General features: G+C 39.0%; 1 pseudogene; it reads right to left on the bottom strand.

Annotated features, from left to right (window-relative positions):
* Nucleotides 1-30,171: 30,171 nt before the first annotated feature.
* On the bottom strand, nucleotides 30,172-58,330 carry LOC122728734 (annotated as a pseudogene).
* Between the last annotated feature and the right edge of the window lie 13,759 nt (nucleotides 58,331-72,089).

The raw sequence follows: 72,089 nt of genomic DNA, 5'->3' as shown, positions 1-72,089 counted from the left end.
TTGAATTTCTCAAACCAGCAAGGGCATTGAAATAGGAAAAGGAAGAGAACTTGTTTCTCCCTGGACAAGGATGCAAATGCCATTTTGGAAAGTTTGAGTTCAAGATGGCACCTATCATGGTGGCCCCATGGATTCTCATGATAATAAAGCATGTCTTTTACTTCTTTTTGTATCTGCAGTGCTTAGCATAGTGCCTAACATAGTGATTTCTTGATAGTTCTGAATTCAACCTTAAAACTATCTAGTGAATATGCTTCAGGCAAATTGAATAGGATATAGGGAATACTAATATTACTTTAATACCATAAAGAGCCAAGCTTTCATTTCTGTGATAATTTTTCCCTCTACCAATACAAATTGCAAAAGGGACCTTTGTTCCTCAGCTTTTCCACTCTCTAGGTGACCATGCCATCCAACTCTAGAGCAAGGGTTGTGTGAATTTACCAAGGTAGAATCAGCTCTGAACCCTTATTCTACTGGAAACCATACCTACTTCCTGAACTTTCAATGATCCCTGGATATATGACCTTGGAATAACAGAGTTGGCTTCCCAAAGGAAATGCAAGTATGCTTGGATACTATATACAGTATATTACTTTTGGTCATACAATCAATAAGGGCAATAAAATAAAACATCATAAAATATCTACCACTCAGCTCCATGTTTATAGTCTTTCCCAGACCCAAGCAGTTTCCAGACAGTACACAGGCCTCTCTGAACTTAGGTGTTCCAGGAAATGCGCTGCTCAATTTCCTTAGCCCTCATAGCTATGCCTCCTATGACTCGGTAGAAGAATGTAGGAAACACAACAGACCCAACTAATTTTCATTTGACCGTCAACTCATGCTTCCAGTTGGATCAGTTTTTGAATGAAAATTCAAAAATTTGGTATTTGGGACTTGGCTCTTCCTCAGAGCCATGAGATATGAACTTGGGAACTCTTGTTCTTCCATATGGTGTCTTTTTGCTGAGAGGACCTCTGATTGCTTCATTCCATAGTTAGCTCTTCACACATAGATCAGGGGGAGGAGAGTCATCTACGAACCTAGGCAAGGAGAAAACCATTACTGCTATTCTTTGGGTTTGAAGTTTACTATTCATCTATCTAGTGCATGAGATCTAAGTCCTCTTTGTCCTTACAAGTCCAGTCAATTTCTCTGTGGTACCATCCCAGGGGCATGTTGGAGCCAGCTTGTAGTGTCAGAGAGCCTATTGTTAAATTTTGTGTGAGCATTTATTTTTCAGAAATCTGAAAATGCTACAAATCAGAGCTTGTTTTATTGTTTTGTTAATTATCTAGATTTCAGAAAGTGGTAGATAAAATGTTAATAATAAAGATTAAACTTAAAATCATTTAATGCACACTTCCTCTCCTTGCTTCCCCCCCCCCCCGCCCCATTCTAGAGCTGGTCATCAGCATCCCTGATTCCTTGCTGCTTTTTCTTATCACTTCCTATTTCATATTTCTTCTCTCACTCCCCAGGAGCACTCAAAAATCTATTGCTCCATGAAACAGAGAAGGTGCAGCTATAGCAAGAGGATTGTTTCAGAGTGAACGGAATTCAATTCAACAAATATATTAAGCATTTACTATGTGTAAAGCACTTTGTTATGCACTGTGGATATAAAGACAAGATAACTCTGGCCTCACTGTCTCAGAGCAAGATTGGCTATATCTCCTGGTTAGAGTTCTAGGGTTGTTATTTGTTCTTTGTTCTCAAAGAGGACCATGACATTGGGAGATGATGACATGACTTGCAGTGAATTAGATTGAAATGAGGGAGGGCTGTGCAAGGTCACCAACCTCACTCTCTCCTCTTGAGCCGTCTGGGTCCAGTGGCAAGATACAGATCAGGATGACTGGAGATGGCCCCAGATACAGTGGGAGACCTTAGCCTTTTTAAGCTAAGGTCTTTCCTAGGTCTCATTTCACCTATTCTGTCATTAGGACTAGGTAAGAAATGAGGCAAAGAAAGGCCTCTTTTATGTAGTCAAAAGAAAAACAAACAAACAAATAAATCTGGAGGGGTGGGGGAGAACCTCAGGGTTTTTGGCCAAAATAGAAACAATTGCTATATACACCCACTCTGAACCTTCAAGAGGTCAAACAATGGCCAAAAGAGACTTGGGCTGGGACTTATTGTTGACCAGTCTGGGTTCTAGGGTACCCCTTGATAAAAATGATTCTTTTCTTATTACATTAATAACCAATTTTATAAATGGGACCCATCCTCTCTTTTTCCTTTGCTCATTCAAAGCCCAGTCTTTCAAGGACATTTCTGACTGAGCTCCAAAATTCATACCACCTAGGCTATTTTATCTAGTTAGAATTCTTTCTGTAACTTCACCATTGTTCTACTCAGGTAGGACTGAGTGGAGAACAGATTCTTTTGTAATGGCTGACTAGAGGCAGGATGATCTGGGAAAGTCGACATGATCAGAGTTGTCCCCCAGTCCCTCATAAGAAAAAAAAAAGCCCATCTTTCATTATAACATTCATTTTTTCATTAATTGTTAACCAATCAGCATTGATCTTCACCCTCAAGGACACTCCCTTCCCCAAAGGTATTTAAACATTCAATGACCTCCAAGTGAGGGGCTTTAGTTTCTGAGAGAACCACTGACCTTAATTTATTGATTATCTGCTGGTCTATTTGATAAATTGATTATTAATTACCCAGAAACTATGCCTCTTGGGTTTTTTATTCATCTCACCCTGAGAGTTCGGGAGAATCTTTTGCTTTAGATGTTTCAGCCCTCATTCAGATGTGTTCCCTCACTATTAACCATTATTAATGGCCCAGTTTCATTTAATATGTTAATATCACTTAGCTATTAAAAAGGAATATTTACTTCAAAGACATATATATGGCAAGAACTTTTCACCAAATGTTTAGAATACTGGAAGCAATCCCATAATGTCTGTACCTGCTGCAAAGTCTATTTGGGAGTTACATCAGCTGAGTACCCTGTTCACGCTCATAAAGCCTGGGCTCATTGACTAGTCCTGTCATTTACTCCCTCCCCCTTGCCAAAATAAAATAAATAGTCCCTGTTCTCACAGATCTTAGAGTCTGTGGTGAAAATATAGAGATAGTTCAATTCAAGGCAGAGGGTGAAGACGCCAGGGTTAGATAAGACAAAGTGCTCTAGGAAAATTTGAGGTGGGAGAGAACATTAATAACTGGAGGGAATCAGGGAATTCCTCAGAGCTGTATCTCAATCTCTTCATTGTTCCCTGTCCTGTGCTTTCGTCTTACTTGTTGACATTGGCCTGCAGAGAGTGTGGACTGGCTGTTGACATCATGGTTTCTGATCTTCTTGGATCCCACGCCCCTTTCCACTAGACTTCATTTATCTATTCTGAGACTGTTCACCCAGCTTGCATGTGTATTTGGGCAGCTGACCTCTCTTTCCTGCCTTCTATCTGGCTTCCTTAGTCTTGGCCACATGACACACAGAGTAGCTCATCTTCTATAACCTAGCATGAAATATGTGATGTGTGAACATACACATGTCTCCAAGGACCTAAATGTATTTCTGGGTTTTGGGCTAGGCTCCCAGCCGCCTACAATGTCTACTTTTTTCCTATTCCAGAGAGCCTATGGTTACTATGTGCATAAATGACTGATGAAGCCACTATGGAAATGGTATTTGAAAACTTGCTTTTCATCCTTTGCTTCCAGGTATAGAATCATCTCTATATTTTTTTGCAATGAGCTTGTTTGCAGATCCCTGCAAGGTTAATTTCCGGACTTTTTGAATTAGCAAGGCATATTAGGCATTAGCTGTTTTTTCCTGTTTTGAAAAATAGCAGACCAATTGATTTACAAACCCTGACAAATCCAGACCGAGTTCCATTGCCAGGGATTTTTGGTTGCCAGTTTTCTCCAGAGGTCCCTGTCAAGGTCTGCTTCACTCTGACAATGATTCTTTCCTTTGTTTTCTGTTCCTGGACCGGAAGAAAATGTCTAGGCCCATGACCCCAGCAAAGCAGCAGATTAAGCAGGGGATATCATGAAATTATATTTTCTCAAGTAGAAGGAGGAGTTAATGTGTAATATCGTGGAAAGAGCACTGTATATGGAGGTACAATCTCTTTTCTCAATGTCCTAGATGCCTGAGCTCTGGTAACTATGTTCCAGAAACCTTATCTTAGTATGACCTTGGGTGTGTACCATGGGCAGCTCACTTAACCTCTAAATTCCTTAGGTACTTAATTCTCTAAGACCAAGTTGCTGAGCAGGTGCTGATCTGCATTTGGTGGAGAGACTTTCCTTACTGGGAGGTACTATGCAAATGAAACCACAGATTTAGTCCACCCTGCCTTTCCCCCTCCAACAATTTCATAATATAAACAGGCTCATAGGAGCATAGGGTTTAGAACTGGAATAGACCTTAGAAATCATTTTGTTGTTGTTTAGTCATATCTGACTCCTCAGGGCCCCATTTGGCCTTTCCTTGGCAAGGATCCTGGAGTAGTCTGGCATTTCTTTCTTCTGCTCATTTTACAGATGAGGAAATGGAGGCAAACAGTGTTAAGTGACTTGCCCAGGGTATCACATCTAGTGAGTGTCTGAGGCCTCATTTGAACTCAGATGTTCCTGATTCCAGGGCCAGCACTCTAACCACTGTGCCACTTAGCTAGTCACTTTGAAGTTATTTAGTCCAAACTAATTTGGGTTTTATAGATGGGGAAAAGAAGTCTCATTGAAGTTGTCAGTTACCTAACATCACACAATCTAAACCCAGGTCCTTTCACTCCAAATCCAGAATTCTCTTTACATACTGGGACATTGTTTCTTTTGGTTGTCCTTTAAGCTTTTTATTCCATGGACACCCCAGAGAGAAAAGCATTACGGATGTTGCATAAAAGTGGCACAAAGCTGTTATGCAGGATTTGGGATTTGTCTTATTCCTTTTTGGAAGAAGAGAAAATCACCGAGCTCAGCACTTTTGATTAGAAAAGGATTATGTGTGAGTGGCAGGCAACAACTCAATAAGGGCATTGCAGCAACTCAGCATTTCCAAAAGTGCTTTGCATCTTCAGTACCGCCTGATAAATCCAGCTGGGCCCACCACAGACTTGTGAAATACAGTTAGCTTTGCAATAATTGCATTTCAAACCCAAAGAAACAATTCGGTGCAGAAAAAAAAAAATGGTTGGCTCACCATACAGTGCAGCTCTGTAGTCAAAATTAACCTCTGGTTTTTCTTAAGGGAGCAAAAATAGTTCTACTGCAAAGATTAGTCAAACTCCCTATAAGGAAACAACGCCAAGCAGGAAGAGCACTAGCATTCACAAGTTCTATTCTGCATTGGTAGAGAGTTTTCCATACAGCTGAATTCCAGATCCTATCCTCCTTGAGGCAACTAACTAACATGGTGGTTAGATTATTGGATCAAGAGTTAACAAGAGCTGGGTTCAAATCTATCCTCAGGCACTTACTGCTCTGTAACCCTGGGCAGGTTACTTCATTTCTATGTGCTTCAGTTACCTCATCTGTAAAAAAAAAAAAAAAAAGATGGGGGGGGGGTTGGCAGGGTAGAATAATAATAGCCCCTATTTCCCAGGGTTCTTGTGAGGATGAAATTAGATAACATTTGTAAATCACTTTGCAAACCTTGAAGTACTATCTAAATGCTAACTCTTCTTTTAGTTGAGTTTCTTTATTAGGGGAAAGGGAAAGGAAGAGAATAAGCATTGTATAACACCTACTATGTGCCCGACACTGTGTTAAGCAGTTTACAAATATTATCTCATTTGATCTTACTAAATGTGACAATATATGTTTGGATTATTGCTGCTTTGATCCTGTGGAGCCCCGGGACAGTCAGCGCCCTATTTCATGCCTATAGTATTCTGAATGGAGGACTTCTCTACCAACACACTTTCCCCTCTGCATTGGCTTTTGTGGGGGTTTGTTCAGGATTAAATAACTGAGGTAGAGAAATGAAACGGAAATGGTTACCCTACCCTAGTCATGAAATATATTTCCCCCCACCCTAAAGATATTTTCAATGGGAAGAGTAGGAAAAAGGAAGAGGCAGGAAGGGTATTGTCAGGCACCCTCAATAATGGGCATGCTTTTATTGTTTCCAAAAGACTACTGACATGAAAAATAGCTCCAGTTCCATGAACTGGTTGATATTCATTTTGGTAGACAATGCTGACTTGGAGTCGGTAAACTTCAATCTCCACTGTTGTTGGGAATCTGAAGGTGGAATCTTGCTCACAGGACATTTATTCAGTTGGATGTTCAAAATAATCTTGTTGGGTTCAGCCTTTTATGAATTACCATAGCTTTTCTTTTTTGGGTTTTTTTTTTTTTGGTCGGGGCGATGAGGGTTAAGTGACTTGCCCAGGGTCACACAGCTAGTAAGTGTCAAGTGTCTGAGGCCAGATTTAAACTCAGGTCCTCCTGAATCCAGGGCTAGTGCTTTACCATAGCTTTTTTTTTAGGCAATTGGGGTTAAGTGACTTGCCCAGGGTCACACAGCTAGTAAGTGTTAAGTGTCTGAGGCTGGATTTGAACTCAGGTACTCCTGACTCCAGGGCCAGTGCTCTATCCACTGCGCCACCTAGCTGCCCCTTACCATAGCTTTTTAAAAGGACAGACCCCCAACCAAAGGCATTTATTAAATTTGTAATTGGAAACATGAAAATAGAATATAGAATCCAGTAGAGTATAAACTCCCTGAGGATAAGGGTTATCTTTTTTTTTTTTTTATTCCCAGCACTTAGCATAGTATCTGGAGCACAGTCTGCTGTATGAATATGGTAAATGCTCAATAAATGCTTGATTGAGGAAAATATTATGTATGACAGAGGGCACAGATTATTGAAGAAATTTGTACCATGAAAGAGATATTTAAGATTGCTAGACTCATTACTTTAATATGTATGTGTTTGATGATTAAAAGCCAATTGAAAAAAATGAATCTGATAAGTGAGCATAGAAAAACAATTTTGCTTAATAACTCGACAATAGAAAGAATGATTCTGGAAGAAAAGAAAGAGAAAAGAGAGATGCAGGTAGAATATATTAGGTATATGCAAGCTCTAGGCATACTATTTTATTAAGTGCTGTTAGGGACTCTAATATTTGAGGATAAGGGGGTGTGAAAGTCAGATGGGATGGGGGAGAATAATATCTTGGGTACTTCATTGCTTATTAGCTCATTTATTTTCTGGCCAAGAAGATTTTTGCCTCAACCCTGAAAAAGTTTTATGGTGGATATGGGAATAATAAGGAGACCAGCCTACTACTGAAGGTTCTCAGGTCATCAATGAAAATGACAATAAGGATGAGCCCTTGGGGAAAGAATATAATCAATCACTTAATAAAATGTATTACTACCTCTATGGTAAGGTGTAAAGTGAAGGAGTCGGACTAGACTAGTATTTCTTTTTTTTTTTGTTTTTTTGTTTTTTGTTTTTTGTTTTTTTGTTTTGCGGGGCAATGGGGGTTAAGTGACTTGCCCAGGGTCACACAGCTAGTAAGTGTCAAGTGTCTGAGGCTGGATTTGAACTCAGGTATTCCTGAATCCAGGGCTGGTGCTTTATCCACTGCACCACCTAACCGCCCCTAGACTAATATTTCTTAACCTGCGGTCCACGAACTTGTTTTAAAACATATTCTGATTATTCTATTTCAATACAATTGGTTTCATTTGTAATCCTAAGTATTATGCATTTAAAAATACTACTCTCAAAAGAGACCAAATACTTACAAAGGAGTCCATGACACAAAAAAAGATTAAAGAGTCTTTGACTAGGTGACCTTTGAGATACCATTCAAGTCCAGATTTATGATTCCATAAACATTAGACTGGTCCCAGAGAAAGAGGAAAATATGCAGTATAGCACAATGTGCAATTATAGCACCTCTTTTGGTGGTGGCAAAGAAGTAGAAACTGAGGAAACTAAGGGGGTGTCCATTGTTTGAGGAATGATTGGGGACATTATGGTATATGAATGTGATGGAAATATTATTATACTATAAGAAATGATGAAGAGGATGGTTTCAGAGAAACCTGGAAAGGTTTTATATGAACTGATGCAGAATGAAGTGAGTAAAACTGGGAGAGCAATTTCTATAATAACCATAACAATATAAAGACAACTTTGAAAGATTTAAAAACTCTGATCAACAAACTGACCAACCATTATGACAGAGGACTCGGGTTGAAACATGCTACCTAGCTCCTGACAAAGAGGTGATTGACTCGGTGCAGATTGAGACATATTTTTTTAGACACGTATAATGTAAAAATGTGTTTTGCTTGATAATCCGCATTTGCTATATTTTATTTTTCTCTCTTTTTCAATAGGAGAGAAGATAAATTTTCATAAATGAAAAGAATAAAAAAAAAGAAAATTTAATTTTAAAAACTAGCACTGGATTGGGATGGAGAAGACCTGAGTTCCACTTTTGGTTCTTCTTTATCATCCAGGACAAGTAATTAGGCTTGTCTTTCTGTTGTAACTTGTAGGTTAAATTACCTCTGAGGCTCAACTTATTCTGCTTACTTCATAGATAGCCTTTTGGGAAGATCAAATGAAATATTGTATGAGAAGGTACTTTGATAACTGTAGAGCATTATGCATATCAAAATCTTTCTGACAGGGGATAGGAGAGAGAGGAAGAGGAGGTAGCTAACAGTAGAGTGGAAATGGGGCAAAAGTTCCTTGGGGATATTAGTCAGTTTGAGCTATTAGTGTTTGAGCTGTGGTCAAAGAGACTTAGCAGGACTGAGGAAACCAAGTGGATTTTTAATCTTCTTGTTGTTTGTCCTTTATTCTTGAAGAGGACCATGACATCTATGTGATGTCATGACTTTTAGTGAATTGGATTTTTAAGTGGCGGAGGGCTGTGCAAGGTCACCAAGGTCTTTCCTCCAGAACCATCTGGGTCTAGTCGTGAGATGGATATCAGGACAACTAGAGATGGTCCCAGATGTTTTAAGGCAACTGGGGTTAAGTGGCTTGCCCAAGGTCACACAGTAAGTGTCTGAGGTGAGATCTGAACTCAGGTCCTCTCAACTTCAGGGCTGGCACTCTTTCCACTGCCCCACATATCTGCCCCTCACTGTTGAGTGCTTAGAGCCTTAAGTGATAAGATGTGATTTAGAAATTGCTATATTATATATTCCTATGAGATCCAGTCTAACTCTGAGGTTTTCTATTGCCTATCATAAAGTTCAAACTCCTTTGTTGGTCTTCAAGGCTCTCCATAGTTTGGTGCCACATGAAATTTTTAGGAATATCTCATATTATTTCCCTTATTATGCTGAACGATTTTCTACCCTCAGTCTGGCTTTATGCCATGTTCATGTTTTTCTCTATGCTTATAATGTACTCCTTTCTTCTCTGTGCCTGTTGAATTCAATCCATACTTTTAAAGCCCAAGTCCAATGCCAACTCCTCCATGACATTTCTCCTGAACCCTACTTTCCCAAGTTAGTAATGACCTTCAGCTTTGTAAAAGTTTTGTGCTTGGCTAATGAATTTACCAAGCAGTATTACTTATAGCACAGTTGTCTGGAGGCTAGGGGGTGAGAAAAAGTATGTTGCAGTGGAGAGAGCAATGGACCTTGAGTCAAGAAGGCCTTGATTTACCCCAGATACTTGCTAGTTCTGTGACCTTGGGCAAATATCACTTACCATCTCTGAACTTTAGTCTTTAAAACGAGGTATTGGAATCAATCTTGAAGATTCCTTTCCACTCTAAATCTGTGATCCCATCATCTATATCAAATTCTTTTATGCCTACTAGATAGTAAGCTCTATGAGAGCAAGGACAGTAGTCTACTTAATAAAATGTGTGATAAATGTGTATGAACTTATATTAATTGTAAAGCATTTCTTAATAGAAATATTTTCACTATAAGTTAATTTTATTCCTCTACATAATTTTCAGTTGCTGAGAGACCTAAAGGGTAAAGCATTACCTCTGTTTTCCAAATTCACATTTGTGGTATAATGGTAGATATGAGACAAGATAGGTCTAATGTAGTTTTTTGGGATGGGCAGATATTAATAATGTTCTAACATTGTTAACAAGAAATGGAGTATTTGTTCCTATGTAATTTTTAGAACGTTAGAATTCTGTTACCTAGAGACATGCCCACAAAGTGCCTCACAAAATAGGTGAGGAAGAAGTAAAGGATGGAGGGAAAATATGTAATAAATGTGAAAGGGCATGAAAATCATATGAATTGGTTGAAGGAAATGGGGGTATTAACCAGGACAATGAAAGATAAGGGTTGGGGGGACTTGAGTACTTAGAGATCTGTCAAATTAAATTTATTTGGTTTGACACCAGAGGCCAGAACCAGGAGCATTGGGTAGAAACTGTAGGGAGGCAGATTTGCATTTGATGTAAAGAACATTTCCCCAACAATTAGAGTTACCCTAAAGGAGAATGGGCTTTTTTGGGAGGTGATGAGTTGCACCTCATCATTGGTATCTGAGGAAAGGATATGTGATCCCTTTTGGGGTATGTTGTTGAGTGGATTCTTGTTCTTGTTGAACTGGATGATCTCTGAGGGCCTTTTCAACTTGGACTCTATTATAGAGTCCAAGATGGAGCCAACATGTAGGACCATGCCATTCTATTGGATTGCTCCTTTCTGTTGTAACTTGTAGAGCAGAAGTACCATATTTTTCTTCCTAGATATTTTGTTTCAGTCACAGATAGAAGGATTTTTGCTCCTGTGTCAAACTAGTCTAATATACAATACCCCCTCCCCCCCCAAAACCCCGAACCACCCATAGGTTCTCATATTGAGGTATAGCTTCTCTTGTTGATGACAGATTTTCTCACTCACTTTTGCCTTTGATTTTTGTTGCTGACTTTCCCTTCACTCCGTCAACTTTCCCGGTCATCTTTATCCTTTAAGGTCAATGTTAGTCGCTTCCTTCTCCCTGAAGCCTTTTCTGACTACTTTGGGCCATGTCTAGGTCTACTGCTACTTGGTTTAGCATCACAGGGTTGTTAACTGAGAGCTGGTAGGGACCTCAAAGACCCCCTATTCCAAACCCCTCATTTTACTGAGGAGGAGAATGACCCTGTGGAAGTTAAGTGACCCAGTCAAGGTGAATATAACGTTTATTGTCTGTAACTGATATAGAATCAGTGTGGGCTACATGTGCATTTGCTGGGTACGCCTAGACAAGGCAATGAAGTTGCAATAACAGTCCATAGTGCAAGCCTACAGAAAAGCATGCTATTACTTAATTGGTTAATTAACCATCAAGGCAATGAGATATATGTTTTGACCTCAAGGTGGGATTACACCAAAGTCACTAGCCCAATGACTACCTAAGTGTGTATTACCAGTCCCACCACTTAGTTGCCAGGGTTTTATTTGCCAAAGGCTATATTTCCCACTAGAGGGAACTCTACTACAAACAGACTACTCTTACATTACACCATCTTGAGTTTGCTCCATTTATGAGATAGTGCTGGCCCCTATCCAATATTGATTTAAGTATGGAAAGAAAATGGAATATGAAATATTCACTGAAATATTAAAATTATAAACATCTCCATTGGCTCACTCTGTATCCAAATAAGTTATTTTAAGTCAACTAACCCTTTATATTTTTTATTGAAAAGGTATTCCATACTGTGGCCATGTGGTTTATTAAAACATAATGAAATAAAAATACCAAGTAACTGTCAAACAGTCTCATCTCTATTTCTCTGCTCCAGGCTACATGGAATAAAATGGAATTAAATCAGGGCAGTCCTTCCTCAATGAAAAAGGGGGAAATGGATTCAAGGAGGGAGTCTTCAACTAGCAAAAGACCAAAAAAAGGGAAGGACCAGCTTTTACAAACACATGTGAAAATCTCTTCCTCTATCTATATCCCAATATGTTACATGGCTTTTTTCCTTCCTATAATTACAATCAGTCACAGTCAATCACATGGCAATCACAGTCAATGACTTGGTGATTCAAGTTTTCCTATGGCAAACATTAGGGCCCCTTCAGTTCTCACAGAGTTGAAAATCATTGTAAGTTCCTTTATCTTGACATGCCAGACTTGCAAACAATGGTAGAATGGGGTTTACTGAGTAGTTGCCAGGACTTGTACTAAAGGAAAAATAAAAACACCAGAACTTGTAAAATAATGGGATGAGATAATTTGGAGATTTTGTAGTCTAATATCCTAATTTTCAGATGAGGAAATTGAGGTCTAGAACAATGAAACAACAGGCAGTAAGTTGGAAAGATAGGATTCAAACACTAGTCTTCCATAACTTCAAATTCAGTGCTCTTTCCACTATTCTAGAGTGCAGATGTGAGGTCCACACTCTAATTAAGCATGATGAATGTTACGGAATTTGTAACATATTAGAATGTCATAGGGGGCAGCTAGGTGGCACAGTGGATAGAGCACTGGCCCTGGAGTCAGGAGGACCTGAGTTCAAATCTGGCCTCAGACACTTAACACTTACTAGCTGTGTGACCCTGGCAAGTCACTTAACCCCAATCGCCTCACCAAAAACAAAACAAAACAAAAAAAACCCCAAAAAAACAAAGCAACAAAAAAGAATGTCATGATCCCAGATATAAGCTATATGTTATAATAGGCAACTAGTTATCCAAAATCAGATAATCCGGAAGTCCCAGAATTCAGGTAGACAGAAATTAATTGGGTCTACCTATCAATACTTAGAGTGCTGTGATGTGAATCTGATTCTGAGGTCAGAACCTCATAGCTGTTGTCTAATTGTTGTTGTTTATCCTTCATTCTCAAAGAGGACCATGACATCAGGATGATGTGATGACTTGCACTGAATTGGATTTATTGAGGCAGGGCTGTGCAAATTCATCAGCTCCACTCTCTCCTCCAGAGCCATCTGGGTCTAGTGGCAAGATATACATCAGGACAACTGGAGATGGCCCCAGACATTTAAGGCAATTAGGGTTAAGTGACTTGCCCAGAGTCACACAGCCTGTAAATGTCTGAGGTGAGATTTGAACTCAGGTCCTCGAGTGCTCTATCCACTTCACTACCTAGCTGCCCCTGGTGTCTAATTACATATTTCCTGAAAGAAAAGGAACTATTTGCAGGGTGTGAATGGGGAAATAGCTATATCTGTATAGGCAGGGAGAAATAAAGAGGTAGTTTCCACTATTCATAGAATCCTAGAATATCAGAGGTAGAAGGGTCCCTTAATGATCACTAAGTACATCTGTACTTCCTTGTACAGTTGAGAAATTGAGGCCTAGAAATGGTGTGACTTACTCTAGCTTAAGTAGCTGGTCAGTGGTAAATTCAGGACTGTCCCCTAAGTCTGTTTATTTCTGGTCTGGTGCCCTTTCCACTAAATCATGATCTACCTATGAGATGCTGAACTTTTTGGTCTTGGGAAAAATACTGAAAATGCTGACAAGGCTCTTATGGACAACATGCCTACTATGCTAGAATCAATCAGATTAATGCTTCTTAATGATGTTAGCATTGTACCATCATTCAAGTTTATAGATACCAGCCGGTAGCAAGCAGAAGATTTACAGTTATCTATATTCATTTGACACCAAAGATAGACTGTGAGTAACTTGACCATCTTAATTTTAGGGGCTTATGCAATCTCCAAATTCCTGGACAATCTGCACAATAAGCTTTAAAAAATCCCCAAGCAAGCATTTGTTCTCTTGGTTTTCCCCCAGAGACACTGGAACAGAGACTGGGGAAGCTGGTGTTTATTGTGCTTATAAGTCATTACTTTCTTGTCACTCTATTTCCACTTCTCTGGCTTCTAGCTCTTTATTTATAGTCACTCTCCTTGGCTGGGTTTAGTCTTCACTTTATCCATTCAGTAATTTCACTCTACAGACCAATGTACTCTCTTAGGACAGCTCTACAAAATAATAAGTAAGCAAAATTCAATTGTTTTGACTTGCGTAGCCTTGAGCCTTCACAGCATCCTATGCAAAGTAAGATAGTTTCAGATGGATTCATTCAAGAGTTGAGGATGAATCATAGAAAATTTGGGTTGGAAAAAATCTTAATTAGTATCTGGTCCAGTGATATCAAACTCCAATAAAAAAGGGGGATACTTAAGTGTACGTAGGAATTCCTGTGGGTACATATCACATTATCCATGCTTTATTGCATTTTATTTATTCTTGTTACATATTTCTTAAATATATTTTAATCTGGTTCAGTCAGTACTTTGGCATTTTATGGTTGACATGTGGCCCTAAAGCCTTGTGTTCGACATCTCCATTTTGGTGTAATCCCCTCATTTTTTTTTAATCATTGAGGAAACTCAGACCCCATAGAAGTAAAATGACTTGACTAAAATCAGGTCAAGCTCTTATGTCTTGAATATTTAGCCAAAGATAGAGATATCCAGGTATTCATCAAGTGGGTTGTGAGAAAATAATGGTTTTTGGAATGCTCAGAGGCCCCACTTGAGAGGATTATATTAAGATTGATTGGATTGACTTTGCTGATTGACTCACTTGGAGTTAACTTGATTGGAACCCCACTTACCTGAAGGCCCGGCCCTCAGAGGGTATATTCTCTGAACTCTGACTTCTGTTCTACTCATGGACCTTTTTCAAGTCCAGTGAACCAATGGATTTGAGTGATGCTAGCCAATTAGCTTGAAGCAGTGTGTAAGGACCACCTCTCCTCTGGACCCAGAGGAAGGTTCCACAGGGAGTTACTCTCTCTGAGGTGCTCTTGGTGGCAGAGGACTTGGAGGAAGAAGCAGACCAGGCTGAGCTCTATTTTTCCTCTAGGCTAGATAGGCCTTCTGAACTTTCAGACATATGTTTGCTCTCTTTACTAATATTTAATATACTTTAATAAATGCTTATTGCCCCAAAACTGGTGCTAAAGCTTCTAATTTATAACTAACAACTACATTAGAAACCCCGGCTAATTTTCCCCAAACTTGGGACAGAAATAAGGTGACCATATATAGTTTTACTCAACACAGGGTAAAAGATGTTAAGTACCACCTGGGAAAGTCTGGAAGAGTCAGAGAGTAGCTGAGTATAAGACAAAAGAACCAATTAGAAGAGGTAGCTGGGTTCAGCTGTGAAATTTCCCTGCTCCAGGCTACATGGAATAAAATGGAATTAAATCAGGGCAGTCCTTCCTCAATGAAAAAGGGGGAAATGGATTCAAGGAGGGAGTCTTCAACTAGCAAAAGACCAAAAAAAGGGAAGGACCAGCTTTTACAAACACATGTGAAAATCTCTTCCTCTATCTATATCCCAATATGTTACATGGCTTTTTTCCTTCCTATAATTACAATCAGTCACAGTCAATCACATGGCAATCACAGTCAATGACTTGGTGATTCAAGTTTTCCTATGGCAAACATTAGGGCCCCTTCAGCATGTGTATAAGACATCTATAGGCTATATGTTGGCAAATGCAAGAGGGAAAGAAAAGAATAGTTGTGGGGGGCAAAATGTGTTAATGAGGGAAGTGCTACTAAGAGAAGAAATCAAAATCTACCATTATTCTCTCAAAGTTAGGATTTGGGGCCACTTTCTCCTGGATTTCTAGAACAATAGTAATTGCTATGCATATTCTTTCTCCTCTTTCTACTTCTTCCCAGAGGCAGTTTAAGCCTAAAGTGAACCTAAATCTACTTTCATTAGAGAATAAAACAAAATTTATTTGCATGCCATTGAGTTATTTGTTTTCTGAGGATCCAGGAATGCAGAAACGATATTCCTATTTATTCCTTACCCCTTTCTCAACATTTTAATCACTAGGAACAATCACTGAAGGAGTTTCTAAGACCAAGATTTAGTTCAGGTACTATAAATTATTACTTATGAGTTCTACCATGGATGTGTTGACCAGATGTACATTGTCTATTCGTTTATAATTTGGTGATGGGCCTCCATGACTATAACTTTATATAGTCATAACTCATTTACTTAGTCCAGGTAGGAGAATGAAATATTCTATCAAAGTAGATTTTCTATATAGCTGAAACTTAGTTTTTGTACTAACCTTTTTAAATTGAATGATTTTGATGAATGAATGAAAAAATGAAAAAATATTCCTCATGGTACTTTGTGTCAGACACATAAAATGAAGATATAAATGCAAAAGTGAGACAATTTCTATCCTCAAGGAGTTTGCCTGGTAAAAGATGGATGATGGGATCATAGATTTGAAGTTGATATAAAGCATATGAGGTTGTGGGAACTAGCAAAGGGAGTTTCAGTCTGAGGATTCACAGAAATGGTGTGTTGATCCATGGGTCATTTAATTCACATTTGTTTCGATGTGGAAGCAGGGGAAAGGGAAGGGGAATCATGCTATGCAACAGGACAGCTGGCAAGAGAGCCAGGATGTGTGACTGGATGAGACATGAACCATAGTTCAAACTGCATTACATCTTTCCCTACTGTAGGGGCCAAATTTAATATGGAGAGAGTTAATTGGGTGGCTTGCTGTAATATTGGGTTTCAGAAAATAATGAGGGACCTCTAGGTCCAAAGTTTCCTCCCCTCCAAACTGCCTTTTTTAGTTATTTCTTCCAGGCCAATAAGAAAGGGGATCGATAGCCTCTTTTCCACAAACGAATCATGTTTTATTAATGGGAATAAAATACACAGCAAAGGTGAAAATAATAAAGTCAAGGACAAGGGAATAGGGAAAGAGGAAAATGGATAATCTTCCTCGCTCTAGGAAAGGCTGTCTCAAAACCTAAACTCTCTTTCAGCTCAGCTAATTCAAAGAGCTGGATTTTATTAACTCACCACCAGGGGTCTATAATTTCTATGGCAGCCAGTCTCCAGTATGCTCCAAAAACTCCTCCAAGGGCAGAGAGAGTGCTACTTCCTGTTGGAGTCCCCTTTTCTACTTTTTTCTCCCTCCCCAAAGGGGAGGTCCTTCAAGTTGTGTGTCTGAGACTGGTCCTCTGTTGATGACACAGTCCACAGCCTCTGAGGACACTCCTTCTCAGGGTTGGCCAAGTTAAACTAGGTTTAACAGGGTGGACCAGGTGTGGCTCAAAATCTAGTCACCTTAAGTGGGTACTTAGTAGTTTCTCATTCACACCCAATTCAAACACTACTAAATCAATCAAGTCGGACCCTTGGGTGTCTGCCAAATTCTGTTATTTTACCACATTCCCCCATTCGTTTCTTTGAGGAACACACAGTGTTTCCTTGATGAAAAACTATTATGTTAAACAAAGTACAGTGATCACAATTTGACCTGTTCCTGATAGTTTGAGATTATTCTCAATTATTTTCAATTCAATTCCACAAACATTTATTAAGCATCTATTAATGTAAGATGCTTTGTACTTCATGTGGCTATGCAAAGACATGAAATAGAGGAGCTTATTAAATTTTACAAGGGTCATACAATAAGTACACAGATAGGTAAATAAAAATTAATGTTATGAAAGACAATTAAACACTGGAAAAATCAGGAAAGGTTTCATGTGGGATGTTGTATCTCATATGAGCCTTGAAGAAATCTGGGGATTTTAAGAGTCAGATGAGGAGGAAGAGAATTTTATTTTATTAGAATTTTATTTTATTATTAGAATTTTATTTTCCCAAATTACATGTAAAAACAAATTTTAACATCAATTTTTAAAACTTTGTGCTCCACATTCTTTTTCTTCCTCCCTCCCCGTCTCCCTTAAGAACTCAAGCAATTCAAGGCAGGGGCAGAGCCAAGATAGCAGAGGAAAGGCAGTAAACTCTCAGAACTCATGACACATTCACTCAAAAAATTCAAGCAATTCAATATGTTATACATGTGTAGTCATGCAAAACATCTCCTCATTAAACAGACAAAAAAATTAGAAAAAGGAACTAACAAAAAATTATACTTCCATCTGTATTCAGATACCATCAGCTCTTTCTCTGTATATGGATTGCATTTTCTATAAATCCTTCAAAATTGTTGGATCATTGCATTGCTGAAAATAACTAAGTCATTTGCAACAGATTATCTTACAATATTGCTGTTATTTTGTATTCAGTACATTTCACTTTGCATCAGTTCATGTAGGTCTTTCCAGGGTTTTCTGAGAACATCTTGCTTATCATTTCTTATAGCACAATAGCGTTCCATCACAATCTCATTCCACATTTTGCTCAGCCATTTCCCAATCGATGGGGGGGACATCACCCCACTTTTGAATTCAACCTTTTAAAAAAATCTCTTTTAGGATATCAACCTGGTAGTGGTATTACTAGGTCAAAGAATATGCATGGTTTTATAGCCCTTAAGCCATAGCTCCAAATTGCTCTACAGAATGTTTGAATCAGTTTACTAAGAGTGTATTAACGTCTTCTTTCCCCCACATTCCCTACATTTGTCATTTTCCTCTGTTGTCCCATTGTCCAATCCAGTAGGTATGAAGCAATACCCAGAATTGAAGAACATTCATGATATGGGGGAATGGAACATATGCAAAGGCATGGAGGTGGGACATGATGATGTCATGGGGGAAATGGGTGGTAGTGGGAGTCCTTAGTATTCCTCTTTAAAGAATTACACCCTCTTGCACACAAATGCAATTAGAATAAAATAATCCTTTATTAAGGCACTAGAGAAGGTTGATCAAGAGGACTTCTCTCATTAGGAGATGGTTCAGAGACATGGTTCTCTGAGATACCTATCTCCCTGAACAGAAGAAGAACAAAAGCTTTAATAGAGGACAGATTGTAGAGGGGCAGATGGGGTGATCATCTGACTATGGAAAGTTCCCTTTGGGGGTAGGGGAAGCTGGAATGAGGGGAGGTGGTCCTGACTTCTGGAGTTATCTGTCCCCTTGGTACCACTCAGGCAGCAGCCATACCTAATAGGCTTATCTCTCTTGCTTCTTAAGGTTTGTCTGTCCTTCAGTTTAGCTGGCCAGTTTAAACTTTAACCCTAACCCCATAACAATGATATGTTGAGTTTGGTAGAAAAGTTAGTAGAAGACGTAAAGTGTCTGGGAAAGTAGGCGAGAGCCACATTGTGAACAGCTTTAAATACAAGGCTACAGAGTTTTTCTTTTGTTTTAGAGTCAATAGATAGTCATTGGAGTTTTTGATAAGGGGAATAATATAGACCTGTATTTTAGGACTATTAATTTGTTAGTTGGTACGGAGGATGAATTGAAAAGAGAAGAAGCTGGAAACAGCTGGGAGGTGAAAGGTAAATAATATAATCTAAATATTTACTGATAGCTTGGGGCTATTATAATAAAATTCATTTTAAAATTCATTTCAACAAACATTTATAAAGTACCTATCATATGTTAATGAATTGGTAATGATTCAGCACAATTAGTAGGGGTTAGGAGGACAAAGGAATGAATACAATAGGCAAAAAAATGCCCAAGTTCCAGTGAAATTGTATTCCATTGAATGAGTTGCTATGATTTTGCTTAACAAATTTTTTATCCTTTATTAGGTGCTTGTGAAGAGCCTCCTTTGGGAGGAAGAGATAATTACTTTGTCACTGAAACCAAGCTAAGCATTACAAATAAATAACCAAATAAATGATTAGTTGGAGTGGAAACATAGTATGGGGGAAAGAACATTAGAGCCTGGAGACAGAAAACTTGGATTTCAATCCTCAGCTCTGCCACCGGAGTGGCAGAGTATGACCTTGGTCAAGTCACTGCAGTTCTTTGAGCCCTCATTTTTCTTATTTGTAAACCAAATTTGTTGGATTAAAGGATTTTTTTTCCACCACTGATATTCTGTGATTCTGTGAAGGCTAAGAAGCTAGGAAGAGGGGGCAGCTAGGTGGCACAGTGGATAGAGCACTGGCCTTGGATTCAGGAGGACCTGAGTTCAAATCCGACCTCAGACACTTGACACTTATTAGCTGTGTGACCCTGGGCAAGTCATGTAACCCCCATTGCCCCACCAGAAGAAGAAGAAGAAGAAGAAGAAGAAGAAGAAGAAGAAGAAGAAGAAGAAGAAGAAGAAGCAGCAGCAGCAGCAGCAGCAGCAGCAGCTAGGAAGAGTCACAAGACATTTGGGATTTACTGAAACAGCCCACCACCTAGCTGCTCTCTTCTGTTATGATAGCCCTCGTTTGGATGATCTTCTAACCTCAAAGCTAAGAGGTTAAGTGAGTTTAATCATCCCTAAAGCAGCACTATCTATTTGCATTGCCCTGCCCCAAGTGCTTATTCCATGGACATGTCTTTTGTATATTGAAATTTTAAAAACCTGACTTTTCAGACCTAGGGCATGCTGCTGTCATTGCTGCGAGTGTCATTCCTGCTCCCTAAAGCAGGCTCATTCCAGATCAAAGCCCTCTAAAGTAGAACAGTAATGAATGCCCAAAGGCACCCTCTGTCCCCCTTGGGCTACATTACTCTTTTAGACCTCCAGGCAAAATAGCATCAGTTCCTAAAGTGTCCTCATTGACAGAATCACAAAACATCATTTGTGGCTGGTAGGGAAAAGATCTTCTCTTTCAGCAGCCATCTTTACTAGTGAAGTAATTTTAGGAGACTTTTTCAGTGGCAATGGTGGGAAGGTGGATGGTGTGTGTGTGTGTGTGTGTGTGTGTGAGAGAGAGAGAGAGAGACAGAGAGAGCACCCACTGATGTATGTGTTTTGATGGTATAAGGCTGGCCTTATAGATAGGCAAAATGAATAGTTTATCTGGTAGGATTTGAGGATATTTTGCCCAACAGTATTTCTTTTGTGGGCCTATGAAGTTATTTAAAATCCCATAATTAGATTTTCATTCCTTTGTGTTAAGAATAGTCAACACAGGCAGCTACGTGGTAGAGTGGATAGAGCACCAGCACTGGAGTCAGGAGGACCTTAGGTCAAATCCAGCCTCAGACATTTGACACTTATTAGCTGTGTGACCCTGGGCAAGTCACTTAACCCTAATTGCCTCACACACACACACAAAAAGAATAGTCAACAAGCATTTAAGTGCCAGGCTTCATGCTAAGTGCTGAAAATACAAGGCACTCTCCCCACCTCTCCCTAAATCCCTGCTCTCAGCATTGTTGATTCTAGGACTCCTCTTTGGAAATGAAAATAACCCTGAAAGGACACCCTTAAGGGGGATTCTTACATTGGATGTGAAGTTGGACTACATGATCTCTAAGGTTCCTTTTAACTAGGATCATAGGATCTTAGATCTAGAACTGAAAGGGAGTACAGAAAAGGTCAAGTCTAATGTCTTCATTTTACAGACAAGGAAACTAGCACAAAGAGGTTATCTGCTCAGGGCCACAAAAGTAATAGGTGATAGAGTTGACATTCAAATTCAGGTCCTACAACTGCATTTTCAAGGCTCTTTCTACTGAACCATGCTGCCTCCTCTCAGATGAAATGATTATGGAGTTCTTTTGGTGACATACTACAGTGTTATCATTAACACCTTACGCAGCATTTGTTCTTGAGGTTGCTTCATCTTGGGCAAAGGAAGAGGAATAAGTTTGTTGCATGAAGAATTATTCTTGGAGGGAAAGGCTAGATTGTGAGAGTTCCAGGAAGCCTGGCATACTGGGTACCAAATGTATATGTTGATAGTGGGAGAGATAAGTGAGGCACAGAGACAGGAGATGGGGACCTACAAGCTTATTCAACTTAAAAGTGTTTTGTCTCATGTTATCTTTATATGGGCCATTCTTCTCTCAAGAAAGGTATTCATGGCCCCATTAAGGGAAAGAATCAGTCAAAGTGGTTGTACCAAGGCCAGTGCTGTGTAGCTCACAAATGTTTACTGAATTTGGTGATTGTGCTTCCAGAGAATTGAGATGTGCTTTCTAAGTAAGCTCCAAATTCGTTTGGTGACAGTTGTGTTAGTCACCGAATTGATACTGTTTGCAGATCAATAAAGAATCCACATGAAAGCAAATGGAATCAATTTGGAGCTTAATTCCACTAGTCTCTGGTCCTAAACTTCTTCTGATCCTCTGCTTCTGTACCACTGGCTTCATAGAGGTGCTACCAATTTCCGATCACAATGATTATATCCCTGGATCTGGAGTTGAGAAGACCCACGTTCAAATCTGGTCTTAGAAACCTACTAGCTCTGTGACCCTGGATAAGTTACTTCATCTCTCTCACCCTGAGTTTCCTAGTCTGTAAAATGGGAATAATAGTAGCACCTCACTCTTAGAGTTGCTGTGGAGATAAAATGAGATAATATTTGTAAAGCAGGGTAAAATGCTATAACAACAACAACAATAATATTGCTTCCATTCACCCTTGGGCTGTTACTCTAGCCCCATGGAAAGGGGCAACCCTCTTTAAGTGCCCACTAGACTTTTCCAGGTTCACTCCTGTTCTTTTAATATCAAGTTCATATAGGAAGGGAACAAGTTTAGGCTTTGAAAAATCCCTAATAATATCACTAATAGTTGCATAGATGCTCAGTTTCTCTCTCTTTGACTCTGACCCCCAGCTTCTGCTAAGGGGAAAAACATCGCCTATCCATTTAAATTCTTTGGTTTCCCTTCATTCCTGTTCCCACCTATCTCTTTCCACATCTCTCTCCAAACTCATTCTTCCCTTTCTTTCTGACTTTCTCTCTTGCTCTCTCTTTCTTCCTTTCTCTCTTTTTCTGGGAATTGAATAACCAAGGAGGTTCCGAGTTGAGGATTATCAACAAAGGATTATCAAGCGAAGACATAAAAGTAAACAAGAAAACCAAAGTTCCCCAGTGCCATCGAACAAGAGGAAAAGGAAGAAGTGAAAGCATTGACTGTCAAACAGAAAAAAAAAAAAAAACACTTCTCCCTCAAGGAATGACTGGTGTGAGTGGAAGATGTATTCAATCGGGTTCATGTTCCTTACTTGTCCCAGGGCCTGCAAGTCACTGTCTTCTTCTTCTGTCTCATGCATAGTTAACTGTGGAACAGTCTCACTTTGGATTTTCATGTAATTAATTGCCTACACCATCTTTTACTCCTGGCCATCACTGTTCCACAATCAAATGATCTGGAAGGGAGTCCTGGGGCTCCCCATCCTGTTCCTTCATGAATTCTGTATGTCATTCTCTTTGCCACTACTGTTCCCTTGGCTTCTTCCCAGAAGTGTGTTCAAGGTCACATGTAAAACCATTAGGGAACTCTGGGTAGTCGACTTGGCTCAGCAGGTGATACCTTGTTTATAGGTAGATTACCATATTTCAATGTCAATATGATGGGACAAGCTTGGATTAAATTATCTGTGAGACTTTGGGAAAGTGACTAAAGCTTTTTGTGCTTAAGATTCCTTTTTAATTTTGTAAGATGGAGATAGTCATGGTTTTTCTCCCTAATAGGGTTGTTTTGAGCTTCGAATGGATTAAAATATGAAATAACTTACAAACTACATTTATAAATGTAAAGGGTATATTATTATCAAAATAAGGGTATACTACAGTTCATTATGTTAGAGTGTAAGCTCCTTGAAGTCAGGGTCTGTTTTGTTTTGGTCTTTGGATTCCAATGCCTTGCTCAGTAGGAACAGAATAAATATTTGTTGAGTGGAATGACATAATCCTCAACTGTTTATGACGCTTGGCAGTTTATAAGACACACTTGCATACACCATCTCATTTGATCCTCATTCCACCCTTGTCAGGTAGGCAGGGACAGGCACTGGATAAATAACTTGCCCAAGGTTTTAGGATAAGAGGATCATAGATTTAGAGCTGGAAAGGGACCTTTGAAGCCAACTAATCCAACCTCTTTATTCTTCAAATGTGGAAAATAGGACCCAGAGAGGTTAAGTAACCTAAGCAAGGTCACAAAGCTAATGAATATTAGAGCCAACACTCAAACCCTGGTCTCCTGACTCTAAATCCAATGAAAAACAGGTCATTAGTGATTATTGTTGTAAGTGTTAATGGTTTAAATTCCTAGCACAATACTAAGCACTGTAGGTGTAATGCCAGAAGTACTCTCCATATTTATATATACATTCACAGTGCTCTCTCTCTCTCTGCATCTATCTTTCCTCTCTCTCTTTCTCTGTCTCTGTCACTCTCTTCTCTGTCCCTGTCTCTCCTCTGTCTCTTCTCTCTCTCCCCCTTCTCCCTCCCTCCCTCCCTCTCTCTGTCTCTCTCTTTGTCTCTCATCTCTCTCCTTCTCTCTCTTCTTTCTTTCTCTCTCCTCTCTCTCTGTCACGCTCTCTTCTCTGTCTCTTTCTCTCCTCTCTCTCTTCTCTTCCCCCCTCATCTCCCTCCCTCTATCCCCTCTCACCCCCCCCCCATATTCAGGGAAGATGCTTTTTTTCCCCTTTGTTTCTAATAGTATCAACGACAGTCATATTGTGGCTTGTCTGTTGGGAAGCTGCCAGATTTTGAATCCTACTTCCTAGGCCTCTAACTCAGTCTCTCTATTCCTATTTGAACTCTCCAAAGAGGCTTGTCAGTGAGGATGGGGATCAAGCTGTTTGTACTATTCTCCTGTCCTTTCATTGTTGATGTGCTCACGACTGTTCCAGGAATCTCTGCCTGGTGCAAGCTTGAAAGTAACTTTGACATTTCGTTTGATGTGGAAACTCCCCCCCCCCACACCCCTCTCTCGTCTTTCTCTGTTTAAATTTTTAAACTCGACTTCTTTGGCAGCCATAAAGATTCATGACAAAATGGTTCCATTAAGAGTTAGGATTGCTGGGTTCTACTTTCCCCCCTACTGGTAGCTGCAGACATAACCTTGGTGGCGTCATTGGATTCAGCATTTTTACAACTTCGCAGTTGCTGTGGGTTAAGACCCTATAGGTGACAGGTGAATATAGGAATGAGAGTTAAAGGAGTAGAGAGGCTATAGACTTGTTTTAAGGGTTTCAAAATCAACATATGTGCCAAGCACTGTCATTCTGAGATTTCTTCAGCTCCAACAGAACATGCAGTGCGAATTTACCCATGAAATTTTTTTGTGCTCAAAAGAGGAGAGGCTCCATACATGAGTAACTGTAATTGGCCACTTTACATGATAAGTACATTGGAGAGATGCAAAACAAAATGCTAAGTGAAGTCTGAGAGGGGATGAGGGAATACTTTACATTTGTGTAGAATCCTTGAATCTCAGGTAGGAAGGGGCCTTATAGATGATTCAGTCTAGACCTTCATTTTGCAGATGAGGCATCTGAACCTCAGAAAAAGTGACTTGTCTCACATGACCCGGGTAGCAATTAGCAGAGTGAGGATTTAGAGACCTGTTTTCTCACTCCCCATTAAACCCTTTTCCTACTATATCTCTTAACTGCTCTGAACCTCAGTTTCTTCCTTTGTAAAATGGAAATAATAATGCCTGCCCTGCCCATCTCATAGAGGTCTTACGAGACTCTAATGAGATAAAAGATATGAAAGCATTTACCACACAGTTAGTAGATTGTGACCTTAGACAAATCACTTTCTCTCTCTTGAACTCAGTTTCCTTATTTGTACAATTAAGGGGTTAAATTAGATGGCCTCTGATTTTTCTTCCAATTCTAACATTTTAAGATTTCATCTAGATATAGAGATTCTCTGTTTCTACCCTTCATCTCAGTTAATAATAATCTTTCCTCTCACACTTCCCTAAGAACTTGGTTTCATACCAGTCATATGTAATTTTTGTGTGACATAGTGATTTACAGTTATCCACATATATATCTTGTCTTCTTCTCAAACTGTTAGCTCCATATGGGCAGGGACAATGTCCTATCAAATGTAATAAAGCACTTTGTAGACCTTACAGTATTATGTAAATACTAGTTATTGCTATTATTATCTAAACTTTGTATCTATCCTGGGAGCCTTTACAATATTCCTCACACAACTGGTGCTCAAATATTTGTTGAATTGAATTATGTAAAATAGAATCCACCTATCCATTGGGGAATGGCTAAAGAACTTGTTGTACATGAATGCGATGGACTCTTTCTCTGCCACAGGAAATAATGACTATGAAGAATTCAGAGATGCAGGAGAAGACACATGATTTAATACAGTGAAATAAGCAGAACCAGGAAACAGTAAGCACAATGCTTACAACAATATAAATGGGGGGAAAAGAAGAAAAAATACAAACAGATATTGTATGATTTTGATGAGCAAGTTTGACCTTGGAAAATAATTTTTTAAACTGATGATGGGTATGGAATGTTGTATGTACTGTCAGATATAGTTGATGTGTATGTACTGTCAGATATAGTTAGTTAATTTTGATGAACTTTTTTCCTTTTAAATCTTTGTTTCAAGGGATGGCTCACTAGGTAGAAGAGGGAGGAGGAATTATATTTGAAAATGTGATGTAAGAACAAAAGATATAAATAAAAATAAGAAAAAGTAAAATAGCTTTCAGCTTCCACAGTTTCCCCAAATGTCATTTAGGAATGAAAAGTGCTTACGTAGTGTTTTTGATAATGCTTTTACATTGCCTGTCAGTGAATCTCCTTCTACTTGTTTTTTATAAGATGAAAGAACAATGGTGACATGCATAAAACATTTCAAAATCACCTAAACACCGTGCTATGAGTGCTGAGGAAAATTACAGGCATACATTTAAGATGCCATTTTTATAAGCCCTGAGACTACTTTGGTACTCTGAAGAAATTACATATTTCATAACGGCTTTACATCGTATATAAACCATATCCATTCATCACCATGTAACTAGTGAAAAAAGATGTTTCAGGGCCCTGGCATGCAAAATCTTTTTGCAAGCTATTTTTGCATGTTTCTTCCTTTTCTATCTCCCAGCCTTTCTTCTCTTTTTTTATGTTTATGGGCAGTAAGTGGGTTAATAAAAACTACCTCCTCTGGATTCACTAGATTACACCTGAACTTAATCATTAACTGGAAGTTTGCTTGGAGACTCATAAAACAGAAGGAGAAGAAGCAAACTGGTATTTAGAGTTAGCAACAAAAAATCTTGCACTGAGAAGGGAAGAACTGACCTCACTTTCACCCAAAGCTCAAATGAGCCTTTGAACTGACCCTGTTTTGGGGACCTTGTTATAACCATAACATTTAGGCCCTGCCTGCTAGTTGTTGTTTTATAGGGATCCCCGCATGGAAGCACCAGCATGTGGCAAGGAAATGGTTCTATTTGTGTTTTTAACAGATAAAAGGTAAAGCATATCTTTTTGAGCAAACTTTTCTGATGCAGTTTGGCTGAGCCAAGGGCTTTATGGGGAAATCAGATACTGGAGATTATCCTACTATTCCTCAAAACTGATCCTCAAAGATGGGGGAAAATGAGCCCTAGATAGAAATATTTAAAGCTAAGTCACATGGCATGGTATGAGTCAGGGGGCATGGGGTTGAGTCATAAGATCACATTTTTAGAGCCAGAAGAGTCCTTGGAGGCCTTCTATTTCAACCTCCTCCCTCATTTGACATTCATAGAAGCAGGTCCAGAGAGGTTAATTGACCTTCTGCAGGTTCCCCAGGTAGTGTCAGGGAAGGGATTTAAAGGCAGATCTTGTGATTTCAGTGCAGGGATATTTTCCCTTCTGCCATATCCTGGCATTGCTACCACTAACTCTTGTTGTATTGGGGAAGTCATAGAAATGTGCTGTTCTCCATCCTACTGGGTTGGAGGTTAATAGGATCATAGATTAACATCTTAGAAGCCTTCTGGTCCAACTCCCTCCCTTTCAAGATGAGTAATTGAGGGTCAGAGAAGATACATTACTTGCCCATGGGGTAATAAGTAGCAGAGTGTGAATCTCCAAATAAAGTTCAGTGCTCACCTGTCAGATGGTAAATTCTTTGAGAGGAGACATCATAATTGATTTATCTTGGCAGCCCCCAATTCCTAGCATATTATATTGCATGGAACACTAAATGTTAGTTAAATAGATTGCCTACGTCAGTAGCTTATTGCTTCGTTTTATGGGGATTCTTGCATGGAGGTACCAGAATGTGGCATGACAATTGTTCTATTCATGTTTCTACAGGGAGTAGCTAAAACTCAAGAGTCTTTTGAGCAAACATTCCTAATGCAGTTTGGCTGAGTCAAAATTAATTTTCTTTTCACAATTTGTGTGAAAATGACACGCACATATATGTATATGTTTCTGTATATATATGTGTGTGTGTGTGTGTGTGTGTGTTGTGTATGTGTATGTATGGATGTATCCATCCATCCATCCATCCATCCATCCATCCATCCATCCATCCATCCATCCATCCATCCATCCATCCATCCATCCATCATCCATCCATCTCTTTCTCCCTAGCTTACCCAAACTGGAAGTGCAAAGGTTGTTAATGGTCCTTGTCCTACAATAATTGGATTAGAGATTTGACCTGTTCCATTTATGACCTTGGTCCATTTGTCCATCTTTAGAGCACCTAGTTGCAGCCTACTCTCTTCAGACTCATCATATTAATGAACTTTGTGTAGCCATTTGATTCGCTTGTTTTCTACAGCTCAGAACACCTGAACTTATGAGATCCACTAGCTTCTGTCTACCTGGAAGCATGGATTACAGGAATATACCACCATACCTGACTTGCAAACTTCCTGGAAAAAAGCTTGAATTTGTGACAATATAAAATATTAAATGTCAATTCAATTTTCCTTTTACCTATACCTTTGCATCATTAGAAAGTTATGTCATTAGTGAATTACTCAGGGTAGACATTGCTTTAAAAAAAGTCAGCTATGGGACAGCTAGGTGGTGCAGTGGATAAAGCACTGGCCCTGGATTCAGGAGGACCTGAGTTCAAATCTGACCTCAGACACTTGACACTTACTAGTTGTGTGACCCTGGGCAAGTCACTTAACCCCCATTGCCTCGCAAAAAAAAAAGTCAGCTATATGGAAATATAGAAAACCTTATACACAAGAAAGACAGATTAGGGCATGGTTTGTAAAAGATATAATCATAGGTTTACTATGAATAGATGACCTTCTGTTTCATTTAAGATATGATTTACTGGTCTGATTTATATATTTTTTCAAGGAACACACTTATTAAGAAAAGCAAGACACATCAGGAGTCCACTAACTAATACTTGTGTGGTTACAAATGTAACTTCCCCAATTGGCCATTGTGTGATCATAAAATAGTCTGATCAATTTGAGAGGATAATTTCTTGCTGTCTCTGGATCATGTCATAAATAAAATTAGATGATCCCACTGGACAATTGGGAATTTGCTGGTTGGCCTATAGCAGTATTGTGTATTTTTGGAGTTTGAAAGGATATTGTAGTAGAAGATGACTACCTCTGAAAACTTTCAACTGCCTGGCAATTGTGGGAAGTTGTTCAGAATGGTGTAGGTTGTTTACACCATTGGCAGAAGCAGAGTCAAATCATAATGGAATCTATTATCTAGGACAGAGTCTTAACAGACATTGTAACATATGGGGGTAGAGAAGTGTCAGACTTGGAGGAGGGGAATCCAAGTATGATTATTATTATCATCTCTGTGACTACTGGATAATTGCTTAAACACACTGAGCCTCAGTTTCCTTGTCTGTAAAATGGGGATAATAATGCTTGTAATAACCATTGAACACATTGTAGTGAGTGTTCTAAGTCTGGCTTCAATATGGCAAACCTCCAAGAGCAGGTAGCTATGACAGGTGAAGTTGTTCAGGCTAGACACAGAACAGATGAAAGCTTCTGTACCCATCAGCAGTGGGATTGGACACATGAGGGGCTGTTAGGTGACTTGGAGAGACAAGTTTTTAGAGAACTTGATGGGAGATTAATACAAGCTTGTCATCTGATGACTAGTCTAAGCAAATATGGAAAGTCGCATCAACAGAACAGTAGGCACAAGTAATGAATAGCTTTGCTTATAGCAAGTCATGAAATCATCCTCTAAGGCATGGTGAGTTTGTAAATGTAGGTTCAGGGAGGAAGTTCTAGGTTGGCTGTAGGGTTATAAACTCATGAGAGCCCTCTTCCAGGTAGTTGAAGGTCTGTGATCTGCTTTGGTGGTGGCTCCTACCTGGATGAATTAGATTGAAAATAAATGTAGGAATACTATTTAACTTTTTGAGTCCAGGCATTTTGTTTTCATGCACTTTCATCCTAATTCAAACTCCTCAAGATCAAGGTCTTTGTATTACATTTCTCTCCTGTCCCCCACAGTGCTTAGCAAAGTGTCTTGCAAAAGTCAACAGAATTGGTTGAAAGAATAGATAGTTCAGTAAGTATTTGCTGAATGAAAGAAAATCTTGGGTGAAATCCTTTTGGGATTAGCGAACATTTAGGCAATACATATCATGTGGGGAGGAGTCTAAACTAGTCATCATCAACTTTGATCTGGCCTGGGCTTAGCTCTGGCAATAGCAATGCCCCACCTCGGTGTCCATCCCGTGGTGCTCTCTGCCTTTTTCTTCCATTGGGGCCTTCTTCAGGTGGGGGACTGCTGGGCTCGGAGGGTCCTGAGGGGGAGGTGACAGGCTCTCCTTTCCTGGCGGCTCATTCTCTGCATTTCCTGGGGTGAGGGCATCAGGGCCTTGGCGGCCCTCATTCTTCAGGACAAGAATGAACTGGGCTCTTCCCGTAGTCACATCTCGGTAGGAATCCAGGACTCTCATAGGAAACCTTGACTCTTGCCTGAGTCTCCTCGTGATTCTTTGCACCTGGTCAAGTCTTTTCAAGACCCGCTCCTTCACTTGGTCAATCTCCGGGCAGCGCCCGCCCAGCGCCTGGTACTAGCGAAGTCTCAGCTCTCGCTGGTAGCACCGCTTGCCCCGGGCCTCCTCTTCCTCCTCCTACCGCTCACGGAGCCCCGGCCCAGCCAGGGCTCCCCCAAGAACTCCGAGTCCGTCTCCAGCTCCGACTCCAGGACGTGGCTGCTGAATACCTGCGGCAGCACTGGCTCCGCGTCCCGCGGGGCTGAGAACTCCCCGAAACCCACGCCAGCCACGGCCCCCGACGCTGCCGCTCGGTAAGGACTCGGACGCCTACGTCTTGGTGTCCCCCGCGCCCCCCCTTCCCCCCTCCCATCTCCGAAAACACCACAGGAAAGCTGGGAGGGAATAGAAGGGCAAGATGTAGAGGCCTCAGAGTGAGCTTCAGGGGAGGCCGAAGCGCAGCTGGGCTCCTCCCAGTCAGAACCTGGAGGGGTGATTTGGGAGATGCCACTTCATTTCTCTGCACTTCAGTTTTCTCATCATTAAAATGAGCAGAATTGGCCTAGATCAGGGCTTCTTAAACTTTTTCCACTCGCGACCCCTTTTCGCCTGAGAAATTCGTACACGACCCTGGGGATCCAGGTATATAAAACAAGTATACATAACCTTTTACTACTGTTGCCAAATTTTTTGCGACCCCCACATTCAGCTACAAGACCCCGTATGAAATTTAAGGGACTAGATAACATCTGAGGTCCCTTCTAGCTCTAAAGCTATGATCTTTTCTCACTGGGGTATCAGCAGAAACATCAGAGGACCCTAGATTGAGGACCTCCGACGTCATCTAGTCCAACCCTCCTGTCCCCAATCACCCGGCCCATCCCCCTCACTTTCCAGGTGAGGCCTAGAGAGCTGAATTGATTTGAACGAAGTGACACAGGCAGCTCATTAATTGAGCTGGGATTCCCGCGTTGGTCCTCTGATTTAAAATCCAGTACTCCATTCACCATACTATGCTACTTCATGTATAGACGTAGAAAGTAAATTCAAGTGGCAGTGAGAGCTAATTACTTAAGGGCAACAGGAAACCTTATCAGGGGTATTTATGTCAGGGATTCCTTGGCAGTATGGTGAAACCTATGGACCCCTTCTCAGAATAATATTCTGAAATGCATAAAGTAAAATACATAGGATTTCAAAGGAAATCAGCTATACTGAAATAGTTACCAAAATGTGTTTTTTAAAAAGTTTACAGGCCCTAGGTTAAGAACCCTTGCCTTAGGTATTACTGACAATTGAGCTCTGTTCAACTTACCTGGAGTTTAAAACAATAATGGAGAAACCACTGATCTGGGCCTTGAAGGAAACAAAAGATTTCAACAAAGATTATGGAGTGTCTCCAGGTATGGGTGGGTGGGTGGGGGTCAGGGTTGGAGTGGGGTGGAGCTGTATGAATACATCGAGGTAGGGGCAGCTAGGGCAGTGGATAGAGGATCCTGGATTCAGGAGGATTTGAGTTCAAATCCAGCCTATGACACTTGACACTTAACTAGCTGTGTGACCCTGGGCAAGTCACTTAACCCCAATTGCCTCACAAACGAACAAATGAATACATGGAGGTGGGAGACTGTAGGATGAAAATCTAAGCCTTTTTTTTTTTTTTTGGGTGCAGAGATGCTTTCTTCTAGCACCATTTCCTCGGATGCAGAAGTTGGAGAGTTTGAAACATTAGTCCAGCTGTGGGCTGCTTGATTCAGAGGCACTTGGATTGTCTTCAAGAATAAGACAATTCATTTGTGTCAGGTTACAATTGGGATCTGTGGCACATATAGTGGTTTGAGTGATTTCATCCCTCTTCTCCATGACAGGTTGTTTCTTTTTCTATTCTGTTCTTTTTACTGGGGAGAAATCAAGCTGCAGTGATCCAATGAATAATTGCTAGGAAGGCAGCCACCTAGGACTGAGAGGATCTTAGGCTTTTCTGATTCTTGTCATTGCCAGTATTTAATATTTATAGGTCGTTTGCAGCACAATTCAATCAGCATGCATTTGGCACTTACTATGTAGCAGCCTTGTAGTAGATGCTGTAATGGAGTGCTGTTAAACTCAAATAGAAATGGGGGGCTACTGAAGCATACATAAGGATCCCTGTTGATTGCATATTGACTTAGAAAACCACATGTTAACATTATCTATGCTCTATTGTATTTTTAAAAACTGTTTCTCAATTATGTTTTAATCTGGTTCAGCAGCACTTAGGAATGTTGCCAGGAATGAGCTTCATGTTTGACACCTCAACTGTGGGGGATATACACAGTGGACAAATTGTATCATCTTGATGATGATGTGGATGAGAATAATAATAGCTAACATTAATATAATGCCTACTATGTACCAGGCACTATTCTTTACAATTTATAAAAGCACTTAGCACATAGTAACCACTATATAAGTGTTAGCTATTACTATTAGTACGCTTGCAAGTCACAGGTTCAGACCAAAAAACAAGTCCATAGGATCAAAACAAAGGGATATATTATTTGGGTCTTAGTAGAGGCAGATGAATTGTCACTGAATCAATTTTTTTTTTTCAGTTTCTTTTTTGGGGGGGTGAGGCAATTGAGGTTAAGTGACTTGACCAGGGTCATACAGCTAGTAAGTGTCAAGTGTCTGAGGCTGGATTTGAACTTAGGTCTTCCTGATTCCATGGCTGGTGTTCTATCCACTGTGCCACCTAGCTGCTGCTAAATCAGTTAATTTTAAAAATGATTAGGTGTTACTGCCCTCCAATAGCATCTTATATCCTTGGGAAGTGCTAGATAAACAACAAATTCTCTCCAAGTGCTCTTCTTCTACACTCTCCAAGGCCATCACCCTTCTCTCTGCATACATCCTTCTAACATTAATCTTCACTTCAGCAGTTTCCTATCCAATTGCTTCTCAATGTTATAGCTTATCACCAACTAACTTCAATTTTTCCTAAGATATTTAAGGAATATGGAAGCACAGAGAGGTAACAGAAGATAAAGCATTTCACAGTGCCATAAAAATGGTATCAGAGGTCCCAAAGCTTACAGGAAATTGAGGCTGATGAGGCCAACCCCACCCCCACTCCCCAATTTTTAACAAAAAAGCTAAATTGGGGAAAAGAGAGGAATCAGCAAGGGATAAAACTGTTGGTTAGGGTGGATGGGTTATTCGTAACTAATAACAACAAAGGGAAGGCAGAGCTGTTCAAGGATTATTTTTCTTCTGTCTTCTCTGTTAAGGAGAATGACCTTGACACTGGAAAGGACAGAATAAAATTTGCTAAAAGGAAGTTGATATTCAAGTTAAATAAGGAGATGGGAAGAGAAGTAAGGCCAGTGAGATGGTACAGTGGATAGAGTGCTGGACCTCAGGTCAAAAGGATTCATCTTTCTGAGTTCAAATCTAGCCTCAGACACTTACTAGCTTTGTGACCCTGGCCAAGTTTCTTAACCCTGTTTGTTTCAGTTTTTTATTTGTAAGATGACCTGGAGAAGGAAATGGCAAACCATTCTAGTATCTTTTCCAAGAAAGACCCAAATTAAATATATTTAAACTTGGAATGGGAGTGTTGTGTAATGGAAAAAGACTTGAACTCAAAAGCCATTAAGAATTAGGTTCAAGTACTATTTTTGAAGTACTGGCTGTGACTCTTGTTAAATTATGACATCTCTGTGTCATGGTGGGTCAGATAGAACTGAACTATGACAAAAAGAGGAATTACCTTGTCAGGCACTGAAAAACCTGGTAGATGATATTGCTAGTCTAATGTCAGTGATTGAAAGATTGTGAAAAGTGGAAGAGTACCACAGTGCTGGAGAGAGGCAAAGGTAGCCATATTTTAAAAAGGTATAAAATAGAGCCTATACATTCTAGGCCAATAAGCTTGACTTTGGCTTCCTAGAAAAATTCTAGTGTGGGTCCTTGAGGTTATGGCTAATGAACATCTAGCAAAGGCAGCAATAAGTAAAAACATCCAGCATTGTTTTGTCAAGGACAGGTCACACTAGATTAATGTCATTTGCTTTTTTGACAAAATTGCAAACTGGCACGTCAAGGTAATAATGAACATATTATTTCTTGATGGGTAGATCATTGGGCTTAATCTAATAAATTGAAATTCAGGAGTACTAAATGTAAAATATTTCACTTAGGTTAAAAAAAATCAACTTCACAAGTACATGATCAGAGAGCAGTGGTTAGCAGTTTCTCTGAAAGAGATCTAGGTCTTTTTAGTTTGCTGCCGGTCCACTATGAGTCAGCAGTATAATATCACAGCCAGGAAAATTATTGAAATTTTGCAGTCAGTTAATAAAAATATAGTTTCAGGAATTAGGAGCTGATAGCCTTAGAGTACTTTGCCCTGGCAAAATCACATAAGGAATACTGTGTCCAGTTCTCAGTACAAAAGTTTAAGAGAGACTTTGGTAATCTGGAGAGATTCCATTGGTAACCAAAAGAGTGAAATGGTAGCTATCTCATGCTTTCCATCTCATTTTACAGATGAAGAACTGAGGCAAACAAAGCTAAGCTACTTGCCCAGCATCACATAGCTAGTAAGTGTCTGAGGCTAGATTTGAATTCTTATTCATTTTTTATTTTTTTTTAGTGAGGCAATTGGGGTTAAGTGACTTGCCTAAGGTCACACAGCTAGTAAGTGTTAAGTGTCTGATGCCGGATTTGAACTCAGGTACTCCTGACTCCAGGGCCGGTGCTCTATCCACTGCGCCATCTAGCTGCCCCTAGATTTGAATTCTAAGAGAAGTCTTCCTGACTTCAGGCCTGGCACTCTATCCACTGTGCCACCTAGCTGCCCTAAGACCTTAAGTCGCTTAAAATACCATATAGTAACAGGATGAAATAATAAGAACTGTTTAAGCCTGCAGAAGAAAACACTCAAGGAAGACATGATATCTATGTTCAAGTAGTTGAAGATTTGTCATGTGGAAGAATTAGTCTTGACCTTAGTTTGACCTGGAGGGCAGAGCCTGGAGTAATGGTTGAAAATTTTAAAGAGGAAAATATAGACCACATAAGGACAGGGAAGAAAAGAAATAAAATGACCTTATAACAATTGGAGGTGTCAAAAGTAGAATGCAATGCTTTGGAAGGTGGTGAATTCCTCTCAGATGGAGGTAGGGTCACCCCTAGTTGGTAATGTTGAATGGGAATTTCTGTTGAGAATGGGTTGGATTGGACAGACTTCCAATGCTAAAATTCTGTGCTTCTGATTCATATATTCTTTACTTAGGATGGTCGATTCCTGTTAGTATACAAAATAGGATCATAATCCCTTCAGGAAACTTTTGAAATAAAAATGCAGGATAGGGGCAGCTAGGTGGCGCAGTGAATGGAACACTGGCCCTGGAGTCAGGAGTACCTGAGTTCAAATCTAGCCTCAGACACTTAACACTTACTAGCTGTGTGACCCTGGGCAAGTCACTTAACCCCAATTGCCTCACTAAAAAAAAAAAATTAAAAATGCAGGATATACACCTTTTGTGATACTTTCAGGTAGTCAGGTAATCTATATTTTCATTAGCATCTATCATACAGCATGCTCTTATATAAAAATTGGGGAAATATAGATCTGTTTGTTTACTCTGACTTGCTTGTGGAACAATAAATGATCACCTGATCACTTTGGATACCTTTCAGTTGGATTTTGAGTAAAGTAATTAATCTTTACTATTAAAGCAAACTACATATTTTCTGCTTGAAACCAAAATGTGAATCATACTTTATCTTGATGGCTGCTAAAAAGCAGTTATAGTATGTGAGCTCCCATAGCATCTATACTTTTAATATAAAATCCATTTCTGAATCTGAGGATGATCTGTCAGAGGCCATGCATCATGAACAGCATTCTAGATTATCCATATCCTTGTTTCAATACATTATAAAAGCTCATTTTCATCATGTTTGCTACATGTGAGAAAAGCATATTTGTATGTGCATATAAACATAAACATATGCACATATATAACTGTATACATTACATATATGCACATGGAATAAACAAGACCACATTGCACAGAGGATTTTTCCCTTTTACGTTGGATTAAAAATGCAATAAGGCTTTAAATTGTTATCATTTATTCCATATTTTATATTTTTCTTTTTAGTTATCAAAAATAGAGTATATATTTTAGAATAAAATTATCTTCTTTTGTGCAATGTGTTTAATAAGAGAAAAAGTACTTTAAGGCCTCTTTCGTGCTTTCTTTTGTGTTATTGGAATCAATGAGGCAGGGAAATTGAACCAACTGGAAGGCAGAAGTTGTTGCCAATAGCTGTAATGAGGGCAACACTTTTCCCACTCTAAGGATGCCTACAGTCAGTTTATAGATGCAGAGATAGTTAAAGTTGTTGGGCTGGTATTTCCTAGGCTGGCATTTTTACTTTTACTAGAGAACCAAATATTTTGACGGAAGAATGAGCAGCAGAGAAAGGCAACAATGTAGCTCAGGAGTATAGTGGTAGGACTTTCTCTGAATGCCTATATTTCTGTTCCCCATTGAGCTTTATTTTAAGTGACTTAAGGTCTTAGGGAAGTTAGGTGGCACAGGGAAGCTAGGTGGCATGGTGGATATAGTGCCAAGCCTGAAGTCAGGAAGACTCATCTCCCAGACTTCAAATCTAGCCTCAGACACTTATTAGCTGTGTGACCCTGGGTAAGGCACTTAGCTTTGTTTGCCTCAGTTCCTCATGTATAAAATGAGCTGGAGAAGGAAATGGCAAAACACTCCAGTATCTTTACCAAGAAAACCCCAAATGAGATCACAAAGAGTCACACATGACTTAAATGACTGAACAACAACAAAAACAACAAAGGGGCATCTAGGTGGCACAGTAGATAAAGCACCATCCTGGATTCAGGAGGACCTGAGTTCAAATCCAGCCTCAGACAATTGACACTTACTAGTGGTATGACCCTGGGCAAGCCAACTTAACCCTCATTGCCCCAGAAATAACCACAACAACCACCACAACTACCACCACCACCACCACCACCACAACAACCAACCAGCCAACCACCACAACAACCAACCAACCACAACCACAACAACCAACCAACCACAATAACAACAACCAACCAACCACCACCACAACAACCAACCACCACCACCAACAAAAACAACAAAAACCAAGGTCTTAGTCATAGAATTTATCAAAAGAATTATGTGGTACCAATTTTGTGCCCTTGTAGTCTGTAACACTTTCTTAGCCTGTGGCTTATCCGTGTTAGAGGTCATGAGATCCTATCCATTAGTTACCATTGGACTTTGAAACTTTGGTGAGTTGGAATATAAACCATGCTTTGTAATTTTGGACTTCTTGCTAAGGGATGTTGGAGTAGAGTTAGTGTGGTGGAGTTGGAAGAACATTGGTCTTGGAGTCAGGAACCTTGGATTTCAGTAGAGGCAGATTTACTAGCTGGGCATCCCAGTATGTGTCACTTAAGTTCTGCTTCTATTTCCTCATCCTTAAAATGGGGATAATAATACTTGCATAACATATCTTATAGGGTGGTGAGGAGAGTGCTTTGTAAACCTTAAAGTGCTATTTGAACCTGCCACCACTTTGAGTGAGGTGTTATTAAGATGAACAATAAGCCAAGATGATTTGTGTGTTTCTGAGTGCTGGAGAATATCTGACTGGGCTGGGTGGGTAGTGATGAAGTTTAGGCAAAGGGGCTGGGTCCCACAAAGGATGGCAATGTACTTCACTTGAAGAGTCTTTTGCCAATAGCCCACTGATCCAATGATTCGATTGAGGCTTTGGGTTTTTAAACCTCAGACAGCTAAAATTTGTGAGCTTTGAGCGGAATTTGGTCAACCCAGGGGCAGGAATACTGTCTGAAGCCAAGTGAATTTGTGTCAGTTCCTAGAGAACCAAGTTTCTAGGAGAAGTAGGTGGCTACCATTTCTTCTGTATTCCCAGGACATATTTGCTGCTTTGTCTTCGGGATCCTTACCCTGCGCTGTACAGTTGAAATTGCTCCTGAGATTGATTATTCTCATACTCTTGACCTGGTTGGTAAGGAACAGGAATCTTCAGTGGCAACCAAGGGGGGGAAAAGAATTACAATGCAATTTGCTATTGTTGGCTCATTCAAACAGGACTGACTCTTTAACATCCTTCACCTGCTGTTTCAGAAACATTTAAACAGTAAACTCTGGTCATTTGCAATAAGCATAAGCAAGCCTGATAAATGCTATATGTTCCTGGGCTATATGATGAGAAAATGGGAATGTAATATCATTTTCCCCACTTTAAGGAGAGGTAACAAGAAAATCTAATTTCCTCTTCACAAAGACATGCCATTGTTGATAATACTTTGGCCTGAATTATCTAGTGGGAAAATAGTCTTTGGACATAAAAGAATGACTAGCTGCAACTTTTATAGCACTGGGACCTGTTTTTGATTTTCTACATTAGACTATCCAATTAGGAAAACTACAGAATAGTAGAATTTATACTTTGGAAATTAACCAGGCAATTAGCCAGTTTTACAAATAATCATGTCAGCAGTTTTTAGCCTTTTGGGACTTGCAAACAACCTATTATTTCCTGGATTTTTGAGACAGTTGTGTTGGTTATCAGTAAACAGAACAGGGATGAGCCAGCCTTCAATGTGACTGAGCTTTATTGCTGTACTGTAGGAATCACTGTGGCCTGTAACTACAAAATTTCAGAAGTGAAAAGGCAAAACAACAACAACATAATACTGCCAAATTCTTTGAGACTTCAAAGGTACATGACTTCCTGGCTATGGGAATATGTTGTAACGAAGCAGACGGTCCCTCCATGTACCTTAGGAGACAGTTTCAGGAGTTTCTCTTTCTAAAAGAATTGATCACCTCATCTGACCCTTTGGTTATGAACCTTCCTCACCCTAGCCAGGTTGGCCCTTAGAAGACAGGCATGAAGTTCACTGCTATGGCCACACTTAACAGTGTTTCTAGTTTGGCCTGATCTACTCTAGTCCACTCTCGATACTATATGATAGGTGACCATAATGAGACACCATAGGAGGATTTTAATGTAGGACAATAGAATCCAAAGGAATTAAATCACTGTCAAATCATAATGCCTCCTATAATGTATATATAGAAAAGATACGTCTTTTCTATCCTGTCATGTATCTTTGCAGGTATGCATGTTATTCAGTGCAACAAGCATTGATTATGCACCTACTGTGTTCACATGATATTGTACTGGGTCCTGGAAATATAAAGGCACAAGCTAAACAGTTCCTGTCCTCAAGGAGATGACATTCTATTTAGGGACATAGCATGTATAGAAAAGAGTATAGTACACTGAAAACTGAGTGAGGGTAATGCACTAACAATTGGGAAGAAACAGAGATGGCTTCATGGTGGAGGCGGCATGTGAACTGAGTCTCAAAGGAAGGTAAGGATTTGAAGAGGTAGAAATGAGAAGAGTACATATTCTCAGAATGAAGAATGGATTATGTAAGTGCATGGATGTGTAGAGCTCTGGGAATGATTAGTTCGTCAGTCTAGGTAGAATGTAGAGTTTATGAAGAGGAGTTATATAAAACAAAGCTGGAAAGGTAGGTAGAAATAAGATTGATGAGGGCTTTACACACCAAGCTAAGAATTTTGTATGAACATTTTACCAACAATGAGGAACCCCTGAAGTTTTTGGAGCATAGGAGTGATATGGTCACACTTCTGACTTTCACAGATGATTTTGGTAGCCATGTGTAGAACTGAATGGAGAAGGGAGAGACTAGAATCAGGGAGAACAATTAGGAGGTTGTTAGAATGAGACAAGGGAGGGGATGAGGGATTGAATAAGGGTGGTAATTTTATGAGTGAAAAGAAGGGGGCATATAGAAGATATCCATTCTCCTCTACAACAAGACTTGGCAACTAATTAAATGTGATGGGGAGGAGAGGAATGGAAACATATGTTAAGTATGACTTTGAGGTTCTGAACCTGAGTGATTAGGAAGAGTGTGCTTTTCTTATTAAAAGGTTGGTTGGAAGAAGGGTAAGTTTAGTGAGCAACATAATAAACTTTTTTTTTGACATTTTGTTGCCTATGGAACATTCAGGAGTAGATATCCAACAGGCAGTTGGTGACATACGGTTACATGTATGCGTGTTTTCTACCTGTGTATTCTAATATGTCTGTGATTTCGTCAATGTGGATATTTTGTTCAGTCATACAAATCACAGTGCATTAATGCCTGCCTATCATGGATGACTCTTGTCCATGAACTAACATAAGGTTACTTCTTATGATGGGTTTCTCCCCAATATTTTGGTCATCTTCCCTGTTTTTTCCTTATTATGGTGAAAATATCAATGGTACATGGAGGCTGTCCATCTCATTCTTTTCATATGTTTTCATAATGTACTTATTCTCTATCATAAAAATATTTTATTTTTTCCAGTTACATGTAAAGATAGTTTTCAACATTTGTTTTCATAAGATTTTTAGTTCCAAATTTTTCTCCCTCACTCTCTTCCCTCCCACCTCCCCAAGACAGAAAGCAATCTGATATAGGTTATATATGTACAATAATGTTAAATATATTTCTGCATAAAGCGCTTCTTTGATGACCTCCTTTAATCTCCTTCTCCTTTGTAAATATATGTTTGTCATGTATTTCAGCTTATTCACAGCCACCTTGTGCCTATCCATTGTCCTCTGGGACCACTTATTTTCATTTCTTTAGAGATTATAGCTTTTTCATGACTTGTAGTCATACAACAACATTGCAAGAATACACTTATAAAAAAGGTGGGTCTTTGTTTTACTTTCAGGGAGGAAATCCAGCATAGCCCCCTTTTAGGTAACTTGACTCTTCTCCCTTTTACTACCCATAACCAATGAATTGCTAAATTCTGACAGTTCTATGCTTATAATGCATCTGATATCTGTTTCTGATTACTACTTATACAGGCTATTGCTTTAGTTCATCCTGTCACTTCTATGTGTACAGTAGATAGAGCACAGGAACAGTTAGATGTGAATTCAAATACCAGCACTGGGCAAGTCACAACCTCTGCTTCTGTTTCCCCAAATATAAAATGGGACTAATAATAATACTTGCCTCTCAGAATTGTTGTGAGGATCAAAATGATATAATATTTGTAATACACTTAGCATAATGGCACATGGTAGGTATTTTAAAAAATATTCCTTTCCCTCTTCTTTTCCTTTGAGAAGTAATTCCCTCCAGATGCTCCTATTCATGGGTGACATTGTCATGGTTGCCTTGAACTCTGAAACATTGCAGTACTTCCTAGATAAGATCCATAACCACTCAAAAGACTAGCTTAATTATCCACAGAGGAAGACAGTTGAAGGCTTAGGAATTGAAGTCATCACGACTGTAACCTGATGATGATGATGGAGGATCTTTATATAGCATTGTAGGCAGCTAGTTGGCATAGTGGATAGTGTGCGAGGCCTGGAGTTAGGAAGACTCATCTTCCTGAGTTCAAATGTGGCCTTAGACCCTTACTAGCTGTGTGAGCCTGGGCAAGACACTTAATTCTGTTTGCCTGTTTGCTCATATGGAAAATGAGCTAGAAAAGGAAATGGCAAACCACTCCAGTATCTTTGCCATGAAAACCCCAAATGGGGTCATGAAGATTTGGATGCGACTGAAAAAAACAGCTGAAAAATGAAGGTTTACAAAGTATTTTACATCCATTGTCTCATTTGAGCCTTGCAATATCCTTCATTTCCTTCATGCCACAATTCTGGAGTGGGTATGCTTGTATGTCTTGGATGGCCAAAAGGGAAGGACCAGGATAAAAAAGATAAATCTGTTCAGATTATTGTCCCTTGCCTGTTATTCCTTCCTCTTTCTTTGCTTAGGCAGCTAAGTGACATAATGAATAGAGTGTTGTCCTTGGAGTTAAGAATGTTTAAGACACTCTCTTAGTATCTAATGTCAAACCCATCTCATATGCTAGCTGTTTTATTGACTTAGCTGTTAAACCACTTAACCTCTCCGAGTCTCAGTTTCCTCATCTATAAAATGGGACAATAACAGCATCTATCACTCAGGGATGTTTTGAGGATCAAGTGAGATAATATATGTGAAGTGCTTTGCAAATCTTAAGGGGCTATAGAAATATTAAGTATTAACATTATCATCATCGACAACCAAATTATCTTTGTCCAACTTCAAGGTTTACATCAAGCTGAGCTCATGTTTTGAGGAAGCCAGGAAAATGCCAACAAAGGGTCCTTCATAGGACCCAGAAATGGGCTAAACATATAGTGCAGTGAAGCAGTTAATGCTTCTTAAATTGCATTGATTGCTTCTTTCAATTGAATGTTTCTTTTTAAACTTGCTGAACCAAGTCCCAAAAGGGGGAAAATTGCTTCTGGGAAAAACCAGCAGCTTGCAAAGATTCCATCAAGCAGGTGGTTTCATTTGAAGTTACAAACTTCTGACTCCTTTACTCTTTCAGATCTAGTAACTCATTCAACCTAGACAATGCTTTTCTTTTCTTTTTTTTTTTTCTTTTTTTGGTGAGGCAGTTGGGGTTAAGTGACTTGCCCAGGGTCACACAGCTAGTAAGTGTTAAGTGTCCAAGGCTGGGTTTGAACTCAGGTACTCCTGAATCCAGGGCCAGTGCCTCTAGCCAATGCTTTTCAATCAATTGTTAGCCTGATTTTAGAGGCATCTGTCCCAGCATTTACTTTTGGGTGGTCAATAGTAGCCTATCATAAAGACTGTTTTGATTATTTTATCCATTCTAAAGCAGCTTTTTGTATGGGGCAAAGCATTGGATAGTGAGACAGTGGATCTAGGATTGATCCTTGGCTCTGCCAATTACTGTGTGACCTTGAACAATCACTTTCCTTACCTGGGCCTCAAGTTTCTCATCTGGAAAACGATGGAGTCTGTGTGACCCTGGGCAAGTCACTTAACCCTCAACCCCCCCCCCCAAATGATGGCGTTATATTAGCATGATAACTGGGGCAATTTATCAGAGCTGTGAAGAAAGAAACAGGTGAAGAATTTGCCCTTTCATTTCCAGCATATCAAAGTAGCATACTAACTAAGGCATTTAAGAGCAGGTAGTGATTACCATTGTCAACAATGTTTGGAAAAAAAAATCTTTTGCCTTTAGGCATAATTGAATTAACAGTGAAAGAGATTCAGACCAAGACTTTTCAATCCAAGGAAGAGTCCTGTTGCATCTGTGGGAGTGATTCATTGCCTCTTTTCTATTGGTGTGCACATCTCCAATATGTTGATCTTTTGGGATTGCCTCCAAGGGCAAGAATTGTGGTATTTCCATATCTGTATCTGCAGATACAGATGTATGTACATGTATATAGTATATGTACATGTATACAGTATATGTATATTAATACATTATATGAATATATTATCTATACAAATATATCATATGAATATATACTCTATACTAATACATTATCTATATGAATACATTATATATGAATGCATTCTATATAGATATATAATTTTTACACATATATTTATAAGTATACACACATATGTATATGCATCTGTGCTATTCATCCTGCTGGGGCAATGCTTATTATCTAACTTGGAATGGGAGAGGAAGAAAGAGAGAGGGTTTTGGGTGGGGATCTTAGCACATTGGAAGAGAAAGTCTGTGATCAATCAATAAATCAATCAGCAAACTTTCATTAAGCACCTTATGCTGTGTAAGTTACTGTACTAGGTTTTAGAGATACAAATGAAAAGCATGAAACAATCCCTACTTTCAATTATATACCTTGCATTATAAAGAATATAAAGACAAAGTAGTTAAATGACGATGGCAGAGGTGTACACGAGGGTGGGTGCTGGTCTTTGGAAAGCTAGATAGCACAGATTGGACCAGCTCATTTCTGATGCCCCATGCATATGACATGCTCAATGTTCTGTGTTCTGTCTCGGTCAGAGGTGAATTAGATATTCCACTCGTTGGATTTGCATTGATGTTAAATCCCTGGCTTTGTCTTGTTGCCCTTGGATGAATTTAAGTCCCCCCTCCCTACCTCCCCACCCCGCCCAACACAGACTCAGAATAGAAACACACATTTATTGGGTTCTGTACTGTTAGTTTTCCTGTTTTCTATTTTTATCAAAATCTTCTTATGTTCCAGTTGTGTGACTCTTCCCCCTCAATGATGCTAGTGGCTCTCAGAGAACAAATTGTGTAGTTGGGCCAAACTATGCCATGAAAGAAACACTTCAAAGATGGTACACAGTGAAGGAAAAAAGGAGCCAGCAGCATGGAGGGTTTTTTTTTTTTGTAAATTTTTTGTTTATTTGTTTTGCTAAGCCCTGAAAAAGTAGCAATGGGAAGCAGAGCATTGTGCCCTCTGCTCCTATCTCTCCATAGGTTTGTGTTACTTATAGCTATGTTGGGCAGTAAGCATCAAACCTTATTAACAGAGGCAACTGTTGATCTTGTCTGTTCATGGCTGGAGCAAGGAGCACACTTGTCTTGTGAGCTAGACTCTTTTTTTTTTTAATAAAGTATTTTATTTATTTATTTTTTCCCATTACATGTAAAGATAGTTCTCAACTTTTGTTTATACAAGCTTTCCAATTTCAGATTTTTCTCCCTCCCTCCCCTCCCTCCCCCTTCCCCTAGACAGCAGGTTATCTGATATAGGTTACACACAGACATACACACAGACACACACACACACACACACACACACACACAAATATATATATATATATATATATATATATATATATATATATATATATATATATATATATATATATATATATAAAATAACAGTAAACATATTTCTGCATTAGTCGTGTTATAAGAGAAAAATCAGAGCAATGAGGAAAAACCTCAAAATAGAAAAACAACAGAACCCAAACCAAAGAAATAGTATGGTTCATTCAGCATCTATACTCAGTTCTTTTTTTTCCCTGGATTTGGAGATCCTCTTCCATCATGTGTTCCCTGGAACCCTTCTGTACCATTGCATTGGTGAGAAGAATATAGTCCATCACAGTAGGTCAACACACAATGTTGATGATGCTGTGTACAATGTTCTTCTGGTTCTGCTCATCTCACTCATCATCAGCCCATGCAAGACCCTCCAGGTTTCTCTGAACTCCTGCTCATCATTTCTTACAGCATAATAGTATTCCATTGCATTCATATACCACAACTTGTCCAGGTATTCCCCAATTGATGGGCATCCCCTCAACTTCCAATTCCTTGCCACCACAGAAAGAGCAGCTATAAATATTTTTTTACATGTGGGTCCCTCTCCCCTTTCCATGATCTCTTTGGGAAAAAGACCCAAAAGTGGTATTGCTGGGTCAAAGAGTATGCACAGCTTTATAGCCCTTTGGGCATAATTCCAAATTGCTCTCCAGAATGGTTGGATCAGTTCACAGCTCCACCAACAATGCATTAGTGTTCCGATTTTTCCACAGCTTCTCCAACATTTATTATTTTCCTTTTTTGTCATTTTAGCCAATCTAATAGGTGTCGGGTGGTAATTCAGAGTTGTTTTAATTTGCATCTCTCTAATCATTAGTGATTTACAGCATTTTTTCATATAGCAATAGATAGCTTTGATTTCTTCATCAGAAAACTGCCAGTTCATATCCTTTGACCATTTCTCAATTGGGGAATGACTTGGATTCTTATAAATTTGATTTAGTTCCTGATATATTTTAGAATTGAGGCCTTTATCAGAAGTACTGGCCATAAAAATTGTTTCCCAGCTTTCTGCCTCCCTTCTAATTTTGGATGCATTGCTTCTGTTTGTACAAAACCTTTTTAATTTAATGTAATCAAAATCATCCATTTTGCATTTCATAGTATTCTCTATCTCTTGTTTGGTCATAAACTGTTCTCCTTTCCAAAGATCTGAAAGGTAGATTATTCCTTCCTCTCCTAATTTACCTATGGTATCACCTCTTATGTCTAAATCATGTATCCATTTTGACCTTATTTTAGTATAAGGTGTAAGATGTTGGTCTATGCCTAATTTCTGCCATACTATCTTCCAGTTTTCCCAGCAGTTTTTGTCAAATACTGAGTTCCTATCCCAGTAGCTGGAGTCTTTGGGTTTATCAAACACTATATTACTAGTGTCATTTACTACTGTGTTTCCTGTGCTTAGCCCATTCCATTGATTCTCCACTTTATTTCTTAGCCAGTACCAGATAGTTTTGATGACTGCCGATTTATAGTAAGGCTCCAGGTTTGGTATTGCTAGCCCACCTTCCTGTGCATTTTTTTTTTCATTATTTTCCTTGATATTCTTGATTTTTTGTTTTTCCAGATGAATTTTGTTATTATTTTTTTCTAGCTCTATAAAATAATTTTTAGGTAGTCTGATTGTTATGTCACTGAAAAAGTAAATTAATTTAGGTAGTATTGTCATTTTTACTATATTAGCTCTGCCTATCCACGAGCAATTGATATCTTTCCAATTATTTAGATCTGATTTGATTTATGTGAAGAGTGTTTGGTAATTGTGTTCATAGATTTCCTGGGTTTGTCTTGGCAAATAGACTCCCAAGTATTTTATATTATGTACTGTTACTTTAAATGGAATTTCTCTTTCTATCTCTTGCTGCTGGACTTTGTTGGTCATGTATAGAAATGTTGATGATTTATATGGATTTATTTTATATCCTGCTACTTTGCTAAAGTTGTTAATTATTTCAAGTAATTTTTGAGTTGATTCTCTAGGATTCTTTAAGTATACCATCATATCTGCAAAGAGTGATAGTTTTGTTTCCTCCTTGCCTCTTCTAATTCCTTTAATTCCTTTCTCTTCTCTGATTGCTAAAGCTAACATTTCTAGTACAGTATTAAATAATAGGGGTGATAATGGACATCCCTGTTTCACCCCTGATCTTATTGGGAAGGCCTCTAATTTATCTCCATTGCATATAATGCTTGCTGATGGTTTTAGGTAGATACTGTTTATTATTTTAAGGAAAGCTCCACCTATTCCTAAGCCCTCTAGTGTTTTTTATTAGGAATGGGTGCTGTATTTTGTCAAAAGCTTTCTCTGCATCTATTGAGATAATCATATGATTTTGGTTAGTTTTCTTATTGATGTGGTTGATTATGTTAATAGTTTTCCTAATGTTGAACCAGCCCTGCAATCCTGGTATAAATCCCACCTGGTCATAGTGTATTATCCTGGTGATCACTTGCTGTAATCTCCTTGTTAATATCTTATTTAAGATTTTAGCATCAATATTCATTAGGGAAATTGGTCTATAATTGTCTTTCTTTGTTTTTGCTTTGCCTGGTTTTGTATCACCACCATATTTGTGTCATAAAATGGATTTGGTAAAACTCCTTCACCTATTTTTCTAAATAATTTGTATAATATTGGAATTAATTGTTCTTTAAATGGTTGATAAAATTCACTTGTAAACCCATCTGGCCCTGGGGATTTTTTCTTCGGGAGTTCTTGTTCAATTTCTTTTTCTAATATGGGTTTATTTAAGAATTTTATTTCCTCTTCAGTTAACCTGGGCAGTTTGTATTTTTGTAAATATTCATCCATTTCATTTAGATTATCAAATTTATTCACATACAGTTGGGCAAAATAATTCCTAATTATTGCTTTAATTTCTACTTCATTGGTGGTAACATCATCCTTTTCATTTTTGATACTGGTAATTTGGTTTTCTTCTTTCTTTTTTTTAAATCAAATTAACCAATATTTTATCTATTTTATTGTTTTTTTTTTCATAAAACCAGCTCTTAGTTTTATTGATTAATTCTATAGTTTTCTTGCTTTCAATATTATTAATTTCTCCATTAATTTTCAGGATCTCTAGTTTAGTATCTAATTGGGGATTTCTAATTTGTTCTTTTTCTAGCTTTTTAAGTTGCATGCCCAATTCATTAATCTCTTCTTTCTCTTTTTTATTCATGTAAGCATTTAGAGCTATAAATTTTCCCCTAAGCACTGCTTTGGCTGCATCCCCTAAATTTTGGTATGTTGTCTTATTATTGTCATTATTTGGGATATGGTTATAGATTGTTTCTATGATTTGTTGTTTGGCCCATTCATTCTATAGAACGAAATTATTTCATTTCCAATTGATTTTCATTCTACTTTTCCATGGCTCTTTCTTACATACAATTTTTATTGCATCATAATCTGAGAAGGATTCATTTACTATTTCTGCCTTTCTACATTTGACTATGGTGTTTTTGTGCCCTCATACGTGGTCAATTTTTGAAAACGTGCCACATACTGCTGAGAAAAAGGTATATTCTTTTCTATCCCCATTCAATTTTCTCCAGACATCTATCATGTCTAACTTTTCTAGTAATCTATTCACCTCTTTCACTTCTTTCTTATTTATTTTTCAGCTATATTTATCTAATTCTGAGAGGGGGAGATTCAGATCCCCCACTAGTATAGTATTACTGTCTAATTCCTCTTGTAACTCATTTAACTTCTCCTCTAAGAATTTGGATGCTATACTACTTGGCACATACATATTATCTATAGCACCTTTTAGCAAGATGTAGTTTCCTTCCTTATCTCTTTTAATGAGATCTACTTTTGCCTGTGCTTTGTCTGATATAAGGATTGCTACCCCTGCTTTTAACTTTAGCTGAAGTATAATATATTCTTCTCCAGCCTTTTACCTTTACTCTGTGTGTATCTCTCTGCTTCAAATGTGTTTCTTGTAAACAGTATATTGTAGGATTCTGGTTTTTAATCCACTTTGCAAATCACTTCTGTTTTACAGCAGAGTTCATCCTATTCACATTCACAGTTATTGTTACTGTCTATTCCCCTCCATTCTATTTACCCCCTTTGTACTATTTTCCCCTTCTTTCACCCTATTCCTCCTCACCTATGTTTTGCTTCTTACCCCTGCCTCCCCCAAACTGCCCTCCATTTTTATCACCCCCCTCCCTTTTCTTTACCCTTTTCTTCCTTGCTTTTGTCCTCCCTTCTATCAGTCCCCCCTTTCCCTTCCCCTTTTACTTCCCTAAAGAATGAGCTAAGTTTCTTTATCCCAATGAACGTATATGTTATTCCCTCTTTGAATCAAATCTAATGAGAGTAGGGTTGAAACAGTGTTCACCCCTCCTTTTTTTCCCTCTATTGTAATAGTTTTTTTTTTACCTCTTCATATGATGTAATTCACCCCATTCCACCTCCCTTTTCCTCTCCTCCCCATAGACTCCCTTTTTAACCCCTTAATTTTCTTTGTGTCATCACATCAAAGACAATTTATATTTTTACCCTCTGTGTAAAGTCCTTCTCTCTGCCCAAATACATTTACAATTCTTAAGAGTTCTGAGTATTGTCTTGTTGTGTGGGGATGTAAACAGTTTAACCTAATTCAGTAACTTTTTTAACCCCTTCTGTTTACCTTTTTAAACTTTTCTTGAGTCTTCTATGTTAAGATCGAATTTTCTATTCAGTTCTGGTCTTTTAATCAAGAAACACTGAAAGTCCCCAATGTCATTGAACGTCCATCTTTTTCCCTGAAAGAGAATGAACATTTTTGCTGGGTAATAGATTCTTGGCTGCAATCCAAGCTCCTTTGCCTTCCAGAATATCATATTCCAAGCCTTGCGGACTTTTAATGTTGAAGCTGACAGGTTCTGAGCAATCCTGACTGTGGCTCCATGATATTTAAATTGCTTCTTTCTGGCTGCTTGGAGTATTTTCTCCTTCACCTGATAATTTTGGAATTTGGCTACAATATTCCTCGGGGTTTTCCTTTTGAGGTCTCTTTCAGGAGGTGATCAGTGGATTCTTTCAATGATGATTTTATCCTCTGATTCTCTAATATCAGGGCAGTTCTCCTTAATAATTTCCTGGAATATGGTGTCTAGATTATTTTTCTGATCATGGCTTTCAGGCAGTCCAATGATTCTCAAATTGTCTCTTCTGGATCTGTTTTCCAGATCAGTTGTCTTTCCAATGAGGTATTTCACATTTTCTTCTATTTTTTCATTCTTTTGATTCTGCTTGACTGATTCCTGCTGTCTCATGGATTCCTTATCTTCCAACTGTCCAATTCTAATTTTTCAGGTGTTGTTTTCTTCAGTGTATGCACCTTTTTTTCCATTTGGCCAAATGAATTTTTTAAGGCATTGTTTTCTTCAGTGAGATTATGCACCTTTTTTTCCATTTGGCCAAATGAATATTTAAGGCATTGTTTTCTTCAGTGAAATTAATCATCTTTTTTTTCTATTTGGCCAGATGAATTTTTTAAGGAATTGTTTTCTGCAGTCAATCTTTGTGCTTCCTTTTCCAAGCTGCTGATTCTTTTTTCATAGTTTTCTTGTTTTGCTTTCATTTCTCCCCCTGTTTTTTCTTCTACCTCTCTCAGTTGTTTTTTTTTCTTTTTCTTTTTTTTTTTTTGTGGGGCAATGGGGGTTAAGTGACTTGCCCAGGGTCACACAGCTAGTAAGTATCTGAGGCCGGATTTGAACTCAGGTACTCCTGAATCCAGGGCCGGTGCTTTATCCACTGCGCCACCTAGCCGCCCCCCTCAATTGATTTTTAAAATCCTTTTTGAGCTCTTCCAGGAAGGCTTTTTGTTCTTGAGACCAATTCACCTTCCCTCTTGAGGCTTCACATGTAGGCAATTTGAAGGTATTGTCCTCATCTGAGTTTGTGTTTTCTTCTTCCCTATTGATACAGAAGCTCTCAATGGAGAGGGTTCTTTTTTGCTTCTTACTCATTATTGCAGCTTATTTATTTACTTTTTAAGTTGAGGTCTGCTCTGGGGGCCCCAGGGTCCCTGTTTTGGGCTTCTTGTGCAGGGGTATAGGTGCTGTTTCACCAGCTTTTTACACTGAGGACTTTAAGTGTGTGCAGTTCCGCTGCCCCACCCCCCACCCCAATTCCTGTCTGAGTGCACTAGGATCAGTGGGCCTAGTCGCGCCTATACTGTTCCTGGCCCTCCAGCTGGCAACTTGCCCTCTCAGCTAGTGCAGGTAGGTTTTTCCACTGTCCTGCTGGGCCACCAGATTTTTGAGCCAGGATCCAGGGGTCTTAGTTGTTTGGCTGTGGCCCGCAGCTTCATGCTGACTTGCCCCGACCTCCTTGGCGCGGGGCTGCTGCTCTGCACTGCGCCTCCCTTTTACCTGAGTCAGATCAACCTTTCCTGAAGTCTTCTAAATTATCTCTGGTTGGAAGACTGTGTGTCTCTGTCTCTTTGCAGGTTCTGTAGTTTCAGAATCCCTCCAGAGGCTTGATTTAATATTCTTTTTGAGGGAACAGAAGGAGAGCTCAGGCAGCTTGCTAATTCCTCTCCGCCATCTTAGCTACGCCCCCTTGACTCTGTTTTTAAAAGTATTTTATTATTTTCCAGATACATGTAAGGATAGTTTTCAACATTTGTTTTGACAGGATTTTTAGTTCCAAATTTTTTTCTCCCACTCTCCTTTCTCTCCCTCCTCAAGATGGAAAGTGGTCTGATATAGGTTGTATATGTACAATCACATTAAACATATTTATACATTAGTCATCGTGTGAAAGAAGAATCAGAGAACAAGGGGAAAACCTCAAAAAAGAAGGAAAAAAAACAGTCCAAAAGTAGAAATAGATTTCATAATTCGTGGTTGTTTTTTCTGGATGTTGAAAACATTTTTTATCATGAGTTCTTTGAAACTGTTTTGGATTATTGCACTGCTGAGAAGAGCCAAGTCTGTCACCATTGTTAATCATACAATGTTGCTGTTACAGTGTGCAATGTTCTCCTGGTTCTGCATCTCTCAGTCAGTATCAGTTCATGTAAGTCCTTCCAGGTTTCTCTGCTCATCATTTCCATTCCTGTATTGATGGGCATTCCCTTGATTTCCAATTCTTTGCCACCACAAAGAGAGCTGCTATAAATATTTTTGTACATGTGGGTCCTTTTCCTTTTTCTATGGTCTCTTTGGGATACAGAGAGTATGAACAATCCCATAGCCTTTTAGGCATAGTTCCAAATTGCTCTCCAGAATGGTTGGATCAGTTCACAGCTCTACCAACAATACATTAGTGTTCCAATTTTTCCACAGCTTCTCCAACATTTATTATTTTCATTTTTTGTCATATTAGCCTATCTGATAGGTGGTTTAGAGCATTTTTTTCCTCATGGTAATAAATAGCTTTGACTTTTTCATCAGAAAACTGCCTGTTCATATCCTTTGATGATTTCTCAATTGGGAAATGATTTGGATTCTTATAAATTTGATTTAGTTCCCTATATATTTTAGAAATTAGGCCTTTATCAGAAATGCTGGCTGTAAAAATTGTTTCCCAGTTTTCTGCCTCCCTTCTAATTTTGGCTGCATTGCTTCTGTTTGTACAACCCCTTTTTAATTTAATGTAATCAAAGTCTTCCATCTGGCATTTCATAATATTCTCTATCTCTTGTTTGGACATAAATTGTTTTCCTTTCCATAGATCTGAGAGGTAAACTATTCCTTCTTCTCCTAATTTATCTATGGTATCACACTTTGTGTTTAAATCTTGAACCCATTTTGACTTTATTTTTGTATAAGGTATAAGATGTTGGTCTACGTCTAGTTTCTGCCGTACTATCTTCCAGTTTTTCCAGCAGTTTTTATCAAATACTTGTATGGGGCAAATAGCCTATCCCAGATTCCTGTCCCAGAAGCTGGAGTCTTTGGGTTTATCAAACAGTAGATTACTATAGTCATTTACTATTATGCCTACTGTGCCTAACCTATTCCATTGATCCACCACTCTATTTCTTAGCCAGTACCAAATAGTTTTGATGACTGCTGCTTTATAGTATAGCTTCAAATTTGGTATGGGTGAGCTAGATTCTTGATCTGAATATGTTTCTAGTTGTAGGATTGAGTGACATGTATCACCCAAAGAGAGGCACCCTATAGGGGGGAATTTAGGGATAGGAACTTGTTATCAAGTGAGGGGCAATCCTATGGGTCCTAACATTGCTGAATGATGAGTCTGCAAATGGATAGATCTACTCTTCAAGCATAAAAATCAGTCAGTAAATATTTAATAAACACTTACTGTTTGCCCAACACTGTGCTAAGCACTGGGTATACAACACTCCCAAATCTGCTTGCTGAAGTCTACTGGGGCCCAGGTAGGTAGTCTCAAAAGAGGGTTATCTCATAAATATAGGATTATAATAATAGCTAATCATAAAATTGCTGCTCCTTACTTGTTTCAGTCATGTACAACTCTGTGACACCATTTGGGGTTTTCTTGGCAAAGATACTAGAGTGGTTTGCCATTTCCTTCTCCACCTCATTTTACAGATGAGGAAACTGAGGTAAACAGGGGTAAGCTATAATGTATGTTATGTTTACTGTGTGGCAGGCACTGTTCTAAACACTTTTTATATAATTTTATCCTCATAACAACCCTGTGAGGCAGGTGCTATTACTGTCCTCATATTACAGATTAAGAAACTAAGACAAGCAGGTTAAATGACTTGTCCACTGTCACAGACCTACTGGCTGAGGCTGGGGACTCCAGGTCTTTCTGATTCCAGGCTCAGCGACCTACCCACTATGCAATAGAGCTGTCCATGAGTCAGAAATCATTATAAGGTTCTTGAGTTGTTTTTTAGTGGAATATGGGCTGGATAGTGTCACTTCTGAGAGGCAATAATTGGTGCTCTCCCCTTTGTCAACCCCATGCATATAAGCTGGCATTAGTGTACTCTTCTCCTGGCATTGAGTTGATATCACCCTTCCCTTAATTCTCAAGAACTGCTATAAAAACTTCTTTTTCTTGTTTGTGAGAGTTGGCATTTCCTTTCATCTCTCTAGATGGGAGTATGCACTTGGCAACCATCCTCCTCTCTAACTCCTGGTATGCCAGAACAACAGGGTTCAAAATTTGGGCATACTATTTTAGAAGGTTTGCCAACTTCTAGTGTAGATTAAAGGCAGCTGAATTGTACAGTGGATACAGTGCTAGGCCTAGAGTAAGGAAAATCTGAGTTCAAACTCATTGTGTCATTTAGGGCAAGTTACTTAAATTCTCTCACCTTCAATTCCCTCATCTATAAAATGGGGATAATATTAGCACCTACGGAGTTGTGAGGCTGCAAAGCGAAAATATTTGTAAAGGTCTTCGCACTGCCTGGTACACAGTGGGTGTTTAATAAATATATGTTTCTTTCTCTTCCCCTTAGAATCTAGTCATTAAAACTGGATAATCTAGGGCCAGCCCTGGTTCCCTTTCCCAAGAGACTGTAAATTATTCAGTTTTCCAATGGGCTAATCTTTCTTGGTTTCTCTCAACTTTTATAAGACTTAGTGTCTACATCGCAAAAGTTAGCATTTAAATATATGAGATAGGAAAATATATATCACATATTATAGTATATATCATATATATGATACACTATGTTGTGTATTAGATATGATATGTGCTATATTATATATAATATATCCTATATATATTAAAGAAAGCAACATGGTATAGTGGAAAGAACACTGGCTTTGGTGCTGAAGGACCTGTATTCAAATACTAGCTTTTATATTTACTTTTTCTGTGACTTCAGCAAGTCACTTAGCCTCTTTGGGACTTTTTTCTCATCTATCAAATGAGGGGTTTGGACTATGTGATCTCCAAAGTCCCTTCTAGTTCTACATCTCAGATCCCAGTTCCCAATGTTTCATGTGAGATTATATCCCTTGATTAGACTGTAAACTCCTTGAGTATGGTCATATTTATTTTCTATCCTCCATAATGCTTAACCTCAGCTGAAGTACACACTAGGTTCTCAGTACATACCTCTTAATTGTTTCTGTTTTCCTTTGCATAATTACTCCTTATATTAAATTCATAGCATGAATCTACTTTGCCAACTTTTTCAGATTCCTACATGATTTACTATTGGAAAATACCTTTTCTTTACTAATAGAGCTATGATAGTGATACCTTAGATTTGTATGGTTTATTTAGAGAGACAGTATGGTATAGTGAACATTGGATCTGAAGTCAGGAGATACCTAGTCTTCAGTCTCCCTTCTGATACTCATTATGATACTAATGTGGCTTTGGACAAGTTGATTACTCCCCTGAGACTCAAATGGGAATAATCACACCTGCAGCCACCTACTTCACAGAGTTGGGAGGATCAAATGAGATAATGTATACAAAATACCATTAATAATATCTGTATTATTTATTTTTTCCCATTACTTTCAGACACATTGTTTAATTTGATCCTCATATTAATAATAATTTCCATGAGTTAGGAAGGGTAGATGTTTTTATTCCCATTTCACAGATGAAGGAAACTGAGGCTCAAAGGAAGAGTTTTTAAAAACTCATTCAAATGGTTAATAAGTAGAGTGGAAATAGTAAAACTCAGGCCTCTTGACTTTCAATCAAAGCCTCATTCCCTCTTCTAAAATCTGTGAACCATAACCTCTCCTCTTTTCTGTCTCATCCCACTCTTAAGATATAATAATAAAAAGCTCTGTATCACTTCGGATTCAGCCTGAATAAAATTCCAGGCAATCACTGACATTTCAAATTCAGCATGCTGCCACCACCTGAGTAGATTTCTCCCATTATACTCAACAAGCCAACCATGTAATTGATCAGTAGCATATCCTCCTCCAGAGGATTGTATGAGTGTCATCACGCTCTTGGAGTGGTGCAACACTTCCTAGATTTTACTTTAAATGTTTGAAGAAGGGAAAAAATCATGACAGTTGAACATAAAATGATATTCTAATTAAAATCTGAAATTGCTTTTGGCCATTATCTTTTACATCTGGCACTAATGTGTCTGTCTCTCAGTTTTGAGAGAGAATATTTTAAATAAACACATGGGTAAAAGCCTACTCTATATTCTCCAGGAATAAGGAGAATATACCTGTCAAATACCTTTTTGAAAGATAGTAAGACTGAGGGAGTGAAGAACTAGGGATTAGTAACTTAAATAACCTCTCTTTCAAATGAACAATTCTGTCTCCATGAGCAAATTTAAGTGTGGGAAAAGGTGAAATTTAAATTCCTATTCATATCTGAGTACCTTTGTGCTGGTCTATGAAATAGGCTAATTTTATCTTTGGGGCCCTACCAGCTCTCTATTGGTGTTTTCTTTTCCTTTTTCATTGCTATAGCTATCCTGCTAGACTCTATGGGCTTCTCACCATTAGTTATTTTAGTGTCTACCACTATAGTCATTCAGTCATAGATTTAGAGCTAGGAGGAATCTTAAAGGCTAATGAATCCAACTTCCTCATTTTAATGATGAAGAAACACACAAAGAGAGTCTGTTACTTGCTTGTGGTCACAGAGATGGTGAGCATCTGAAGTAGGATTCAAATTTCATCTGTTCTTTCTGACTCCAAGTCCAGTACTCCATCCACTGTGCCATTAGTTAGCTGCCTGTATTATGCTTCATCATTAATTTGGATTATGCTTCATTATTCTCAATTAAATTTAGCTGTCCTCACTATACATGTGTTTAAGGTATAGATTCTAACTGATAATCCTACAGCAATCAGTTCAAATCCTGCTTCATCTTAGTAGATATCTCAGCCTAAACCAATCTGAAAAAAAAAATCTCTACCATTCCTGAACACCTATTATCTTGACCACTCATTTGGCTCCTAATTATGTGCATTAATAACCAGTTGAGTACTTAATTAGTCGATCTGTTATATTGTGGCCTTTGCTATTAAATCTTACAGTAATGTAGTAGGGATGATGTTAGGCTGGACTGGATACCTGAGCCAATAAAAAGTGAGAGTCATTAGATGCTTTGCCCTTATGGGGCAACACCACTCTTTCCCAGCCCTTCTCTTCAGGTCCTCCTCTCTTTCTATTCATTCCCTCACCTCTAACTCTTCAGGAGGAAGGTAGAAAGTTCTTTTCAAACTTTCTCAAGAAAACAACAGGGAAAAGAAAATAATGGAGGGATCACTCCTCATACCATCCCCAGTTTATCGTAGTTCCTCCCACCCTAAAAACAAACACACAACAAACTTACCCACTCATTGCCTAGAAAGATCTGGGTCCAGCCAGGCTTGTTTCCCCTCCTCTTAGAATTTACCAAAAAACATTATCTTTTGTTCAGCTTGATCCTGAAGCCAGGAAAATTGTCATGATGCATCTTTTTCTCTGTCTATTCATGCCTATGTCTATGATTTCTTTCTCGATTTCTCTTTATCTCTCTTAGGAATTGTACTACTCTTCACACACCCTGCCCTGCCTTTGCTTTATAGTTGCACATAATTCATAATTCACATAATGCACATAGTTCAGTAATTCAATGGTTAATCATGTTTGTTTTAGAAAAAAACAGAACAGCCTTAAATTGATCAGTCAGCAAGAATTTATTAAGTGCCTGCTACGTAACCAGGCAGTGTGCTAAACACTGGGAATACAAAGAAAGGCAAAAAAAAAAAATGTCTCTGTTCTCAAGTAGCTTATAGTCTAATGGAAACAAGAAGGTAAAAATAAAAAGGGAAACAAGACAAATTCTTAAGAACCTTCAATTTAGGTATCGGGTGTCTCTATTCTAGGAATGAAGAATAGGGAGAAGGATCTCAGAAGTTTCAGCAAATTTGATGTCTACCCCATGACTCTGATGCAGGACTTGTCCATAGGGACCTTATCCTGTAGCTTGGCAAGGCTGGTTTTCTCTCTCTATGCTTTCTCAGGGTGCTCCCCACAGTCCTTAGTGAAACTGTCCTGTCTTGAGGGTAGTAGCTCCACTTGCCTCCCTGGATCCTGGACTCACCCTTCTGATGGTGTTGCACTCTAGCACTACTTTCCTCTTCTCTAGTGGCTTCAGCTGCTCTGGCCATGTCAGTCCAGGTTAAAGCTAATTTCTTGAATATCAAAGAGTTGAATGCTGTGGGGATTTACATTCAGACTGGTATTCATGAATCCTTGGAGTATGTCCTCTAATATTCATGTATCCTTGGTTAGTCCAAAGGGCACTACAGAGTGATATATAAATCAATATACACGTTGTTTCCTCAGCTATGTTGTAAAGTCTTTATGGATGGGGACATCCCCTTATCTTTCTTCATAGTCCTCAAAGGGATCATAAATTTACAGATGGAAGAAACCTTGTAGTTGATTTGGTTTAATCCTCTAATTTTAAAGATTAGAAAGTTGAGAGATTATGTAAATTGCCCAAGTATTTACAGTTAATAAGTGTCAGAGCCAGAATTAAAATCCAGACCCTTTGACTCATGTGTGTATGTATATGTATATACATACACATCTATACACACACATGTGTATATACACATAAATACACACATTTATATGTGTATGTGTGTGTATATGTGTGTGTGTGTATATATATATATATATATATATATATATATATATATATACACATACATACATACATACATACACACACATTATTTTTTGGCAGGGATATGGGGGAGATCTCTAACAGATGAGTCCAATAAGTGCTTCCTTTATAGATGACATTAAACATTGACCTTTAAGAGACAGTGTGGAATAGTGGTTGGAGTGTTGGCTTTATTCATTCATTCATTCATTTATTTATTTATTCATTCATTCATTCATTTATCTATGTATTTATTTATTTATTTATAGTGAGGTAATTGGGGTTAAGTGACTTGCCCAGGGTCACACAGCTAGTAAGTGTTAAGTGTCTGAGGCCGGATTTGAACTCAGGTACTCCTGACTCCAGGGCCGGTGCTCTATCCACTGCACCATCTAGCTGCCCCTTGGAGTGTTGGCTTTAGAACTAGGAAGACCTGAGTTTAAATTCTGTCTTCCATATTTAGTAGTCGTGTGAGCCCAAGCAAGACATTTAACCTCCTTGAGCCCAAATTTCCTAATCTTTGAAATAAGGGGATTAGACTAAATGACTCACATGATCTATTTCCGAGCTAAATTTGTGATCCTATAATTAAAGAATGGTGCTATCAGTACAATTTCAGACATTGTGGCAAGTGTATGTGCTTTTGCTGCCTCTTAAATTTCACTCATGAAACCAGTTGGCCAGTAAGACAAATAGCACTGTACAATATAGTGAGATGAGTAGGAAATCTCTGTCAGTTGTGTTTCCTGCCCAGCAGTGTACGCTATTGGCAAGCTACCAAGACTATCATTTTATGGGAAGAGGTACTGTCACCCCATTCTTACTTAAGAGCCTAATAATTTGGAGAATGTGACAGTTTAAGCACATCTGAGCTGGCTTATCTTGGTAGTAGGGAGAAAGAGTTTACTTAGCAAATGAATAGTAAACAACATGGAGGTGGGGTATATGAGGATGGTGGTCAGAGAAGAATGTTCAACTACTTAGCAGAAGAATCATAAATACTACTTGAAAGGGACCTTAGAGGTCATCTAGTCTAAGAGCTACCTGATATATGAGTCCCCTCTAAAACATTTTGCAAGCATTTTTCTATACAATTTGCATACAATGAATATTCTAATTACAAGCAAGTCTTTGCCTTTTATTAAAATGTGTCCCCCAAAGACCTCTATTTGGTAATACTTTGTCAACAGTGAGTTTGAGTTATTGTATGCAATTGCAGGTTAAGAATATAACATTTCCTTGAAAAATCTGCATTTTAGCCCTATGCTTCTTTCAACTTGGTCTAAATTTGCAAGGTTTTGCCATATGACCATAGTTTTTCCATCTTATCAGCTCATGGAGAGGACAAAGATGCCTGTAGCTTGACTGACCAAATTCTATTCTTTAGAGTATCATTGTAAAGTAAATGGAAACAACCTATTACTTCCCAAACTAAGAGCTACCAGCTTCCAACTACTGGGTTTTTGATTGTCATTCATCTTAAGTAAAGATGAATCAGTGAGGACATTGGTGTAGAGGAAAGATCTAGCTGGTATTTAACAGATTATTTTTCTTCCTAAATATGTGTTAAATGACTTGGCAGGGGAAAAATCATTTGTGCAGCAAGATTTGATTTTAATCATACCAGATTGACTCTGGGCCATTTCATCTCTGTCTTGGTATTTAGCCAGTCAAAGGAGACAATTACTACCCAAGAGGCCAAGTCTTCTATCATGTTGACATGATCGCAATTTCTAAACAGGAATTGAATAAGCAAAATGAACACAGCTGGCCTCTGGCTCCATGATGATCTCCATAGATGTACTGTTTCCCAGGTAGTTTTAGGCACTGTGGAGAGATGTTCAAACAAGGAACATATGCTGAAGTTCTTAATGTGCTCAATATTCAAAGTTACCATAGGTGTGGTAGGTCATAGCTTTTGGTTTCAAAACATTCTCATCTATGAGCCTGGTATCCCCTAGAGACATCCTGATCACTGTGGGTGAGTAAATATTCTATAATCACTGACAAAAATAGAATAGATAGATGAGGCCTTCTGGGGAAAACATTCATTTGGCTATAAAAATACCTTCCATCTGTACAGTGCATTCTTTTTTTCTTTTTCTTTTTGCATAAAGCTTTTCAATACAGATTCATGTATTTTGACTATTTTGGAACAGCCTATAAGGGAGATGGGGTTTAACTTAGGAGGGGAGAACAAGGGCTGGGGAGTAGAAGTGACAGGGAAGATTTTGGCTAATAGCTATAATAATAATAGCTAACATTTATATAAGGCTTTGACATTTGCAAAATGCTTTACAAATATGATCTCACTTTTCCCTCAAAATAACTTTGGGAGATAGATGTTATTATTACCTCCATTTTGCAGATGAGTAAACTGAGGCTGACAACAGTTAAGGACTTGTCCAGTGTCAAATAGCTACTAAATGTCTTAAATGGGATTTGAGTTCAAATTTTCCTGAGTTCAGGTTTAACACTATCCATTTTCCTACCTAGCTGGCTCATTATAAGAAAAAAAAACAAAAAAAATTATAAATTATTAAAGTCGTCCAAAATGGAGTAGAATGGAATATGAAGTCATGAGTTTCCTTCCACCAGAGATCAAAGAGAGGCTGCACAATTGCATGTAGAAAGGTGATATCAAACTCCCATAGAAACTGGGGCCAGTCACCTGTACATAAGGATACATGGGGACCCAGGACTGACTTAGGTTTTTGTTTGTTTATTTTTTTGTGAGGCAATTGGGGTTAAGTGACTTGCCTAGGGTTACAAAGCTAGTAAGTGTTAAGTGTCTGAGGTCAGTTTTGAACTCAGGTCCTCCTGAATCCAGGGCCAGTGCTCTATTCCACAGTGCTACCTAGCTGCCCCCGACTTAGGTTTTTTTTTTTTTTCTTTAGTGAGGCAATTGGGGTTAAGGGACTTGCCCAGGGTCACACAGCTAGTAAGTGTTAAGTGTCTGAGCCAGATTTGAACTCAGGTACTCCTGACTCCAGGGCCCGTGCTCTATCCACTGCGCCACCTAGCGGCCCCTCCGACTTAGTTTTAAAGGTAATGTTATTTATGTCTGTATTTTTATTTATTTTATTAACTACTTCCCAGTTACATTTTTTTTCTTTTGGTGGGGCAATGTGGGTTAAGTGACTTGCCCAAGGTCACACAGCTAGTAAGTGTCAAGTGTCTGAGGCCGGATTTGAACTCAGGTCCTCCTGAATCCAGGGCCGGTGCTTTATCCACTGTGCCACCAAGCTGCCCCACCCAGTTACATTTTAATCTACTTTACGTTTGACATTTCTGTAGAGGTCCTGCTTCAGGGAGAGGTTAGACTTGGAGTCTATGATTCTAGGTAGGATTATGAGACATTGAGGTGGAAAGGATCTCAAAGACCATCTAGTTCAACTCCCTCATTTTACAGATAAGAAAACTGAGGCCCAACAAGATTCAGTGACTTGTTCAAGGTTAGAAAGAGAGGGTCACATCTGGAATAGGAGCCCATGGTCTCTGACTCTAAACCACATTGTCTTTCTACTATATAAGCGGTTTCTCTAAGTATTTTATTCCCCATTGGTTAGCAAGGAAACTAAGACACAGAATGGTTAAATGACTTATGATGAGTTAGTGGTGGGAGGTGGATAAGAACCCAGATTTCCTGGTTTTTAGTTCACTGTATCATAGTAAAGGCAGACAAAGGCAAGTAGAGAAAAGGCAAGCAGGGATACTCCATTATATCTGGCTTATTGGAAAGATCAGGAACATTCCATTATGTATGGGCCATTGGAAACATCACTGACTTTGGAATCAGAGAACCTGGGTTCAAATCCTATCCAGGATAACTTACTACTTGTATGATCTGAGTAAGTTAGCTCACTTCTGTTGGCCCCAGTTTCCTCATCTGTAAAATGATCTGATTGGATCATATGACTTCCAAGGTACCTTCTAGCCCTAAATCTCTATTCTTTTTATCAATACATTCTGAGTATTAGAAGTGGGTCATGGGAAAGAGAACTGGACTTGGAATCAAGAGACTTGGGTTTTAATCCTGTACCTAACACTTAACTAATTTGTGATGTTGGGTAAATGGCTCCACACCTTTGAAGTACAGCTTCCCTATCTATAAAATGGGGACACCAGTGTGTGTTCTCCCTACCTCAGAGGGATGTTGGGAAGTTCATAGAGCTGGAGCTGGGGGAGACATCAGAGAATACCTAGACTGCCCCCTCATTCCCTTATTTTACAGATGAGAAAACTGAAACTCAAGATTGTGACTTGCTTAGGGTCAGCAGCCAGTAAGTGCTTATGCAGGATTTGAATTCAGCTCTTCTGGATTCCAAGTCCAGCATTTTAATTGTACCATGTTGCCTTACACGGCACTTTGCAAACCTTAAAGTACAATACAGATATTTTCTCATCCATAAATGAGGAATTTGGACTAAGTAGTCCATAAGGTCCTTTTAGATTTAAACTCAGTGACAAATCTAAGTTATTTGAGTATTTCTTTGGAAGTTAATAATCTGTGGCCCAAATCATGAATATCTCAGATAAGTCATTCTCCAGTCTCTGCTTAAACAGTTCACATGTGTGTGGCCTATGCCAATTCAGCATTAACCATAATTCTTGATTCTCCAACCATGACAGGTGGCTGAAGCATTACTCTATCATTCAAAGGAGATCCTCCATCTTAAGTGGAAGTCTAATAATACCCTGTCTGTATGCATTGTGTTTTACAAAGCACTTTCACATGATAGTCACAACCACACCCCCTGGGGGGGAGACAGAGTAGGTGTTTTTATCCTCCTCCAAATGAGAAAACTGAGACCTAAGTACTTTTGTTTTTATTTTATTTTTTTTTGTTTTGTTTTGTGGGGCAATGAGGGTTAAGTGACTTGTCCAGGGTCACACAGCTAGTAAGTGTCAAGTGTCTGAGCCCAGATTTGAACTCAGGTCCTCCTGAATCCAGGGCTGGTGCTTTATCCACTGCTCCACCTAGCTGCCCCCCCAAGGCCTAAGTACTTTAAGTGAATTGCCCATTGGAGGTAGAACCTACTTCTTGGAGAGAGATTATTTATTTGCAGAGAGGGATTATATATTTATAGATGTAAGTCTAGAGGAAGGAAGAGGAGTTCAAAGTCTGACTCTGCCACTCCCTAGTGGTATGACAAGGCAAATTGCACTCTCTCTGAAACACTTTACTCCATAAATGGGTATGATAATAATTGTGTTCCTCACCTTTGAAGGTTGTTGTGAAGCTCAAATGAGATAATGTTTATAAGACACTTTGAAGACTTTAATCAGCTGTATCAATATTCATCATTATCATTATCAATTTGTCTCTGATTCAAATGAATTTGTCCATCATGAGCTTCTGAGGCTCTCTGCTACAGGATGTATATGTGACTGTAACTATTCACCATGAAGTTATGCAGAATAAGATGCTACCACATTATCCAGTGATGTGTGGTGAACTGCTCAAAATATAACTGGGTTTGTTGCTGAGAAAAGACCAGCTGTGCTCAGCACCTCTTAGCCCTATTAACTACAAAGGGAATAGTGACAGGCTAGGAATTATGATTCACATTTAACAGATAAGGAAACTGACTCTCAGAGAGGGTAAATGACTTGTCTAGAGTCATATAGCCAGTTAATGCCAGAGTTCAGACAATTTCCACTCAGAATTTTAGGCTTAAAGGTAGCTATGAAGAAAAAAGCTGGTCCCCATTGGGCAGCAGATTTTTTCCCAATGTTTTTTCCTTTCTTTCCCTTAAATTTGATTGTTATGGAAACCTGTACCTGAGGTATCAATGTGAATAACAGAATTAGGGAATCTTAGATTTGGGAGGGGCTTCAAAAACTATTTGGTGCAATCCATACCCCAATTACTAATAATCTTTTATGCAACTTTCCTGACAAGTCATTCTCTAGCCTCTGCTAAAACAACTCCAATGACCGTGAACCCCCTAGTCCCTAAAGTAGCCTATTTTATTGTTCATTCATATAACATGAAGTTACTGTTTTTAGGTGCCAGAGATACTAAGACAAAATCAGTCTTTGTCATGTAAAAGTTTATATTCTACTGGAGAAAGATAAGTAAGCAAAGACTACTTTGAGGAGAGTCTTACCTGACAAGGAGACTAAGGGAATCAGGGAAAGCTTGGGTAGGAGCTGCCACTTGATCTAAACCTTGAAAGAAATTTCAGATTCTAAGAGATGAAAATCATATGGGAAACCAGACATGCCTCCTAGACCCCTGAACACAGAAGTCCTTTTCTTCTGTATTGGGGATCAACCTGTTTTGTGAGATGGAACTAGGGGTATGTTGGAGCCATTTCTAACTGGCTCATGAGAGCAGATGGTCAGATTGTTATTACGGGCTTTTCTAGCTCAGCTTTCAGTAAAAACTGCAAATCAAGACTCGATTTACTGTTTAGTTGATTGTCTAGGGTTAAGAAAGTGATGGGGAAAATGATAATAATGCCAGGAGTACACTTATTTCTGGAAAGTTTACCATTAAATATTGATCAGCACACCTTTTGAAGGAACCCTTGTGGGCACCAAGTCACAGGAATAGAGAGAGAGCCTGAGTCCTTTGAGGAGTTCAGATACCACGACACACCTCTCACTGGAGGGTCTTTTTTTTTTTTTTTTTTGCTTCTGCCTGGCCTGAAGATTATCTCATCCTAGACCTTGCTTTTAACTTGGGCTTGCTTAGTTGTGGTTGTATTCTGCCCCTCTAGAGAGCTACTTGTATCCTTATCTCTCACTGACTGTGATATGCCTAGGCACACCTTGTGCAAAATGCCCATTGATCTATCTATCTTTGTGTCCTCCTTCCTCATGATCCTGGGTGTTCCAAATTTAGTGACAATCTTTTCCTTGTGAGGATGGGGGCTGTAACTATGATTTCATAGATGTATAGAACTACTGGATGAGAGAACTCCATTTACCAAGGCAGGTTGCTAATTTCCTCTGCTACTGCTAGCCTTAGAATGTTGATTAGAGCCTTGAGAAATCAAATAATTTGCCCAGGGTCACACAGCCAGTACATGTCAGAAGTGGAATTGAAGCTAGGTTTTCCTGTTTCCAAGGCCAGCTCTCTGTCCACTATTCTAATCTGCTTCTCATGAGACAAAACATGCAGAATAAATTCCTGTTGTTTTCAGTGTACATCGGTCAGCATGCTTCTTCTATGGAAGCTTTAAATCTTTTAAAACAGCCACAGTGGATTGAGACTGAATAGGGAGAAAGGAGACAGATGCATGAGAGCCTGCAGAAGTAGATTCAATCATATTTGACAATTGATTGGGTATAGGAGAGGGAAGGATCAGGGATGACTCCCAGGTTATGAAACTGGGCGACTGGAAGGATGGTAGTGCCCTTGATACAAAACAGAGATATTGGGAAGAGGGGAGGATTTGGGGGAAAAAATAATGAGTTCCTTTTTTAGATATGTTGAGTTTGGATACTGATAGGATAGCTCTAATTCTTCATGTTGAACTGAAAATTTCCTTCCTTTAACTTTGACTAGAGGATCCTTGTTCTGCTCTCCGGAATCTGGAGTTGGAAAGGGGAGGAGGTAGTTTTGAGTATTTGTTACAAGAATATGCTAAGTCACTTGGGATTTGAAAACAGGGTGTGGTAGGACATAGTATTAATGTATACCCACCTTTACAATATGGAAACTATCATTGTAGAATTATGGAAGATTGTATCAATTAAAAATAACTTAAAGAAGCAGTATGGCATAAAAGATAAAGAGTAGGCTTTGGAGTAAGGAAGGACCTAGGTTCAAGGTCAGTCTCTGTGCATACTGTGGGACCCTGAACATGTTACTTAACCTGGCAGTGCCTCAGGCAATTTTGTAAAGCTTTAAGTTATTAGAATAGTTGCAGATTTGCATTGGTAGAGGGATTTCTCTGAAAGCTTCCTAAGACCGATAATATTATGGGTCTGCTCAAAGAAAAAAATTCCACCATGCCAGACAAGTTCACATTTCTCCAGTCCTTTCCCCTGTATCTATATAAACTGAAGCTGGTGGGGAAAATAAAAGGAATGAGCCTTGAAGTCCCTTTTGAATTTAATGTTGTCAGCCTCCTCCTGGACTGTTTCCTTTAAAGTCGTTTTACAGCTCTAGTTTCAGTGTTTTTGTCTGCACAAGGCAGGGTTTTTCTGCTTTCCTGTGGGTTGTTGCTACTAACTCTGACTGTCCTCCTGCTTTGTTTCTTGCCAGTGGCCTGTCCTGGGCACAGCTGTGAACAGAGGAATGATGTAAGAAAGGCTAGGTCCCCTGAGCCATGTATCCTATTGCCTCCATAAAGAAAACATCTTGTGTCCATGCTGTAACATTCTGCCTTGTCAGGTCCTGTGGGAAGCTTCAAAGCCGCTTAAATTACATGATACTCCAGCAAGTAATTTAAGATAAGGCAGAAATTTATTGTTATTACTTTAAGGAGGGGGTAAAGAAAAGTTATCTTCTGGGACACAGGCAGGTGGTGGGTATTTAGTGTATAATTGCCATCTTCATAATGGGGTTATGAGTATCAAGTGAGATGTTACGTAAAGCACTACATATACATGTATATGTGCAATACACACACAGACACACATGCATGCACATACACATAACATACATATATTTGTATATATTAGATAGGTATGTAGGAGTGTGTATATGTATGTATGTATGAATATATGAATGTATGTATAATAGACTGGTCAGTAAGGACCCCTGGTAGTTTAGGTCTAAAAATAGAATAAAATGAGACACTCACAATTCATCTAATAGTTAACAAAAGGAGGGTTATTTAGCTGTAACATGGGGAAGATATTCAGAGCAATGCAGGCATCTTTGTCCAGGATAAAGTATTAATTTACTTGAATGGTTCATGCTGCTTATCTGTAGTCTGAAACTAGAGGTGGGGGGCTCTGGTCATTCCATGTCCTGGTCGTTGTATACTCAGACGGCCAGGAATCTAGGTCAGTGTCCTAAGCCTTAATCCTCTGAGCTAATTAAATCTCAACAATTTTAATGCCTTTTAAAGGAAAAGTGAGTCTAACTTTTTGGTGGGTGGGTGGGGTGGGGGTAGTGTTAAGATATTATTCCCACAACTGTGTATGTATGTGTACACACCCACACACACACACACATATAGCCATACTTGGACATTCACATAAAATGTATTTCTGAACTCTTATTGCTTATTATCTTATAAACCTGTTTAGAAGAAATGCAAAAGCAGCATTTCCTAATATCTATTGCATATAGCAGAAGAGGACAGACTAAAGGCCAGTTATCGCTCTATATAGCTGACCATGAAGCCTTACTTGATTGATCTTCAAGGCAAATGCCATTGTCTTACTGCTATCACTGTAGCTCTGAGGGATTGGTAGAGTTAGAAGAGACCCCAGAGGTTATTTAATATGACCCAAACAAGAAACCTATCGTTGCCATCACCATCACCATCACCACCATTGCCAGTATTTATAGAGTACCTACTGTGTTCAGAACTGTGCTAAGTAATTTACATCTATTATCTCACTTCATCCTCACAACTGCCCTGCAGATGTTGGTGCTATCATTAACTCCATTTTACAGATGAGAAAATTGAAGCAAACAGAGGTTAAGTGACTTGATCAGGGTCACATAGCTAGGGAATGTCTGAGGTTGGATTTGAACTCCTGAATCCAGGTCCAGTGTTCTATCTACTGTGCCACCTTGCTGCCTCTAGGCATCCCCCATGAGAGATGGTCCAGCCCATTCCTGAAGATACCTAGGAATGGGGAATTTATAACCTACCTCCTAATAAAGTCCATTCCACTTTTGTATACCTCTAATTGTTAGGAAGCATTTCCTTAAATCAAACCTGAATATGTCTCTTGACAGCTGCTCCTAGTTCTTTCCTGGACCAAGCAGATGAAATCTAATCTCTTTTCCACATGACAGTCCTTCAGTTACCTGAAGATAAGCATCATAGCCCCTTTCAGTAGTCTCTTCTTTAGACTTAAGACCTCCAGGTCTTTGAACCTGTCTTGAAGTAGCGTGATTCCAAGGCTCTTCATCATCTCAGTTCCCCTCCTTGGAATGCTTTCTGGTTTATCTCTGTCCCTTCTAAAATCTATGTGCTTTCCGGAACTGAGAACACAATACAGAGACCACAAAGATCTTAATAAGGTAAGATTATTGTTGTTCGGTTGTGTCTCACTCTTCATGACCCCATCCGGGGTTTTCTTGGCATTGATAGTGTAGAGGTTAGCCATTTCCTTCTCCAGCTCATTTGACAGATGAGGAAACTGAGGCCAATAGAGTTAAGTGACTTGCCAAGGACCACACAACTAGTAAGCGTCTGATGCCAGATTGGACTCCAGTCCCAGAGCTCTATCCGTTGTGCCATCTAGCTACCTCTCAAGGCATAATACGATGCTAGGACTTCCTCCTTTTTTCCTGGATGACATGTCTCTTTTAATGCAGTTCTCTTTGACTGTTGCTTTAATCACCAGCGAGAAGAGGAGCACAGCAGTGATTTATATTATTATGTCTTCCATCTGTGATGTACAGTATCAGAGATACCATATTACTGTGATGCTCACTTGTATAGTAGACCCTCATCAGAGCTTTCTCCACCATAAAACATTATTAGCAGATAGACCATGGGAACGAGAAATTGACCAGAGAGGTCCAGCTCAGCCTTCTCCTTTCACAAAGGGAGAAATTGAGACCTAAGAGATGAAACAGCTTGCCCAAGGTTTATTGACATCAAACATTTGGGTATGGAAACTCCCCTTACCTATTGGTGAAAAGGAATAAACATTTATACGGCAACTTACTGTGTGCCAGGTGCTATGCTAAGTGATATGATCTCATTGGATCCTCTCAACTTCCTATTTTACAGTTGAGGAAACTGAGGCAAGTAGAGATTGTGATTTTCTCAGGGTCACATGACTAATGTCTGAGACTGGATCTGAACTGAGGTTTTCCTGACTCTAGGGCTAGTGCTCCATTCACTGTGTTGAATAGAAACTTACCTATAACTTAGATTGATTTGTCAAAGAGAGCTATTTGAGGCTCAAATAGGTTACATGACTTAGGCATTACCAAACAGCTAGCAAGATGTCAGAGGGAGGATTTGAATTTGGATTCAAAAGCAGTGTTCCTTCTACTACCTCACAGCAGTAGAATATACTTATCACTGTATAAATGAACAGTATAAGTATGCATGAGGCAGCTGCATTGCAACTCTCTGGTTGACCACAGTTTCACATCTCATATCTTTATATACAGAGCTGATTTTAGCAAAATGATTTCCCTACACAGTCAGGGATCTGGAAGCAGACAAGCCTTGATAGCTCATTTCACTGTGAATCAATCCCACAGTCCAGGGCTGCAATCCTTCTTATCATTAGGAATTCTACAGATATTTTGGCAGGACCTATGGGAGAATGAAGTGATAAAATATTGGTTGCCTCGCTGAAGCTGCCCCAGATTTGAGAGGAAGGTCATGGTTTTCAGTACAGTCTCCATGGCGTTGGACCTTTGAAGGAAATTTAAAATGAAGGAAATGCCACAAACCACAGCCTTTCCCCAATTTGTTTTTATTTTTAACCTATGGATGTCAGTATTTCAAGGCCTTCTGACTCTTTCTGGTGGCACTGATATGCACAATCAGCTTTTTTTTTTCTGTGAAACAACTGCCTTTAGATTCCATGAGGTAGTATGACTTAGTAAACAGTCAGTTGGGTTTAAATCTTGCCTCTGACACTTAGCCAGTCATGTAACTTAGGCAAGCCCCTTCCTCTCTCTGAATCTCAGGCAACTCTAAAGGCCTTATCAGCTAAGTCACAGTCAGATAGAACTTCTACTTTTGGAGATGTCCACATGGATGACCTCAGAAACCCTCCAGACATTTGTCTTGAGTATGCATGATGACAGATAACTAATTCCAAAATGACACATTCTAGCAGTGGTTGTAGAGACACTCCTGGTGAGCTTTATTACCCCATGCAGCCTTTCTCCGAAATGGGAAGAGCTAATGACTTTGTAAATAGCGATTATACCATTGGAGCATGTAGCAATACCTTTTGCAGCAATCCTGACCTTTCTATTCCTCTAGCCAATAATCTAGTTCCATCCCTCATCACTGCCTGCAACACCCTTTACACTGTTGCCTGGTTGATTCTTCCATATGCACAGACCTGATTATGTCACTTGTCTCCTGAAAACCCTGAAATGTGTCTCTGTTGCCTCTTAAATAATGTTCAAAGTCCTTAGCCCGGAATTGAATACCCTTCATCATCTAGCACCATTCTACCTTTTCACTTACTCCTCTTTCCATGTGTGTATGTGTGTGTTGTTGACACCATAGATGGAAGAGATGATAGTGCTATGTCCTACTCTGGCCAAACCAGATTATATGCTGTCTCCATACATGCCCCATAATATTCCATTTCTGTATCTTTGCTTGTACTCTGTGGCTAGAATGCCTTCTCCCGTCTGTCTCTGCCATCCTTTAAGGGTCATCTCAAGTGTCATTTCATCCATGGAACCTTTCCTCTTTCCCCATCAGCAACTGGACTCCTTTCCCTTCCCCTTCCCACTACCCTGCAGACATGGGACAGTAGTTGGCTTGCATATCTCTTTTGCACTTATCATTTGTCATTTTGTGTTATGCTTATTTGCAAAAGTCATTTACTTCAGCGAATGTGAGTTCCATGAGGCAGGCACCATGTCTCATTTAATCTTAGCCTACCCTCTGATACCTAGCAAAGTGTTCTGTAGTTATTAGGTCTTTAAGAATTATTTGTTGAAGGTGATTGTTATTCTTCTATCTCTTCCTGTAGGACTTAAGTGCTGCTGTAATACAGACTAAAAAACAGCTATCTATTAAAATATATGGTTCTCCTTGAAAGCAGAAGGTTAACTAGGACCCCAGTATATGAATAGTATTCTCTGCTGAGCAGATTTACATTTGAGCCATGAGTAACATGTCATGGCTAATGGCCAAATACTATTAATATGGTTCTGGGTTGACTGAGAGGATTAGATATTGTTGTTTGCCTGCAAGGTTCACTCTGCTCTGAGTCTGTCTGCAGCCAGGAGATGTCACTGTGATATTGCCTGCTTTGCTCATGCCAGGAGGTGTTCTGAACACAGAGCAACCTCTGTAGACTTTAATGACATAAATTGAACTCTGTGAATGCATTCCAGCCTTGATACTTCCTGCTTCTCTAAAGACCTGATTTGAAGTGATTTGTCCAAGATCACTGTCTAC

Source organism: Dromiciops gliroides, chromosome 5, assembly GCF_019393635.1.
Source record: "Dromiciops gliroides isolate mDroGli1 chromosome 5, mDroGli1.pri, whole genome shotgun sequence".
Taxonomy (NCBI): Eukaryota; Metazoa; Chordata; class Mammalia; order Microbiotheria; family Microbiotheriidae; genus Dromiciops; species Dromiciops gliroides.
The sequence above is the reverse complement of the archived record's forward strand: the minus strand, read 5'-3'. Positions and strand labels throughout refer to the sequence as shown.